At 43.5% G+C, this 72,089-nt stretch overlaps 1 long non-coding RNA gene across 1 annotated transcript; it reads left to right on the top strand.

Annotated features, from left to right (window-relative positions):
• The first annotated feature begins 44,157 nt into the window (after positions 1–44,157).
• Positions 44,158–63,367, top strand: LOC117520659. The gene is made up of 3 exons (XR_004563722.1): positions 44,158–44,168; positions 54,155–54,161; positions 63,290–63,367. It is a non-coding gene; the product is annotated as an uncharacterized LOC117520659 (long non-coding RNA).
• Positions 63,368–72,089: the final 8,722 nt, after the last annotated feature.

Raw genomic sequence — 72,089 nt, 5'->3', positions numbered from 1 at the left:
CAGTAAAACCTAAGGTAAAAAGAGAAAAACCAGAAAAACCACAAACACGCAGTCAAGCGAAAGTGCCTACAGCCCCTCCCATGGTGGAACATAGTGATCAGGGAGGTGCCTATCCTATGATAGAAGTACCAAATCCTCGTGCAGGAACAGCAGGACAGCTATCAACCATGCTCGTTTATCGGACATGGAATGCTGATGATATCAAAGCAGCAGTCGACATGATACCATCGCCACATGTCGATATCGAGGGCTTTCTGCAGGATATAGAAAACATTAGAACATCTTACCACCTTAATGGACCTGAAGTCCAACAGGTGTGGATGAAAGCATGTGGCCCTAAATGGAGTCAGGTACGCGGAGACTGGAATCCTGCAGATCAACAAGGCGTACCACTGACACATGATGATCTAGTCTTAGAAACAAGAGTGGAAGCTATGATTACACGTGCAAAAGGAGTGTTAGGACCAAAGATAAATTATACTGAAATTACCAGGACAACTCAGAAAGAAGGAGAACCATGGACAGAGTTTAGATGCAGATTTGAGAGTGTATTTAGGGTCCATAGTGGCATATTGCCAGGAACACCTGTGTATGAACAACAATTGAAAAACGCTCTGATCCAACATTCCAATAAGGATATAAAAGCTTGGATACAGAAACATTGGATTGGACTGCCAACAGGCACATTGGAAGAAACACATACACACTGCTGTCATGCAGAAGAAGTCTTAAAGCAGAAAAAGACAAGAAACAGCGACAAAGGAGTGTATGTAGCACATGGAGATGATGAAATATATTACCAGCAGGGTAACTTATGACAGCAGAAGCAGTGCAAACGCCCCAAAAAGCCATGGCAAAATAGACAAGGTGGACAGCCACAACATCAAGGACCATGGCAACCACAACAGCAGCACAGACAGGGAGGGCCACCACGTGGTCCCCTGATTTGTTGGAACTGTGGAAGAGAGGGACATATGTATAGAAATTGTCCGAATCCACCTACTGAGGGAGCAGCAGGGAGAATTCCACAATGGAATAATCCTCCGCAGCCACAGTATCCACAATGACTAGAATCCATAATCCATGATTCCACATCAGATAGGCAGTCTGATTGTGATATGGATCTGTGTGCCTTGCTGGGAAATCCGGTACCAAAACCAGAAGTGACTTTGTTGGTAAATGGACGACCAGTGACATTCCTTTGTGATACAGGAGCATGTAGAACCACATGTAATGACAACATACCTGTCCATCAATTAAGCAACGAAATCTTTAGGGTTCGCTCTGCAAATGGACAAACATCAGACGTCCCTATCACCAAACCCATAACGTTGACAGATCCATTTGGCCTGACATGTACTATGTCAGTGTTGAACATGCCACAATGTCCAGTTAACCTCCTAGGACGAGACGGATTGACTGCATTGGGCTTGTCCATAATTGTGGAACAAGGGAAATTAGTTGTTGAGCGCACAGGAGGCGTTAACATGGTAAGAGAAGAAAGCGCTGACCCCACATTCCACTATTACTATACATTTGACATTTCAGAAGAAGATGCTGCAGGATGGGGTAAAGATGTTGTCTTGCAAGCGACAGCCCTACTAAAAAATCCTGAACAACAGATGTCACCACCTGACCTGCATGTCACAATGTGGCATAAAGATCCTCCAGGTCCGGATGGTGACTATGAAAACAAATTGAAAAAACGTTTCACCTGTGAAGCTGACAATGACCGATTTGATTCATGATGGCAACTCAACAGCTGTCATAACAGTAACAGACGCCACTGAAGATGTTTTAAAATTGAGATTCACAGGTATGCCATTACATGTGTCACTTTGTAAGCCATATTTGACAGAATGGCAAGAATTGGGACTGACAGTCATAACAGCTTTGTCAGCCTCTGATTGGAGCAGAGTTGGACCACGAACGGAGTTCAGTCCATCAACCAAGTTGTATAAAGTGCCAGTTAATGTCTCATTGGTGCTGACAGCTGGAACACACATTGATGTGTCCACTTCACAATCCTGAGTGTTTCAGTTGAGTCCTGAAGAAGATGCTCTTCTCTCTTCAGTACCGTCAGGATTGTGGACAACAGGTCCTTCAGACGTAGGACTGATTAAAAATGCACAACCTGTAGTTATAAGGCCAAAAACAGAATACAGACCATGTGTAAGACAGTATCCATTGAAACCTGATGCAATTGACGGAATCAGGCCAGTAATAGAGGATTTATTAACAGCAGGAGTAATAGTGCCATGTCCAGATTCACCATGTAACACACCCATATTTCCTGTAAAAAAGGCTCCGCCCTCAGTGGGGTGGAGAATGATTCAAGATCTGCAGGCAGTAAATGCTGCTGTGATTAAAAGAGCACCATGTGTTCCAGATCCACACACCTTGTTAAATTCGCTGAGACCAAATTCTAATAGTTTCTCAGTAATTGACATAAGTAATGCATTTTTCTCTGTGCCAGTACACCCAGATAGTCAATTCTGGTTTGCTTTTACCTTTAAAGGACAACGATATACATTCACCAGATTACCGCAGGGTTACGCAGAGAGTCCAACTATTTATTCTCAAGTCATGTCAGCATGTTTAGCCAATTTCGTTCCACCGGCAGATAGCCAACTATTAGTGTATGTTGATGACATTTTGATTGCCTCTGACACACGAGAAAACTGCATAACTGACACAGTAGCATTATTATGTTTCTTATTTGATAATGGCCACAAAGTGAGTAAAAACAAAGTTCAGTTGTGTAGGGGTAAAGTAAAATATTTAGGACATGAATTATCAGCCACAGGGCGCACGATCCTGTCTGACAGGAAGGAAGCAATTTTGCACGCTCCAAAACCACAAACCAAAAAGCAGATGATGTCATTTCTTGGATTGACAAATTACTGCAGGGCATGGATTCCCTGCTATGCAGAATTGACTAGTCCACTTTCTGATTTGATGTACAAAGATGATATTTCAATGTCAACCGTGTTGGAATGGAACAAAGATGCTGAGGAAGCCTTTGTAAAAGTAAAACAAACATTAGTGTCATCCACAGTTTTGGCACTACCAGATTATAGTAAACCATTAATTCAAACAGCTGATTGTAAGAATAAGTTCATGACTAGTGTTTTGGTTCAAGTGTATGGCTCAAAATTGAGGCCAGTTGCCTACTACTCATCTAAATTGGATGCAGTAGCAAGTGCTCTACCACCATGTGTACAGGCTGTTGTTGCAGCCTCTATGGCTGTTCAAAGTAGCAGTAATGTTGTTCTATTCCATCAGCTGACATTGAAAGTTCCACATGCAGTTTCTGCACTTCTGTTGCAGACAAACATGAGCCTTTTGTCCCCAGCAAGACATCTTTCGTGCATGTCCTTGCTATTATCACAACCACATCTTACGGTAGAGCGCTGTACAACATTGAATCCATCCACATTGATACCTTTACCTGAGGATGGTGAGCCGCACAATTGTCTTGATGTAGCTACGGTCTGTACGAAAGCACGCCCAGACCTCCAGGACACACCCATCCCAAACAGTACAATCGTGTATGTGGATGGTTCTTCCACTAAAAATGCTTATGGACAAACGCAATCTGGATATGCTGTCGTCACAAATTCAGAAGTATTAGATTCTGCTTCATTGCCATCGTCATTTTCAGCACAAGCAGCTGAATTAGTTGCTTTAACTGCAGCTTGCTATCTGTTACAAGGTACGGCCGTATCAATTTATACAGACAGCCAGTACGCTTTCAGCACAGTGCATGTGTTTGCAAAACTGTGGGAGGAGCGTGCAATGGTGACATCATCTGGAAAGTCAGTGACTCATGCCACTCTCCTAACTGCCCTACTGCAAGCTGTGAAGTTGCCTCAACAAATTGCTATATGCAAATGTGCGGCTCACACCAATGGCTCTGACAGTGTTTCAAAAGGAAATGATTTTGCTGACAGAGCAGCAAAAGAGGCAGCAGCAGCTTCTTCTATTTTTGTTGTACAGGAAACTACTCCAGATTTGCATTTAGGTCATACACTGCTTGCTGACATGCAACAGCAGGCAACTGACAGAGAAAAACAAATGTGGATAGCTAAAGGAGCTACGTATGCAAATGACTTGTACGTATGACCACAAAAGAAACCCATATTGCCAAAAAATATGTTTAAATGGGCAGCTATTATGAGCCATGGCGTGACGCATGTCTCATCAGGGGGTATGATATCGCAATTGCAATCTATTTTTTGTCTTTATGGGTTCGATGCATATGCAAAACAGCATTGTAGAGCATGCATGATATGTGCAAAACACAACTCACAAGGCAATTTGAGACCCCAAACAGGTAAATTTCCAACACCACATTATCCCTTTCAAGTGATTCATATGGATTATATACAGCTGAGTAAACATGAAGGGAAGGAATTTTGTTTAGTCATAATTGATGCCTTCTCAAAATGGGTAGAATTGTTCCCTACAAAACATGCAGATTCACTTACAGTGGCTAAAGCATTATGCAAAGACATCATCCCACGATTTGGAATACCAGAAACAGTCTATTCAGATAATGGAGCGCATTTTGTTAATACAATAGTGCAATACGTAGGAGAAGCACTACAGGTTAATCTCAAAAATCATTGTGCTTATCATCCACAAAGCGCCGGATTAGTGGAAAGGATGAATGGAACAGTAAAAAACAGACTTAGAAAGACAATGGAGGAAACAGGCAGACCATGGACGCATTGTGTAGATTTGGTAAAAATGTATATAAACATAACTAGTACCATGGGGTTGACACCGTATGAAACATTGTTTGGCAGAAAATATCGATTGCCATATTATGGACAAATTTGGGATGTACCTGAGGAAGCCAATTTGGCGGATTACATGAGAAAAATGTTAGAAGGACAACGAGGGAGAGTTCCAAACACTGATGATCCCATTTCTCCACAGGAGGACCCTAAAGTGGTACCTGGAGACTGGGTGTGATAAGAAGCATCAAGAGAAAACACTGGCATTCACCTAAATGGGAAGGGCCCTATCAAGTACTACTCACAACACCCACAGCTTTGAAAATTGGGGAAAGAAGTACATGGATTCATTTAACTCACTGTAAGAAAGTCATTTCTGCAGACACAGACCAACAGTAAGAACAGTAGGACAAGACTAGTAATAGTGTGTGAGCTTGGTGTTAAGATCCAGGTTAGACACGAAAGCTAGCAGAAGACATTAAGAAGCCACTGTTCTGAACATAGGTGTGCTGTAGTGTGCAGAAATGGCGAAAGAAAAAAAAAAAAAGAACGAGGGTTGCTGGACCCCACGGACAGTCCTTGTTATGCTACTTTTCTTTTTTGAATTGGGATTATTATTAAAAGCCATGAGCACGGGACATGATAATAAGGATCACATCCGCAGATTGCAGAGACCAAAAAGAAGTAACGAAGACCCCAGTCCGATAATAAATGCCACAGTACATAGCTGTGATGGGAATAATGCGTACCGATTTGGTGTACAAGCCTGCATTCCTAGAAATACTTCTGTGATCATCTCTGTACCATATAGTGGTCTTACCCATGGAATGCCGGATGGTGACAGAGGGACTAATTACGGAAATAGTTTCTCATGGTATATGACCAACGATCAACAAGATAGGAGATGGGAAACGTTGGTAGCCGATGAATGGAGTAGATGGACACCAAGATGGGCACAAACCGAGTGGGCTAAGTACCAGAGTCAAATTCTCAAAATGTATCAAACAGATGATAAGCTGTCTATAGTGGTGAATACCACAGAAAAAGGAACCATATTCCCACCTGATATAGAGGGAGACTGTTGGTTGTTCCTCCTTTGGGTATACAAACAAGGAAAAGATCCGTATTTCCATTTCTTCCTCTGTGAAACAGATAGAGTACAGCAACCAATATTGACCGAATTAAGTACGTCAAAGGGGGTGTCCATACAAGCAAGGGGGTGCCCATACAAGCAAAGGGGGTGTCTGTACAAGGCACAAAAGACATGAAGGCAGATGACTGGTTCCTAGTAACTACAGGAATTAGTGGACAAAATAACAATTGGCTTTTAATGGCAGAACAAGCAGGACTAGCAGCAAAGAAGGACTGTGTTGTATGTATGGGACCCAGACCTATATTACAGGTATACCGGCAGCATTACCCAAAGACTGTCTACTGACTGCTATGACACAGACATACATTGCGGCAAACAACAATTGTTCTAAGTGGGACAAGATCTATCCAGTGACCAAATTGACTAAGATTAAACCTTTATTCTCAAGCAAAGTTGGGCATGCTAACCATACATGTGTACACTTGACAGGGACAAGTAAGACTTTGGGTAGCTTAAACCACACCGCCTGGTGTAAGAATGTGGTCCATAGTACTCCCACATTCAAACCTGTCGGGAGGAGTGACGTATGGTGGTGGTGTGGGGATAACAGAATCTTTGACAGACTGCCACGGAATGTGTCAGGTTATTGTGCATTAATATCATTATTGTTACCAGTTGAAGCCATACCCATGACCCCTGAAGACGTTACGACATATGCAGCCTCTCTTATTCCTGAAGATTGGCAGAAAGGCATAGCCAGACATAGAGTAAAAAGAGATTGGAAAGGAGTGGGAAATCCAACATATATTGACGCAATAGGAGTCCCCAGGGGAGTGCCTGACGAGTATAAACTGGTTGATCAAATAGCAGCTGGATTCGAATCTTCCATCTGTTGGTGGTGTTCAATTAATAAAAACGTGGACAGAATAAACTACATCCACTACAATGTACAGAAATTAGGAAATTGGACTGAGGAAGGATTTAAGGCTGTCCATTCACAGTTAGAAGCCACGTCCCTTATGGCCTTCCAGAATCGTATTGCTCTGGATATGTTGTTGGCAGAGAAAGGAGGTGTTTGTGCCATGTTCGGAGAACAATGCTGCACATTCATTCCCAACAACACGGCTGCAGACGGCAGTCTCACTCAAGCCATTGACGGGCTGAGGACGTTGAACAGGAAGATGAAAGAGCACAGTGGAGTAAACACCGAAGGCTGGGATTGGTGGCTGGAAGGGATGGGAAAATGGAGGTCTTTGATTTCTTCACTATTAGTGTCTATAGCAGTATTTGCTGCAATTCTAACATTGTGTGGATGTTGTTGTATTCCATGTCTCCGAGGCCTTGTAAATAGAATGATAACCACAGCAATAAGTCCAGGACCAGGAGGGGGTCCGGCATCATATCCACTTCTGGGGACAGACGACGAGGAGGAGGACGATGGCTCTCCTGACCTGTACCCAGACCAATGGAAGTATGATGACCCAGACACCGATGATGGTGACAATGATGACATCACCTCTGGGGTGTAAGCCTATAGAGAAAACATACCATGATGAACCTCTTAGTGAAAATCTCAAAAAGAAGTGCTAAGCTGAGTGATGCCTACTGTATGTTTAACAGGCGATAAACAGGAGGGGAATGTTAAAGATTTTGTATATATGTTATCACTGTTAAACATTTGTACATTTGTCTTCTTTCTCATGAGAACGGTGTTGTGCTGTTTTGCACTTCACCCTGAGAATGTACGTGTTATTCAACCTTGTTTTAGCTTTGTCTTCTTTCTCATGAGAACGGTGTTGTGCTGTTTTGCACCTGTCTTAACCAAGCCTGAGAATTCAATTTTGTTTTAGCACTCTGGGGTCAATCTGAGCTGGGAATGAAGGGCTGGATGTACTTATTATTATAATATAACTTTGTTTTCGCAGCCTCTAACGACTGGGAGTAAGAACGTTTTGACTGTTGTGATGTGGTGCTTAGTGTGAAGGAGTGTGAAGGACAGGACACTTCAGGCAGATGCAGAACAGCTGATAACTGCAACAGACGAACGAGATGTGCTGACCTGTGTAAAAGAAAGTGTTCTTCCTTACAGCTGCACTTATTGACGTATGCGTTTATGTTACGGGAAGAAACTTGTCTTGCGTCATCACCCTACCCTTAGGACAAGTTTTTGTTATGTGATGAGGGCGTCTCTTAATAAAAAGAGCGGAAAGCAGGCCAGACTTTAGTGTAGCCTTGGTGTACAGCCTGACTGCACTCCGCGCGTAAAATTTGACTTTCTGTCTCACTGGTGTTTCTTGACTCTGTTTGTCTTGTTAAAGGTTTTAAAAATGTTTGGAGGAGAAAATACCCAACAATGATAAAGCTCATGTAAGTTATTTTCTTTCAACTCACATCTCTAAAATCATCATTATGTTCAGAAATAAGTTGTGCCACGTCCAAATATATACGAACCAAACTATCTTCACTTTGATGACAATGAATTCTTGATGTCTGAAATTTGCTTCAGGGAAACTGTTTCTACTAATAACAAAATGTCACATTTAGTGGTACAATCTCACACATTTCCTCTGTGTGCACCGCACCAGATCAGCATCAAACACAAGCCAAAGTCAGCTTTCAGATGGAAAAACAGTTTGTTGGTTAGTATCAGCTTTTACCTGTGAATTATTCACATGGCGTGAAGCGTGGTTGTGTTATATATGGTGTGTGTGCGTGTGCACATGCATGTGTATGTGTGTGTGTTGCTGAGCACCGTGCTGAAGGTTTGGACCACCGCCTACAGCACAGTAACACTTAAAGAATAAAGATTTCCCTTCAAGAGCTGAGAATAAACCTGCCACATGTAATTGATGAAAATAAATCATCTGTTCATTGCTGTTTGTGTTTTACTTAACTTTGTATGTGTTTGTGTTTGTTTGTGTTTGTATGTGTTTGTGTTAATCATTGTATCAATCAAAATAATGTCAGACATAATGTCTCCTGCTGTGAACATTTTCTTTTCTCTATTTTCATAATGAACAATATGAAACTGCAAACGTTGACCTCGGCCACCTGAGGTCATAGTGTGCAAAGTGCTCTGACCTTTGAAATAATAATTCACTTTTCTTATACAGCACCAAATCACAGCATATGGCATCTCAAGGTGCGAAACATGAGTAGGCTCTTGAGCTTTTGTTGTGCAGCCCGTGGCTTTGGCTGCACAAATCAGGAACAAAAACAGATAATAAAAGCAATACAGATAAAGAAGCAGTTTGCAGGAAACCCAAGGCAAGTCCACAGGAACATGACAAAGGACACAACAGAAGTGCACCAGTCACCTGGGAGAGAAGAAGATCAAAGATTTTGGTGAACACTATTGGAAGACCTAAAACAACACCAGGAGGCCAAGTGGTTAGAAGTAATTAAAAGACAAACCAGCAGCTATAATGACTGAAGAAGGGATCAGAAAGAAACTTCAAGGCACCTGACCTTGATGAATCCAAACATTTTGCTTGAAAAGGTTGACAGCAGTGCCCTACCACTACACAGCGACTTTCACCAAAGTACTGAATGGAGAAGAGGACACGGAAGACTGGCTAACTACTGCAAACACAAGCCCACTACTGAAGACCAAGGAAACACAAAAGGTACAGACCCATCTATTGCCTAACAACAATATAAAAATGGCTGATGTGATTTATAGCTAACGCAATTAATGAACATCTCGACACTGTTAGCTACCTGGAAAATAAACAAAAAGGTCGCGTGAGGAAAAGATTTGGAACTAAAGACCAATTATTTATGAATAAAGCTATCATGGATGACTGCAAAAAAAAAAAAAAATGAAGAGAAACCACAGCATGTCATGATCTGGCCCTTTAGGGCCAGTTGTTATAGTTCTGGACTCCTTTCCACTTCTGTGCTCTGAGCCTTCTTTGTTTTGATTTGATTTGATCATGTCAGGTAATCATGGTCATGCTTCAGTTATGATGGGTTTTGTTTCATTTATTCTCTGTGTATCATTTGCTTGCTACATATAGAGTTTTGCTTTATTGTTTATTGTTTGCTTTCACTCTTTGTCCCTTATGTTGCTTTAGTCTTAGTTTAATTCTGTTTATCACATTTATTGTATTATGCTTTAGTCAGGTTTTGGTTATTATTATCTTCAAGTGTTTCTTATCTGATTATGTTCTGTTTGTTGCATTCTCTGTTTATCAGTTAGTTCGTTTTATTTATTGCATCATTATGTAGTCTCTGGTTTTGTCATTCTGTTCATTTATTTTCAGTGTAGTCTTAGTTTATGTTGTTACCATATTATCGGTTATTGCATTTACTTCTATATTTTAATCAGTTCTGTCCTAGTTTTGATTATTATCATTGATCTTCTTGTTTCCCGCTTTTTAGATTAGTTACATTATTTCCTCGTTTTTCTCCTTTTGTTTTGTTCATGTTAATTATTATTTGCCAAGCACATCATGTTTCGCACCGTTGGTTTTTCTGTCACTTCTTTATCTTGCCCCAGTTCGCTTTGCTTTTGTCTCACTGCACTCTCTTGCACTCTCTTACCTTTTTGTCTTCCCTGACCACACCCCCTTCCAGAGCCATCCACACACCTGCACCTCATTACACCTTGATTACTGCTCCCTATTTAAGCCCTCACAGTCTCACAGCTCACTAGCAGATTGTTGATTTCGTGGCACTTTCCAGCTGTCGCCCCTTGCTTTGCTTTGTCCTGTTTTGCCTGCTGGTATTTTGACTTTGCCTGTTTTTGACCTCGAGCTCGTCTTGCCTCTGGTAGCCTTTACACTGTGTATTTTTGACCTGCACCTGTTTATTGAACTATGCCTCAGCCTCTTGTCTGTCTGCTACCTCTGCCTCATGGCTGGACCACAAGCGTACCGACCCCCTGCTTGTTGTGCATATTAAACCTCTTTTGGAACTCTATCAGTTGTGTGAGTTTGCAGCTGTGTCCATACAGTTTGTGCCACACCTGATATAGCATGGCTTACAAAAAGGCATTTGACAGCATGCCACATGCCTAGATATTGAGGTGCTTCATACTCTACAACATCAATGAACAAGTGGAACACCACCATCACCTTAAATCACACAGAGGGACAAATAATAATCCCAGATGTTCAGAGAGGGATATTCCAGGGAGACAGCATCTCACCACTTTTATTCTGCTTAACCATGGACCCACTCAGCAAGATCCTGAAGGAGCATGACATCGGGTATGACTTAAGTAGAGGGAGAGGAAGGAGACATCAAAAGTAGTAAACCATCTGCTGTACATGGATGACTTAAAAATCTTTGCTGACTCAGATCAGGGATTCAGTCGGCTCATGGAAGGAGTCCACAAGTTCTCCAAAGACATCGGTATGAAAATTGGACTGGATAAATGCACAATTTAAGCACCTTGAGGCAACCTTGTTGTGATTTGGTGCTGTATGAATGAAAATAAATTGAAAAAAACAATCAGAAAAGGTCCACAGTAAATTTTGCAGAGTAAAATTTACTCTGCTGGGATAACATTTGGTCCCAGTCCAAATAGAGTTAAATATACTCTATCACAGTGCTAAATCAACTCTATAACAGTGTAAACTCAACTCTTATTGGAGTAGAACCACTTGAATGACAAGACAGTAGAGCTGATTTCACTCTATACAAGAGTGCATTTTACTCTATTTAGACTGGGACCAAATGTTACCCCGGCAGAGTAAATTTTAGTCAGTAAATCTATGGTGTAGGAAAGTAGCAGCAGAAAACACTGAGTTGGAATGAAGATTTAGCTCAGGATTCCACATACAAATACTTGGGAATTGAATAAAATGCTACAATAGAACAAAAGAAAATGGAAGAGAGTAACACAAGAACACCTGAACCGCTTAAAAAAGATTTGCAAATTGGAATTAACACCAAAGAACAAGATCACAGCCATAACCAGTTTGCATTGCCAGTTTGGCATAGCAGACTGGCCACAGGGTGAGTTTAATAAGTTAGAAAACCAGGAAGATGCTCACTCTCTACAAAGTTACATACAAAATTTGTTGCATGGACAGAAAATAACTCTCACAGAGAAGGCAGTCAAGGTCTTTGTGACATCAATCAGGCTTACAGAGTATTGATGATAAGTATTGCAGAGTACTTAAAGAGCTCTGTAGAAGAAATCATGAAAAAGGTACAACCCCAGTTCCAATGAAGTTGGGAGGTTACATCACCTTTCCTTCTAACAACACTCAATAAGCATTTGGGAACTGAGGACACTAATTGTTGAAGCTTTGTAGGTGGAATTCTTTCCCATTTTTGCTTGATGTACGACTTCAGTTGTTCAACAGTCCGGGGTCTCTGTTCTCATATTTTGCGCTTCACACATTTTCAATGGGCGACAGGTCTGGACTGCAGGCAGGCCAGTCGAGTACCCGCACTCTTTTATTACGAAGCCACGCTGTTGTAACACATGCAGAATGTAGCTTGGCATTGTCTTGCTGAAATACAACCCCAATTCCATTGTTGGGACATTGTGTAAAATGTAAATACAAACAGAATACAATGATTTGTAAATCCTCTTCAACCTATATTCAATTGAATAAACCACAAAGACAAGATATTTAATGTTCAAACTGATAAACTTTACTGCTTTTGTGCCAATATTCGCTCATTTTGAAATGGATGCCTGCAACATGTTTCAAAAAAGCTGGGACAGTGGTATGTTTACCACTGTGTTACATCACCTTTCCTTCTAACAACACTCAATAAGCGTTTGGGAACTGAGGACACTAATTGTTGAAGCATTGTAGGTGGAATTATTTCCCATTCTTGCTTGATGTACGGCTTCAGTTGTTCAACAGTCCGGGGTCTCCGTTGTCGTATTTTGCGCTTCATAATGCGCCACACATTTTCAATAGGCGACAGGTCTGGACTGCAGGCGGGCCAGTCTAGTACCCGCACTCTTTTACTACGAAGCCACATTGTTGTAACACGTGCAGAATGTGGCTTGGCATTGTCTTGCTGAAATTATCAGGGACGTCCCTGAAAAAGACGTTGCTTGGATGGCAGCATGTGTTGCTCCAAAACCTGGATGTACCTTTCAGCATTGATGGTGCCATCACGGATGTGTAAGGTGCCCATGCCATGGGCACTAACACACCCTCATGCCATTACAGATTCTGGCTTTTGAACTTTGCGCTGGTAACAGTCTCGATGTCTTTTCCTCTTTTGTCCAGAGGACACAACGTTCATGATTTCCAAAAACAATTGGTAATGCGGACTCATCAAACCACGGCACTCTTTTCCACTTTGTGTCTGTCCATTTCAAATGAGCTCAGGCCCAGAGAAGGTGGTGGCATTTCTGGATGTTGTTGAGGTATGGCTTTTGCTTTGCATGGTAGAGTTTTTAACTTGCACTTGTAGATGTAGCGACAAACTATGTTAACTGACAAAGGTTTTCTGAAGTTTTCCTGAGCCCACATGGTAAGATCCTTTACATAATGATGTTGGTTTTTAATGCAGTGCCGCCTGAGGGATTGAAGGTCACGGGCATTCAATTGTGGCTTTTGGCCTTGCTGCTTACATGTAGAACGCTCTCCAGATTCTCTGAATTTTCTGATTATATTATGGACTGTAGATGATGGAATCCCTAAATTCCTTGCAATAGAACATTGAGAAACATTGTTCTTAAACTGTTGGACTATTTTTTTTCATGCAGTTGTTCACAAAGTGGTGATCCGCACCCCATCTTTGCTTGTGAATGGCTGAGACTTTTGGGGATGCTCCTTTCATACCTAGTCATGAGTGTCCTCAGTTCCCAAACACATTGAGTGTTGTTAGAAGGAAAGGTGATGTAACACAATTGTAAAAACACCACTGTCCAGTTTTTTTAGAAACGTGTTCCAGGCATCCATTTCAAAATGAGCAAATATTTGCACAAAAACAATAAATTTTATCAGTTTGAACATTAAACATCTTATCTTTGTGGTGTATTCAATTGAATTGAAGGTTGAAGAGGATTTGCAGATCATAGTATTCTGTTTTATTTACATTTTACACAATGTCCCAACTTCATTGGAATTGACGTCTTTTTTCAGGGATGTCCCTGAAAAAGACGTTTGGATCTCAGCATGTGTTGCTCCAAAACCTGGATGTACCTTTCAGCATTGATGGTGCCATCACAGATGTGTACGTTGCCCATGCCATGGGCGCTAACACACCCCATACCATCACAGATGCTGGATTTTGAATTTTGAGCTGGTAACAATTTGAATTGACTTTCCTCTTTTGTCCATTTCTGGATGTTGTTGATGTATGGCTTTCACTTTGCAAGGTAGAGTTTCCACTTGCACTTGTAGATGTAGCGACGAACTGTGTTAACTGACATTGGTTTTCTGAAGTGTTCCTGAGCCCACGCGGTAAGATCCTTTACACAATGATGTCAGTTTTTAATGCAGTGCCGCCTGAGGGATCGAAGGTCACGGGCATTCAATGTTGGCTTTCGGCCTTGCCACTTGCATGTAGAAAGTTCTCCAGATTCTCTGAATCTTCTGATTATTTTATGGACTGTAGATGATGAAATCCCTAATCTTTGCAACTGAACGTTGAGAAACATTGTTCTTAAACTGTTGGACTATTTTTTCATGCAGTTGTTCACAAAGTGGTGATCCATCTTTGCTTGTGAATGGCTGAGCCTTTTGGGGATGCTCCTTTTACACCCAGTCATGACAATCAACTTTCTCAGTCTTCTGTTGCCCCGTCCCAACTTTTTTGAAATGTGTTGCAGGCATCCAGTTCAAAATGAGCAAATATTTGCACAAAAACAAAAAAAAAGTCTATCAGTTTGAACATTAAATATCTTGTCTTTGTGGTGTATTCAATTGAATATAAACTGAAGAGGATTGGCAAATCATTGTATTCTGTTTTTTATTTAGATTTTACACAACGTCCCAACTTCATTGAAATTGGGGTTGTAGGTCAACATCACAATGACACTTTGTACCAACAGACCTCAATGATCAAACTGTCAAAAAAAAAAAAAAAACCTGGTGGAGAAAACGCAACAATCTGACACCAGTGACAAAACGAGGAAAACAGACCAGGGGAAAATACAGCAGAAGAGAACACAAACCTCAACTGGAAGGATGGAAACAGCACAGAAGGGCTGGATAATTCCAAGAAGAATTCTTAAAGGAATACCTTGACAACTACAGCATGGCACTCATAGAGCGCAAACATCCGCCAAGGTTCCAATTTCATAAAAACTCCAAAGTAAAAGTCCTGTTTGATGTGGCTTTTCATCAACTAAATTAGATGTAATGAAATGTCAGGAGTTTTTTTTTTTGTTGTTGTTTTTTATTTTGTGGCGATGTCAGTTTTTTTTTAACTGGTTCAGTTTCTGAATTCTTTTCCAGATAATTATCACAGAACATTGGTTATCTTTGCAATCTACAATTTCTCATTGCTTTTTGGCACTTGGTTTCTGATTGATAAATGGAAGACAAAAAGGCACAAAGGCTCCTTCACACATAACAAGAATAAATATGAATCAGGGCGAATCATAGTGAAATGGCCCAAATGAGCGAACCATGAAAACAATGAGCCAACGTCGGGAGGGAAACACGGTCGGGCAGGCATGAATGATCTCACTGTGACGGTTTTGTGCACACTCATGAGCGTGAACAAACAGTGCGAGGAGCTGGAACGTGCTGCGCCACATTGCACTGCTGCTGTGGAGAAACAATATGAAAGCCACACAGCATATAAAACATGTCAATTTCCAATATTTAATCCCTCTTATTGAACGGACGATACAAGTATGATCTCTCTGTTCCTCTGTGTCTGACCCATGGTCGTAGACGTACAGTCATGAAATGACATGAATGAAGCAAGCAGTGCACTCTCATTATGTGTTATTATGTCCAGCCGGGTATATAAATAATTACTACAATCACCAGACACTGATAGATTAGATATCGGTGTATAATTAGTGAAAATCACTGGGTTGATGTAAATAATAAATAAAAGGGGACCCAATACAGAACCCTGTGGTTAAATAACCTTGGTTAAATATCAAATCAAATCAAATCAATTTTATTTATATAGCGCCAAATCACAACAAACATTCGCCTCAAGGTGCTTTATATTGTAAGGCAAAAGCCATACAATAATTACAGAAAAACCCCAACGGTCAAAGTGACCCCCTATTAGCAAGCACTTGGCGACAGTGGGAAGGAAAACTCCCTTTTAACAGGAAGAAACCTCCAGCAGAACCAGGCTCAGGGAGGGGCAGTCTTCTGCTGGGACTGGTTGGGGCTGAGGGGAGAGAATCAGGAAAAAGACATGCTGTGGAAGAGAGCAGAGATCAATCACTAATGATTAAATGCAGAGTGGTTCATAAAGAGCAAAAAGAGGTGAATAAAAAGAAACACTGGGTGCATCATGGGAAACCCCCCAGCAGTCTAAGTCTATAACAGCATAACTAAGGGATGGTTCAGGGTCACCTGATCCAGCCCTAACTATAAGCTTTTTCAAAAAGGAAAGTTTTAAGCTTAATCTTAAAAGTAGAGAGGGTGTCTGTCTCCCTGATCCGAATTGGGAGCTGGTTCCACAGGAGAGGAGCCTGAAAGCTGAAGGCTCTGACTCCCATTCTACTCTTACAAACCCTAGGAACTACAAGTAAGCCTGCAGTCTGAGAGCGAAGCGCTCTATTGGGGTGATATGGTACTATGAGGTCCCTAAGATAAGATCAGACCTGATTATTCAAAACCTTATAAGTAAGAAGAAGAATTTTAAATTCTATTCTAGAATTAACAGGGAGCCAATGAAGAGAAGCCAATATGGGTGAAATATGCTCTCTCCTTCTAGTCCCTGTCAGTACTCTAGCTGCAGCATTTTGAATTAACTGAAGGCTTTTCAGGGAACTTTTAGGACAACCTGATAATAATGAATTACAATAGTCCAGCCTAGAAGAAATAAATGCATGAATTAGCTTTTCAGCATCACTCTGAGACAAGACCTCTCTAATGTTAGAGATATTGCGCAAATGCAAAAAAGCAGTCCTACATATTTGCTTAATATGCGCATTGAAGGACATATCCTGATCAAAAGTGACTCCAAGATTTCTCACAGTATTACTGGAGGTCAGGGTAATGCCATCAAGAGTAAGGATCTGGTTAGACATCATGTTTCTAAGATTTGTGGGGCCAAGTACAATAACTTCAGTTTTATCTGAATTTAAAAGCAGGAAATTAGAGGTCATCCATGTCTTTATGTCTGAAAGACATTCCTGCAGTTTAACTAATTGGTGTGTGTCCTTTGGCTTCATGGATAGATAAAGCTGGGTATCATCTGCATAACAATGAAAATTTAAGCAGTGCTTTCTAATAATACTGCCTAAGGGAAGCATGTATAAAGTTAATAAAATCAGTCCTAGCACAGAACCTTGTGGAACTCCATAATTAACCTTAGACTGTGAAGAAGACTCCCCATTTACATGAACAAATTGTAATCTATTAGATAAATATGATTCAAACCACTACAGTGCAGTGCCTTTAATACCTATGGTATGCTCTAATCTCTGTAATAAAATTTTATGGTCAACAGTATCAAAACCTGCACTGAGGTCTAACAGGATGAGCACAGAGATGAGTCCACTGTCTGAGGCCATAAGAAGATCATTTGTAACCTTCACTAATGCTGTTTCTGTACTATGATGAATTCTAAAACCTGACTGAAACTCTTCAAATAGACCATTCCTCTGCAGATGATCAGTTAGCTGTTTTACAACTACCCTTTCAAGAATTTTTGAGAGAAAAGGAAGGTTGGAGATTGGCCTATAATTAGCTAAGATAGCTGGTTCAAGTGATGGCTTTTTAAGTAATGGTTTAATTACTGCCACCTTAAAAGCCTGTGGTACATAGCCAACTAATAAAGATAGATTGATCATATTTAAGATCGAAGCATTAATTAATGGTAGGGTTCCTTGAGCAGCCTGGTAGGAATGGGGTCTAATAGACATGTTGATGGTTTGGAGGAAGTGACTAATGAAAATAACTCAGAAAGAACAATCGGAGAGAAAGAGTCTAACCAAATACCAACATTACTGAAAGTAGTCGAACATAAAGATATGTCTTTGGGATGGTTATGAATAATTTTTTCTCTAATAGTTAAAATTTTATTTGCAAAGAAAGTCATGAAGTCATTACTAGTTAAAGTTAAAGGAATACTCGGCTCAATAGAGCTCTGAGGTTGTTCTTTTTTTCTTCAATTAGTGATGAATAGTAAGATGTCCTAGCTTTACGGAGGGCTTTTTTATAGAGCAACAGACTCTTTTTCCAGGCTAAATGAAGATCTTCTAAATTAGTGAGAAGCCATTTGCTCTCGAACATACGGGTTATCTGCTTTAAGCTGTGAGTTGTGGGTTAAACCACGGAGTCAGACACTTCTGATTTAAAGCTCTCTTTTTCAGAGGAGCTACAGCATCCAAAGTTGTGCTCAATGAGGATGTAAAGCTATTGATGAGATAATCTATCTCACTCACAGAGTTTAGGTAGCTACTCTGCACTGTGTTGGTATATGGCATTGAAGAACATAACAAAGAAGGAATCATATACATAAACCTAGTTACAGCGCTTTCAGAAAGACTTCTACTGTAATGAAACTTATTCCCCACTGCTGGGTAGTCCATTAAAGTAAATGTAAATGTTATTAAGAAATGATCAGACAACAAGGGGTTTTCAGGGAATACTGTTAAGTGTTCAATTTCTATGCCATATGTCAGAACAAGATCTAAAGTATGATTAAAGTGGTGGGTGGGCTCATTTACATTTTGAGCAAAGCCAACTGAGTCTAATAATAGATTAAATGCAGTGTTGAGGCTGTCATTCTCAGCATCTATTGTTATGTTTCGGACGCGGTCAGAGCACCGATCCAGCGTCTGAAAGGACCCAGCATAAAATAAGCAGAGCACGGTTCAAAAGGTAGCAGAATTGAATAAACATAACAGTGGGTGAAGTGCTAAACAACTAAAAAGTCCGCGGTCTGGTGAGGTGGAAACATGGCGCGCTCTCAACAGCGCAAACGGTCCAGAGCCACAGCAGTTCAGACCCAGGGACCCCGCCAACACCCCCCAGGTGGCCGCGACAAACCAAGTCTGTGAAGAAAGAAAACATGGAGGTGAGTCCAACTCCACACAGGGAGACACAACTCAAAGGTGCACACAATCAGCAAACACTTCCTGGCTTAAATCAATACATCAGCTTCTCACCCTGCAGGCACGGAACAACTCAGTTCAAATCTCCACTGCAGCAGAAGCTGATTAGACAATTAGCATAATATGACAGCTCAATAACACAAGGTGTGAGGGACACCAAATCCACTGTCATTACTTCATAAAAGTCACCAAAACCAAATTACCTCAGGAAGTGTGCTGAAGAGCGTGAGACCTCACCCAATCCTCCTTCACAGACTGTGGCGTCAAACCTGGAGCGGTCTCTGCGTCCGTGATTTTGAGATTGTTCTCCTGACGTCGATCTCACACGTCTGCTCACAAGGTCGAGTCTCTGGCAATCACACACTGTGCATTCAAGGTTTAAATGCAGCAATCTCTGATTAAGACAAAATACACCACAGCTGTGAGTCCTGATGACCTGCATGTGAAAACAAGCCTCAGGTGTTCAGGGTGAGGTCCTAATGCTCAGCCACTCAGTCCTGAATGCATACCACCTGGTGGGAGAAACAGAAAACAAAAACCAAGCCAGCCAAACACCCCAGCCCACAGCATCTATGTGGATGTTAAAATCACCCACTATAATTATCTTATCTGAGCTAAGCACTAAGTCAGACAAAAGGTCTGAACAATCACTAAGAAACTCACAGTAACGACCAGGAGGACGATAGATAATAACAAATAAAACTGGTTTTTGGGACTTCCAATTTGGACGGACAAGACTAAGAGTCAAGCTTTCAAATGAATTAAAGCTCTGTCTGGGTCTTTGATTAATTAATAAGCTGGAATGGAAGATTGCTGCTAATCCTCCGCCCCGGCCCGTGCTTCGAGCATTCTGACAGTTAGTGTGACTCGGGGGGTGTTGACTCATTTAAACTAACATATTCATCCTGCTGTAACCAGGTTTCTGTAAGGCAGAATAAATCAATATGTTGATCAATTATTATATAATTTACTAACAGGGACTTAGAAGAGAGAGACCTAATGTTTAATACACCACATGTAACTGTTTTAGTCTGTGGTGCAGTTGAAGGTGCTATATTATTTTTTCTTTTTGAATTTTTATGCTTAAATAGATTTTTTCTGGTTATGGGTGGTCTGGGAGCAGGCACCGTCTCTACGGGGATGGGGTATTGGGGGGATGGCAGGGGGAGAGAAGCTGCAGAGAGGTGTGTAAGACTACAACTCTGCTTCCTGGTCCCAACCCTGGATAGTCACGATTTGGAGGGTTTAAGAAAATTGGCCAGATTTCTAGAGATGAGAGCTGCTCCATCCAAAGTGGGATGGATGCCATCTCTCCTAACAAGACCAGGTTTTCCCCAGAATATTTGCCAATTATCTATGAAGGCCACCTCATTTTTTGGACACCACTCAATTCAAGACAGCCAGCAATTCAATTCAAGGAGAACATGCGGCTAAACATGTCACTCCCAGTCTGATTGGGGAGGGGCCCAGAGAAAACTACAGAGTCCGACATTGTTTTTGCAAAGTTACACACCGATTCAATATTAATTTTAGTAACCTCCGATTGGCGTAACCGGGTGTCATTACTGCTGACGTGAATTACAATCTTACCAAATTTATGCTTAGCCTTAGCCAGCAGTTTCAAATTTCCTTCAATGTCACCTGCTCTGGCCCCCGGAAGACATTTGACTATGGTTGCTGGTGTCGCTAACTTCACATTTCTCAAAACAGAGTCGCCAATAACCAGAGTTTGATCCTCGGCGGGTGTGTCGCCAAGTGGGGAAAAATGGTTAGAGATGTGAACAGGTTGATGGTGTACAGTGGGCTTCTGTTCAGAACTATGCTTCTTCCTCACAGTCACCCAGCCTGCCTGCTTTCCCGGCTGCTCGGGATCTGCTGGGGGACAGCTAACGGCAGCTAAGCTACCTTGATCCGCACCAACTACAGGGGCCTGGCTAGCTGTAGGATTTTCCAAGGTGCGGAGCCGAGTCTCCAATTCGCCCAGCCTGGCCTCCAAAGCTACGAACAAGGTACACTTATTACAAGTACCGTTACTGCTAAAGGAGGCCGAGGAATAACTAAACATTTCACACCCAGCGCAGAAAAGTGCGGGAGAGACAGAAGAAGCCGCCATGCTAAACCGGCTAAGGTCTAATAGCTGCGCTAAGCTAGCGGATTCCTAAAAACACACAAAGTGAAGAATGTGAAAATAATTTAGAGGTGATTCAGCAGAGAGGGTGCTTTAGTTAAGGCATGTGAAGATTACACTGTGAAATAAATTGTTATCTAGATCAATCTAAGTACGCAGATTAAACAGCTAACAGACACAGCAAAACACCGCTGTGCGCCGGAACAGGAAGTGATACAATGCCGCAGTGAGAGCCAACCACCAGTAGAGTACAGGAGTACAGATAAAAAATAAATGCCACTCCTGGGATTCAAACCTGCAATTTACAAAATTTCTGATGAACAGACAGAAACTTTACCACTGCGCTACAATCACTGTCTTATAACAGGAGCGTAAAATACCTAAAATCAACAAGGACACAAATTTATTTTTAAAAAAAAGAGAAATTAGAGGATGTAGATGAAGAGGAAGTTTTTGTCGTCTTTTATTATGGTGATAAAAGGGCTGTTAAACGGGGTATTTTTGGTGATGTGTGACTGAAAGTGGGGTATTTGTTACACTTGTCACTTGGCTTGTCATAGCCCTGCGGCGCGCTGCTCACAGGACCCACGTGTCCTGTCAGACATGTGATGTTCAGATTGCCCACATGATCTGACGGTCCATTTCACCTGGGACAGCTTGTCAATGTGCATGCTGTGTGAGCGCTCCAGCTCCTCGCAAAAGCCATATATGTTTTATGTATTTCCACATGATGACAGCAAACACACACGAGCACACGCATGTACGAGGCATTAGAGGCAGCTCTGATTTTGCATGCAATTCCACCTTTGTGCGCTAGTCGGCTTGAATCATGTTATGTTTGAAGGGGCCCTAAAATTGGAACCCCCATCCAATTTTGGTGGTGATGGTAATTCCATTAAAAAAATAGTGATTGAGGCACTTTTGTTTGACATGCAAAATATTCACCAAATTGACTTTTCAATATTAAATTCAAATGTCCATAAAATCCACAATCCAGATCAGATCCAGATCAAACATTGTCAGGTGATAGTGAGTGTCAGTCTGCACCTTACTGTCAAATATGACAGTGATTGGAGCATGTTTGATTAAGAAATAATTAAAAATATATATTAAATGGGGTTTTCTATGTTAAATTTAATTGGTACAAAATCTGTAATCCAGTGCAGATCTGGATCAAACTTTGTCAGTGCATAAAGGATACCGCCCTACATAACAATCTCAAATATGAAAAATTGTGGGCTCCAGGCTGTTCACAAACAGACAAACAAAACAAAACAACAGTCAAACAAACAAATAAACAAGGGTGATAACAGTTAAAAATGAGAGTGATCGAGGCACTTTTGACTGAGATACAATGCAAAATGTTAACCAATTGGGCCTTTCAATATTAAATTCAAATGTTCATAAAATCCACAATGACCACAAAATGTGTAACCTGGATCAGATCCAGATCAAACGGGCTCCAGGTTGTTCACAAATAGTGGCGAAAACAGTGTGAGTTTTAGTCCAACAGTGTACCCCGGAAAAAAGTTAGCATGTACCCCTCTTCATTTGTACACATTGTGCCTTGATTACTTGGAAGTGTATCAGAACACCACCAATTTGGGCAATGGTCAACGGGGAATAGTATAAAAAACAATCATGGATCATTGTCAGTGACAAATAATACATATTAAAATTCAGGGTCCATGCAGCAAAGGTGCAATGTTCTTCAACTTCTCAAAAGATGTTTGTTCAGAAAGACTATAAGACTGGGAACACGCCTCTCCAACCTGCCCTGAATATTTTCCATTTCTATCTGATCTAATCTAGTCCCACCTGGTCAATTAATATTTGTGTTTCCCACTTCTTGATTGACTGAGTACAGCTGACTGAGTTAGTTGGGTGTGGATGGAGTAAAGAGAGCCAGTTTAGGCCAGTTGATGTGTTCTTTGGCAAATTATAACCTCTTCTATTTAACAGAGGGACTTTTGCGGGGGATTCTTGCAAATAAATTAGCTTCACACAGGCATCTTCTAACTGTCACAGCACTTACAGGTAACTCCAGACTGTCTTTGATCATCCTGGAGCTGATCATTGGGTGAGCCTTTGCCATTCTGGTTATTCTTCTATCCATTTTGATGGTTGTTTTCCGTTTTCTTCCACACATCTCTGGTTTTTTGTCCATTTTAAAGCATTGGAGATCATTGTAGATGAACAGCCTATAATTTTTTTGCACCTGCGTATAAGTTTTCCCCTCTCCAATCAACTTTTTAATCAAACTACGCTGTTCTTCTGAACAATGTCTTGAACATCCCATTTTCCTCAGGCTTTCAAAGAGAAAAGCATGTTCAACAGGTGCTGGCTTCATCCTTACATAGGGGACACCTGATTCACACCTGTTTGTTCCACAAAATAGACGAACTCACTGACTGAATGTCACACTACTATTATTGTGAACACCCACTCAGATCAGTGTCATTTAAGTGTCAAAGCCATGACGCCTCTAAATGCTTCATTACTTGAAGTTTCTTCTCAGCAGCTCCTTATCATGAGTGCAATATTCCTGAGCATGCAGATGCAGCTTTACGCATCATTTTAATGAAAAGAGTCAATGATTTGTGGCCGAGTGACGCAGATGATATTTTAGAACATGAACTTAAGATGTAATTCAAACATATACGAGGTCTGTTAGAAAACTATCCGACCTTTTTATTTTTTGCAAAAACTATATGGATTTGAATCATGTGCACTTGCATCAGCAAAGCTTGAACCTTTGTGCGCATGCATGAGTTTTTTCACGCCTGTCGGTTGCGTCATTCGCCTGTGAGCACGCTTTGAGTGAGCAGTGGTCCACCCCTCTCATCGGATTTTTATTGTGAGGAAAATGTTTGAACGATTTGGAGCTTTGCTGCATCCAATTTTTCCAGAAACTGTGAGAGACAGCCAGGTGGAAACCATTCAGAAGATTCAGACGGCTTTCAGGGACGATTCTATGGGGATCACACAGGTTAAGGAGTGTTACAACCGGAAATAAAGGAAATAAACACTACATGTGCAAGGGGCGGAGCTATCGCATGACAGCTGTCAACGTGAGAAGGAGGAAGCTTCACAAAGACAGCTGTCAAAACAAACAAGCGAGCGCGGGCTGACACAGAACCTGAGGAAACACAAACAAACCAAAACCATGGAAGAAATATAATGAAAAACCAAAAAACCTGGGTGGACAAAAACTGGATGGCAACAACCGGGGAAACCCCTAGAAGCACCGCACAAATGAAAGGAAACCCCGGACCCCATACGCAGCAGAAACAAGTAAGACTCATGCCACACATTAGCATCACAGACACGCATTCTTACATACGCACGACAGAACACAGGATCAACCACACACACATTCACCCCTCCTCAGGCACACACGCACACAGACAGACTTACATAGGATCAACCACACACACATTCACCCCTACTCAGGCACACACGCACACAGACAGAGTTACACTGGATCAACCACACACACATTCACCCCTACTCAGGCACACATGCACACAGATAGAGTTACACTGGATCAACCACTCACACATTCACCCCTGCTCAGGCACACACGCACACAGACAGAGTTACACTGGATCAACCACACACACATTCACCCCTACTCAGGCACACATGCACACAGATAGAGTTACACTGGATCAACCACTCACACATTCACCCCTGCTCAGGCACACACGCACACAGACAGAGTTACACTGGATCAACCACACACACATTCACCCCTACTCAGGCACACATGCACACAGATAGAGTTACACTGGATCAACCACTCACACATTCACCCCTGCTCAGGCACACACGCACACAGACAGTTACACTGGATCAACCACACACACATTCACCCCTACTCAGGCACACATGCACACAGATAGAGTTACACTGGATCAACCACTCACACATTCACCCCTGCTCAGGCACACACGCACACAGACAGAGTTACACTGGATCAACCACACACACATTCACCCCTACTCAGGCACACATGCACACAGATAGAGTTACACTGGATCAACCACTCACACATTCACCCCTGCTCAGGCACACACGCACACAGACAGAGTTACACTGGATCAACCACACACACATTCACCCCTACTCAGGCACACACACACACAGACAGAGTTACACTGGATCAACCACACACACATTCACCCCTACTCAGGCACGCACGCACACAGACAGAGTTACACTGGATCAACCACACACACATTCACCCCTACTCAGGCACACATGCACACAGATAGAGTTACACTGGATCAACCACACACACATTCACCCCTACTCAGGCACACATGCACACAGATAGAGTTACACTGGATCAACCACTCACACATTCACCCCTGCTCAGGCACACACGCACGCACACAGAATTACACTGGATCAACCACTCACACATTCACCCCTGCTCAGGCACACACGCACACAGACAGAGTTACACTGGATCAACCACACACACATTCACCCCTACTCAGGCACACATGCACACAGATAGAGTTACACTGGATCAACCACACACACATTCACCCCTACTCAGGCACACACGCACACAGACAGAGTTACACTGGATCAACCACACACACATTCACCCCTACTCAGGCACACATGCACACAGATAGAGTTACACTGGATCAACCACACACACATTCACCCCTACTCAGGCACACACGCACACAGACAGAGTTACACTGGATCAACCACACACACATTCACCCCTACTCAGGCACACATGCACACAGATAGAGTTACACTGGATCAACCACACACACATTCACCCCTACTCAGGCACACATGCACACAGATAGAGTTACACTGGATCAACCACACACACATTCACCCCTACTCAGGCACACATGCACACAGATAGAGTTACACTGGATCAACCACTCACACATTCACCCCTGCTCAGGCACACACGCACGCACACAGAATTACACTGGATCAACCACGCACACATTCACCCCTTCTCACGCATGCACACAGCCAGAGTTACACTGGATCAACCACACACACATTCACCCCTATTCAGGCACGCACGCACACAGACAGAGGTACACTCGATCAACCACACACACATTCACCCCTACTCAGGCATGCACGCATGCACACAGACAGAGTTACACTGGATCAACCACACACACATTCACCCCTACTCATGCACACAGACAGAGTTACACGGGATCAATCACGCACACATTCACCCCTACTCAGGCACCCACGCACGCATACAGACAGAGTTACATGGGATCAACCACACACATTCACCCCTACTCAGGCATGCACACACACAGACAGAGTTACACTGGATCAACCATGCACACATTCACCCCTACTCAGGCACGCACGCACGCACACAGACAGACTTACACCGGATCAACCACGCACACATTCACCCCTAGTCAGGCACACACGCACACAGACAGAGTTACACTGGATTAATCATACACACATTCACACCTACTCAGGCACGCACGCACTCAGAGTTACACTGGATCAACCACACACACATTCACCCCTACTCAGGCACACATGCACACAGATAGAGTTACACTGGATCAACCACACACACATTCACCCCTACTCAGGCACACACGCACACAGACAGAGTTACACTGGATCAACCACACACACATTCACCCCTACTCAGGCACGCACGCACACAGACAGAGTTACACTGGATCAACCACACACACATTCACCCCTACTCAGGCACACATGCACACAGATAGAGTTACACTGGATCAACCACACACACATTCACCCCTACTCAGGCACACATGCACACAGATAGAGTTACACTGGATCAACCACTCACACATTCACCCCTGCTCAGGCACACACGCACGCACACAGAATTACACTGGATCAACCACGCACACATTCACCCCTTCTCACGCACGCACACAGCCAGAGTTACACTGGATCAACCACACACACATTCACCCCTATTCAGGCACGCACGCACACAGACAGAGGTACACTCGATCAACCACACACACATTCACCCCTACTCAGGCATGCACGCATGCACACAGACAGAGTTACACTGGATCAACCACACACACATTCACCCCTACTCATGCACACAGACAGAGTTACACGGGATCAATCATGCACACATTCACCCCTACTCAGGCACCCACGCACGCATACAGACAGAGTTACATGGGATCAACCACACACATTCACCCCTACTCAGGCATGCACACACACAGACAGAGTTACACTGGATCAACCATGCACACATTCACCCCTACTCAGGCACGCACGCACGCACACAGACAGACTTACACCGGATCAACCACGCACACATTCACCCCTAGTCAGGCACACACGCACACAGACAGAGTTACACTGGATTAATCATACACACATTCACACCTACTCAGGCACGCACGCACACAGAGTTACACTGGTTCAACCACACACGGTCACCCCGACTCACGCACTCATGCACACAGACGGAGTTACACGGGATCAATCATGCACACATTCACCCCTACTCAGGCACGCATGCACACAGACAGAGTTACACTGGATCAACCATGCACACATTCACCCCTACTCAGGCACGCACGCACACAGACAGAGTTACACTGGATCAACCACACACACATTCACACCTACTCAGGCACACACGCACACAGAGTTACACTGAATCAACCACTCACACATTCACTCCTATTCAGGCACGCACGCATGCACACAGACAGAGTTACACTGAATCAATCATGCACACATTCACCCCTACTCAAGCCCGCACGCACACACAGACAGAGTTACACGGGATCAGTCTCGCACACATTCACCCCTACTCAGGCACCCACGCACGCACACAGACAGAGTTATATGGGATCAACCATGCACACATTTACCCCTACTCAGGCATGGACGCACACAGACAGAGTTACACTGGATCAACCATGCACACATTCACCCCTACTCAGGCACGCATGCACACACACAGGCAGAGTTACACTGGATCAACCACTCACACATTCACCCCTACTTACGCACGCACGCACACAGACAGAGTTACACGGGATCAACCACGCACACATTCACCCCTTCTCAGACATGCACGCGCACACAAAGAGTTACACTGGATCAACCACGCACACATTCACACCTACTCAGGCATGCACACACAAAGACAGAGTTACACTGGATCAACCACGCACACATTCACACCTACTCAGGCACGCACGCACACAGACAGAGTTACACAGGATCAACCATGCACACATTCACACCTACTCAGGCACGCACGCACACAGACAGAGTTACACAGGATCAACCACGCACACATTCACACCTACTCAGGCACGCACACACACAGACAGAGTTACACGGGATCAACCATGCACACATTCACCCCTTCTCAGACATGCACGCGCACACAAAGAGTTACACTGGATCAACCACGCACACATTCACACCTACTCAGGCATGCACACACAAATACAGAGTTACACTGGATCAACCATGCACACATTCACACCTACTCAGGCACGCATGCACACAGAGTTACACTGAATCAACCATGCACACATTCACACCTACTCAGGCACGCACGCACACAGACAGAGTTACACAGGATCAACCACGCACACATTCACACCTACTCAGGCACGCACACACACAGACAGAGTTACACGGGATCAACCATGCACACATTCACCCCTACTCACGCACGCTTGCACACAGACAGAGTTACACGGGATCAACCACACACACATTCACCCCTACTCACGCACGCACGCACACAGACAGAGTTACACGGGATCAACCATGCACACATTCACCCCTACTCACGCACGCACGCACACAGACACAGAGGTACCAGCATTACCAACACATGCAGACCACTAACAGAACAGAGAGTGAGACACATGGTCATTCACAATCCTTCAACCAGAAAACAACAGGAAAGGAAAACACTAAGACACGAAAGGACATGGGGACCAGGGACGCATCCAACACAACCCCCAGAACTGAACCCCAACAATTTAAAGTAAATTTTACTCCACACAGTTTTCAGTGTATTACAGGGCTTGTTCTATATGAGGGAATTTACAACCACAGGGAAACTTACAGAAAGATAACAAATGTTGTGGGAGTTGTCTGTGTACAGGCTCAGGAGGAGACGGGTCAGCAGGACACGGGTGGACTGACCACTGATGGCCAGCTAAAGCTTATTTATCCTTGAGGGCAATTTGTCCTCTGCGTTTGACCCTTCCTAACTATTTATGGGCAATGAGGGGCCTGTCTTCTCCATCTGGGGATTAACGCCAGCTCTAAGGCCACTGCCTTGGTCAAGGGCAAAGGCAGGACTCCCGGGGAGGCCAGCAGGTTCTGGTCCTAAGCAAAGCAGCGTGGTCAGGGAGGGCATAGGGTAGAAGGGGCACAAGCAACACATCTGTCACAAGTGTTTTCATTTCTGTGTTGTGGTCCTCGAACAGGGCATCTCCTCTTCAGACACCACAAACTTTGGCCGTGAAGGACAATTTGAAGGTCCAGTCCTGGAGGAACATTGATTCTGTGACTCCATTTCTTCCTTGGTTCTCACTGAAAACAGTCGCATTTGTTGAAAATCCTGTTTCTTGGTGAGTTAGAATCAATTTTTATATTTACTTTTTTACACCTTTGCACTATGGGAGTTGTCTCTTAATTTCTTTGTACCTTGTGTATAATGACAATAAAAAGCATTCTATTCTATTCTATTCTATTCTATATCTATACGTTTGTCTTGTCTTCTTTTTCTCCAGCTAAACTCTGATTGGCAGCTCCCAGATCGAGCTCACCCCCCCATAATACACCTGAGGAAAAACAAAAACAATCAAAAGGAAAGTTCAAGTTGTGCTCCAGTGACAGAGACTCACAATGGAAGATGTAAAGTTTTGAAGTTAGTTCATATTTGACTTCATCACAGTCCCCAGAGCTAATTACAATTTAAAATATGGCAGCTGCAGCTTCTGCTTAGTCAGTTGATGAAATGCTTCAGCAATGACATGTGTAGGAGCCTGCGGTCCTGTCCGTCAAACCCACTTAAAATTACAAGTCCAGTAAGAAAATGCAAATCATTAATCAGCAATCTAATGTTGTGCATTCAAGTGGAGGATTGGACCAGAAACCCAACTTTCAGGTGCTGAACTCTGAACATTGAGCAAACAAATAAAATAAAACTCCTCAGTGTAAAGACAGTCTGTCAGATGTCTTCTGTTCTTTCCGACTTCTGGAACCGATGATGAGTTAAAAAAAAAATCTTTATAAATGCGAATTAAATGCACATTTTCTGGATTTAATTTTTCTACCTTATTGTTTGTGTGTTCGGTTTCTGAATGATTCCATGAAGAAGCTCAGACCATAAGTTCACACCAGACCTACAAACTTTCAAACGTGTCCCTCGTCCACATGGACGCTGGTATTTGAACAGCAGAGCTATTTCGATGTATTTCGACTTTACCTCACAGTAACTGTTTGAGTCAGTCAGAATTTATATGCCATTTTCATATAGTTACAGTGTTTAAAAATAAAAGTTAAAAACAGATTTATCTTCTTTTAAGTGTTTATTCATTATCTGGCAGCACAGTGGTTTAGTGGTTAGCACTGTTGTCTCACAGCAAGAAGGTCATGGGCTCAATTCTCATCTGTGTTCTTTCTGTGTGGAGTTTGCATGTTCTTGCCGTGTCTCTGTGGGTTCCCTCTGGGTGCTTTGACTTCCTCCTACATCCAAAAACATGCAGATTAGGTGGATTGTAAGCTTTAAATTGTCTGTAGGTTTGCGTGCAGGTGTGACTCTGTTTGTTTGTCTGTCTCTGTGTCCCTGCCACAGACTGGCATCCTGTCCAGGGTGAACCCCGCCTCCTGCCCTATGACTGCTGGGACAGGCTCCAGCCATCTGTGGCCCTTATTTGGAGTAAGGGGTTGAAGATGAGTGAGTGTATTCATTATATCAGATTTTGAGTGAGTCAAAGGTTTACATACACCAAGATGAACCGCTTCTTTTTGAATATACTTTTGGAACCAGTGAGTAATTCCTGTCATTTATGGTTATTTGGAGCACCCGTGGCTGCATTTAAGGGTCTTCCTGTAGAATCAGCACCTTCTTGGATTTCAGAAAAAAACTGTGGCTCTTCATAAATCAGCTTGCTTCAATGCATCCATCTCCAAAAAACTCATGGTTGCACGCACAAGTGCCCAAAAATGTACCAGACATTCAGCCGTATCTTACAGCTGGTGCCACACCGTGCACACTGCAGTGCAGGAGGCACAGCTAGCATCCTGTGTGGGTGTGAGTTCTCTCCAGCTTCCTCTCACTTCTAAAGACATGCAGATTAGGTGAAACTGGCCACGTGTGAGAGTCTGGATGTGTTTGTCTAACTTTAGGTGTCAGATCTGTGATAGACTGGTGTCCAGTGCAGGGTGAACCCTGGACCTCTCACCCATGGGGGGCAAGCCCCCCACCGGGCTCTGCAAAATGCTCAAATTCGGGCAGATGGGCTGGGAAATTTGGGCATGGGCCAAGTAGACTCTGAATACAGAATAGAATGTAAGACTTATTTTCGCAATTAATGTAAACAATCAAACCGCTATTTGGTCACCAATACAAATAAAAATATGGGTATATAAATATTAGGACCCGACCGATATGGATTTTTTGAGGCCGATGCCGTTAACAATATTTGGATGAAAAAAAATGCAGATAATCCATAAATCGGCTGATTTGCCGATAGCTGATAAATCAGCCATTTTTTAAAATGTAAAATTTTTTAAAATGTTCTTTTTTGGACCCTTAACAAAAAAGGTATGAGCTAAAAGCTGAAGCTTTGTCCTCATATTGATTAACTTTATAACAGAGAAGAAATTTTAAATAAAAAAAAATGCAATCAAGAATTAAACATTTGTGAAATTAGCAAATACATATCCTTAAAAAGAGTTGTGAAATACATCTGATCTTGTACCTCTTGTTGCTGCAACTTAGATATAGGTTCAGGATAAGGATATAGATCCTTATAAACTTCCTTGTATGCTTTTGTCAGCCGATCAGTGCAGTGTGACGGTGAACTACAGGGGCCGGTGATGAACACATTTAAGCAGGGGTGTAAGCAGCTCTCAGTTGAATGGAGTCAGAGCTCCATCTACTGGACAAACGGTGCAAGGACATTTTACATTGCTGACAAACATTATTTCAGTAACTGTTCTGTTTACAAGAAATTATCGGCGTTCTATCGGCAAAATTTCGGCCAATAATGAGTACTTTGAAAAGGGCTTATATCAGCCGATAATATTGGCCGGCCGATATATCGGTCAGGCTCTAATAAATATATGGTAATTTAAAGAGTCATGGGGGTTTCTGAAATTCTGGCAAATTTGGTGTCGCCCCCCCCAAATAGATCCCCACCTCCTACGCTTATGCTTTCACCCAATGACTGCTGGGATAGTCTCTGGCTCCACACATGACCCTGAACAGGACTAAACAGGTTGACAAAATGGATGGATACAATAAAGATCGTGGTTGCAGCTGCTGCATCACCAGTCACAGCTTCCTTTGGAACAAAGAAAGATTTTATGAAAAGAAGCTGTGAAAATTCAGTTACAGTTTACCAGGACGGCACATAGGAAACCCAAGCCAGAATCTGATCTCTTTTCTTCAGTTTTTTTCTATGAAAATCTATCTGTTCCACTCCACCATTAAGTTGTCACTGGGTGATGCAACACACTAACGTTGCACTGTGCAGAGTTTCTATGCATTTAACTCCTTCAGAGTTTTCTTGGTGGCTTCCCGCATTAAGCCCTGGTCCCACCAAATAATGAACAGTGAATAAAGAGCCACGCAGCATGTTTTTTTTGTTGTTGTTGTTGTTTTTGGTACAAGAGGAGGTATTCAACAAACATGGGAGAATAGTGGCTCTGAGAGGCTCTTCAAGGCAGAATATTCAGCTATGAGGCTCCTCTCTGAGCGTGGCCCTAATTTCAAGAAGTAAAATTTTGCAACAACAGTGTGGGAAGTTTGTGTATGAGTACTATGAGGAAAATGAGGATTTTAGAGGCATTTTTGTGGTGAGGACGAGGCTGTTCAAAGCCTATTATCCGAGCACCTGGCAGCTACGAGGACAGGACAGGCTATTTTGGACAGGCCCCCGCCCTCTTGTGCACTACAATTCCACCTGCTTTGCGCGCTGGATGCTGTATATGAAATAATTATTTTGTAGCGGATTAATCATTTTTCTGTCAGTTTGGATGTAGAAAACATCTCTAATCGCTTCTGGAATCACAGAGGATTGTTCATCTGGACCCTTTTTTTCCCTCTCCTGCTCCGTGAGGAACATATTTTGAACAACTTAAACAGTAAGTGTTTGTAATGTTTATAGCTTGGTAAAAACAGTTGCATGTTCATTCCTTTTCTATATGCAGCTGTAAAGTATGTTTCTGATAGATTTAACATTTTGTTATAATGGATCAGAATGAGCTGTGTGTGCACTGACATAGTGACTCTCACTCAAGACGAGCATTTACGCCAAACACCCAGCTCACAAAAGAGTGATTTGCCGTCAATAACAGACGAATACAAAGTTAAAGGTTTTGATCAAGTTGGTGTCAAAATGACTGTGTGTTTAAAGCCACAGAATTAATAACCACACAGATCTGTTAGGGTGTGTATATAATTAAAGCAGCCACCTCATTGGTGGTGTCTTTTTTTGATGAACACACAGAACTGCTGCATTTACTGATCTGAAACACAGGTGAACAGCAGCCTGGCGCACGGATGCACACACTGGCCAGTGTCGTGCCAAAGTAGTTATCCCTGTTAGAAATTGGATCCCCTGGCATGGGAGCGCGCATTCACTCAGTGCGCATCTTTTTTTGGACTGCGTTTACAAAATGTGACAACATCTTGAATGGATGCTGTGAATTGAAAATCCACACGTCAAAGAGAACCAAGTGTGGGAGGGCTGGAGGTTTGGACCAAACCCATACCTAAACGAGCACCAACGTTGCGTAAATGGCGCTACATTGATCATGTGTGGCTTGACGTGGATCATATGCAGGCGACACGCGCCATTGGAGGCTGGGCGGGGCTCAATGACAGGTCAGTCGTCGCTCACTAGAGACTGATACCTGGCACATGTTGAGGTACAGAGAGGCACATAGAGGCACCTAGTAGCGGATACATGACGGCTTAAACGTGGACCATTCTTCAAATAATTCACTCAGCTTTTGAGAACTGCCTATGTGACACTGATTTATCAAACAGTACCATGATGTTTGTATTCGTTAATAACTGATGGAACTGAAGTGCACGACATATTAAGTGACTTGGAAATGTTCATGTTGTCCATCCCCTGATGCGTTAAAAAAAAACTGGCTACAAAGCGTATGATTATACTCACAAAAATGTTGAATTTGTCCAGTTACTCATGGGCTCTGAAAATGAAGGGACTGTGGATAAAAATGTCTGTAACTCCTAAATGGTTTGTTTTTGAAATTTTCAAGTCCAGACTTAAGATGCACTTATATTCCCTTTCATATGGCTAGCATACTGGTACAATTTAGTTTTACGCTTTTTACTCTTTTAATTCATTTATTAGTAATTGGAGCAGGCCGCAGCCTCAACTTTACCTAAATTCTGGGTCTGTTAGTGAAGTTTAGGGCTAGTGGCCAGCGATCACCTTAGTATTTTTTGTTTTTCTTGTTGCTTAATGCTGACAAATTACACTGTATTTCTTGTCTTTCTGATGCCTGATTCTGTTTTTTCTCTCTGTTTAAGGTGCAGCTCCATCCAGAGATGGGAGTTGTATTTCTGTTAGTGATCCTCCTGTCCTGTGCGCCAACAGCATTTCTTGTATATTCATCCATGAATTGTTCTGTGAATTGTTCTGTAATTTATGTCTGTATCATGGCCCAAGCAGAGGGTCACCCCTTTGAGTCTGGTCTGCTTGAGGTTTCTTCCTCAGAGGGAGTTTTTCCTTACCACTGTTGCTCTGGGGGTTGGTAAGTTTAGACCTTACCTGTGTGAAGCGCCTTGAGGCAACTCTGTTGTGATTTGGCGCGATATACGAGATCTATTAGAAAAGAAAACCGACCGTTTATTTTTTTAAAAAACTATATGAATTGATTCATATGTTTTTACAGCAGCCAAACCTTGAACCTTCGTGCGCATAGCGTGAGTTTTTCCACGGCCTGTCGGTGACATCATTCGCCTGTGAGCACGCCTTGTGGGAGGAGTGGTCCAGCCCCCTCATCGGATTTTCATTGTCTGAGAAGTTGCTGAGAGACTGGCGCTGTGCTTCATCAAACCTTTTTTCAAAAAAACTGTGAGGCACATCCAAGTGGATACCATTTGACAAATTAAGCTGGTTTTCTGGTGAACATTTTAACGGCTGATGAGAGATTTTGGATTGTTTCTATCGCTGTAAGGACTTCCCACGGAGTGGAGTCGCGCAGCGCTCCGAGGCGACATCGTCATCCTGTTTCAAGCTGAAAACCTCCAAAATTAAGCCTCTGTTGACCCAGAACGTCGTGAGAGAACAGAGAACTTTCAGAAGAGGTCGGAATCAGCAGTTTATCCGGACATTCCACTGTTAAAGGAGAGTTTTTTAATGAAAGACGTGCGGACGGATTGGCACGTCGGCTCGCAGCCGGCACAGCGCGCCCGTCACAGGAAAAACACCTCCGTGTTGATAACCATTTGTAAAATCCAGGCGGCTTTTGGTGGCTTTCAGTTGAGTGAGTATCTGAGAAATTGTTTAACAGCAGGGCGTGTTCCAACTTGTCCTTAAGGCTTCCAACGGAGGTGCTTTTCCTGTGGCGGGTGCGCTGCGCTGGCTGCGAGCCGACGCGCCAATCCGTCCGCACGTCTTTCATTAAAACAATCTCCTTTAACAGTGGAATGTCCGGATAAACTGCTGATTCCGACCTCTTCTGAAAGTTCTCTGTTCTCTCACGACGTCCTGGGTCAACAGAGGCTTAAATTTGGAGGTTTTCAGCTTGAAACAGGATGACGACATCGCCTCGGAGCGCTGCGCGACATCCCACTCCGTGGGAAGTCCTTACAGCGATAGAAACAATCCAAAATCTCTCATCAGCCGTTAAAATTTTCACCGAAAACCAGCTTAATTTGTCGAATGGTGTCCACTCGGATGTGCCTCACAGTTTTGGAAAAAATTTTTGATGAAGCACAGCGCCAGTCTCTCAGCAACTTCTCAGACAAAGGAATTCCGACGAGGGGGCTGGACCACTCCTCCCACAAGGCGTGCTCATAGGTGAATGACATCACCGACAGGCGTGAAAAAACTCTCGCATGCCCATGAGGGTTCAAGCTTGGCTGATGTAATCACACGTGATTCAAATCCATGTTTTTTTTTTTTATAATAAGTTTGGATACTTTTCTAATAGACCTCGTAAATGAAAATAAATTGAAATAAATAAATAAATAAATTGAAAAATTCTTAATTAAAACTGACATTCGATGTTTCAGCTCCATTGTGGAGGTGTACAGAAAGAAAATAAACACGGTGTCTGGACAGACCTGGACCTGTGTTTAGGTATAATGCGCCGTGTTTAGTGCTAACACTTGGATTGCTTCTCGCTCCCTCAGTGATATTTCGTGTTTTTGTGTTTTTCACAGTGTTGTTAACTCTTTGATGGGCATCACACCTCAGCATACCCTAATACTGCCTCCACAATCCTTTCAGCGCCTGCCGCGCCTTGTTTGTTGGCCTGCTTAGCTTTCTCCTCGCCTTTCCTCCTGCTTTCATTAATGTTGGCTGTCTGCCCCTCGTGAACCCGCCTCCACCGCCGCCTCTCTCACCCCCACTTTCTCTCCGCTGCCTGCTTTGCCCCTTGTGAACTGTGTAAAAATATAGATTAGTTTAGAAATTCATTAGCCTAGTCGTTATCTGTCATTGGCGTGCACCACACCATAACAAGCCCCCAGGGTGAGCTGGGGGGCAGATGGGGGGGGAGGCTGAGATAAGCAATGACTTCCTATTTTTCATGGTGTCAAAGTGAGAAAAGGCTGGAAGAAACTTAATAGAAAGAATGTGCAACAGCAACAGATATAAATAGGTGGCGGGGGTACTGAGGCTGTGAAGGGTGATGGATGCAGCAGCAGGCGCAGACAGCACTCTGAACATCTGTTTGCATGCTGCACATTCAGATCATACGGACACACATGCAATTTACCAACACGCAGCGGCGTGGTGAGGCAGACTGTGTCAGAAGTCCAGCTGTTCACTCACTGATGGATTCGTTTCCGTGGCTGTTTGTGAGCAGCATATGTCACCGGCATCGCCAAAAAGAAAACTCTCAAGACAAGAGTGTCTCTTTATTACTGCTTTCATCAGCGCTGCTGCACATTTGATCCTCACTTCCTATGACAGGCTGCACGACACCAACGGAGCACATGCTCAAAGTGAAATAAACAACGCTCCGTCTGTGTGTGTGTGTGTGTGTGTGTGTGTGTGTGTGTGTGTGTGTGTGTGTGTGTGTGGTGTGTGTGTGTGTGTGTGTGTGTGTGGTGTTGTGGGTGCACATGGATGAAATCGGGACTTTGGATTAACCTGCTGTCACTTCAGTACAGACAAACGGAGGCACAGCTTAATTCAAAATACATTCTTCTTTCAGTCGAACAAGCCAGCAAAGACGTTTTTTTCTCCCAGAGAGCAGCAGCCACAGCTTTGCTTCTGAAACCACTCAAATGTAATAAGTGTTCTAATGGAAACGTTTGGGCACAAACCATTCATCTGGAGAAAACACAATGTGCATTATAATATGACAGCAGACATCACAGAAAATGCACTGTTGAAAAGCTCTGCCCCCAATTATTTTATTTTGAGATGGTTTGTTGTTGTTCCTTCTGCAATTTGGAGGTAATTAATCATCTAAATTTTTCATTTTTACCATATCAGTAGACTGGACTCTGGGGTTGTGAGCAAACTCCTAATTGGGCCTCAAAGAGAGAAGAAACATTTCTTCAGCTGTTTGCACAGATGTGATTGTGTGTAGTTATGAAGTTGCAAACTTCTCCGTGCCCATTAAGCACATACACAGGAAATACACAAACCAAATTCATTTGTATGTTTGAAGTTGCATCCCAGGAAAACGTGCGTGTGTGCTGCAGAACAAAGTACCAGAGGACTTTATTCTGCTGGAATCAGAAACAGTCAAAGCGTGTACATTTAATGATTTAGTGGTGACAAGGAACAAATGAGAGGAAGAAGCTGGAGGAAAGCTGTTGACTGGATCATGGTGGTGAATCTGCACTGTGAACAGCTGCACAACACTGAAATTACTCCTTTGAAATGAATAAAATTCTCTTTCCCTGTCATCAAACAATGGGATTTCATTCTGTTTGAAATAACTTTATAATACATGTACGTGGTTCATTTAGATTTTATTATTTTGGTCATTTCTTCCAGAGGTCTGGTTCTCTGAGGTCAGAGTGATGTGGACCCGATTAGACACAGACACAGATTAAGCATCCAAACACTATTCCTCCTTTAGGGCCCCTTCACTCAAAACACGAAAGACACAGAAACTAAGAAAATCCACCAACCAGACACGGAATGTGAAACAACAACAACAACATCAACCTGCTGTCGTGAGGAACACGAGCAGCTGGAACGTGTTGCTCCACATCGTGCTGCTGATGTGGAGAAAAATAAAATAAAAAACCCTGATATTAGGGATGAGCGAGTACACCACTGTCTGCATCTGTATCTGTTCAACCATCTAAATGATGTGTAGCTGTACTCGGAGTGGGCGGGGCCTAAAATAGAGGGGGCATGGTTTAACTGGAAATGGGTGGGGCTTACATCTGTACATTATTTTAAGTCTGAAACTGATCAGGAATGATCAGAAGTTGCTATATTTATTGTTTATTTGAAAATTATTTACAACTTCAGAATTGACATTCAAATCAATGTTTTTGATCACAAAAGTAAGAGAACTATTTACAGAACAAGTTTTTTTATGAACTCAGAACATGAATGTTCTCAAGTGTATGAATAATATTTACAGAACAGCCTCAGAAATGAGATTCAGTGTTTTGATTACAATAGAAAGGAACTATACTGAACAAAAATATAAACGCAACACTTTTGGTTTTGCTCCCATTTTGTATGAGATGAACTCAAAGATCTAAAACTTTTTCCACATACACAATATCACCATTTCCCTCAAATATTGTTCACAAACCAGTCTAAATCTGTGATAGTGAGCACTTCTCCTTTGCTGAGATAATCCATCCCACCTCACAGGTGTGCCATATCAAGATGCTGATTAGACACCATGATTAGTGCACAGGTGTGCCTTAGACTGCCCACAATAAAAGGCCACTCTGAAAGGTGCAGTTTTGTTTGATTGGGGGGGGATACCAGTCAGTATCTGGTGTGACCACCATTTGCCTCATGCAGTGCAACACATCTCCTTCGCATCATCCGTGAAGAGAACACCTCTCCAACGTGCCAAACACCAGCGAATGTGAGCATTTGCCCACTCAAGTCGGTTACAACGAACTGGAGTCAGGTCGAGACCCTGATGAGGACGATGAGCATGCAGATGAGCTTCCCTGAGACGGTTTCTGACAGTTTGTGCAGAAATTCTTTGGTTATGCAAACCGATTGTTTCAGCAGCTGTCTGAGTGGCTGGTCTCAGACGATCTTGGAGGTGAACATGCTGGATGTGGAGGTCCTGGGCTGGTGTGGTTACACGTGGTCTGTGGTTGTGAGGCTGGTTGGATGTACTGCCAAATTCTCTGAAACGCCTTTGGAGACGGCTTATGGTAGAGAAATGAACATTCAATAGACGAGCAACAGCTCTGGTTGACATTCCTGCTGTCAGCATGCCAATTGCACGCTCCCTCAAATCTTGTAACATCTGTGGCATTGTGCTGTGTGATAAAACTGCACCTTTCAGAGTGGCCTTTTATTGTGGGCAGTCTAAGGCACACCTGTGCACTAATCATGGTGTCTAATCAGCATCTTGATATGGCACACCTGTGAGGTGGGATGGATTATCTCAGCAAAGGAGAAGTGCTCACTATCACAGATTTAGACTGGTTTGTGAACAATATTTGAGGGAAATGGTGATATTATGTGGAAAAAGTTTTAGATCTTTGAGTTCATCTCATACAAAATGGGAGCAAAACCAAAAGTGTTGCGTTTATATTTTTGTTGAGTATATTTATAGAAGTGGAACTATTTATAGAACTATTTATATAGTGTGCCATCAAATCGTGATTTTTTTTCAATTATTTATTTATTTTACTACCTAATGTTCTTGGCATTTTGATTAAGGTGTCTGTGCATGTGTGTCTGGTGCATGTGTGTGTGACTGAGTGAGAGCTACAGAGAGAGTTGTTGTTCCTAAGACTGTTTTTTTATTGATCTGTGTGAACTTGGTGATTCATGCAAACATCCAGTGATGGATGTTTCCAGTGATGGATGTTTGCATGAATCAGGTCAGCTTTTACAGGTATCTAGGCATTTACTTAGATAACCAGTTCAGCTGGGAAACACGTTAATAACTTATGCTCTCGTTTACAGCAGAGGTTATATTTTCTGCACAGACTCAGGGTGTTTGGGGTTGATCAGAAAATCTTGTTTTTGTTTTATCAGGCTGTTTTGGAAAGCATTATCCGGTATGGGATGTCATCTTGGTACGGTAATCTCTCTGTCCAGTTAAAATCTAGGCTTGCTCGTCTGGTGAAGACTGCTATGAAAGTTATAGGGAGGATGGGAAACTCTTCCCTGCAGTCCATGTATGAACAGTCTGTTCTCAAACAAGAGCAGCGAGCTTTGTCAGATCCTTCCCACATCCTCTATCCTGAGTATGAACTCCTACCGTCTGGTAGGCGATACAGAGTCCCTCAGTGCAAATTGAATCGCTTTAAAAACTCATTTGTGCCCACATCAATTAGAGTCTTAAATATGGTTCCTGGGATAGGTAGTAGGATTGTGCGTTAATGACATGGTGGCATTGTTATTTTAGTGTTATTTATTCACTGTTAGTATTTTTCTTAACCATATGTGGGGATGGCTGTGCAATAGGGGTATGTGTTTTTAGGGATATGTGCAATATGCATGAATTATTTATGGGAAACCGCTGTGTAATAGGGGTATGTGCAATTTGGATATGTGTATTAGGGATGTGCAATATGTATGATTGATGTGTGTATTAAGTTATGTAATATGTATGAGTCATGTAATTATGGCAGTTTTACTTTTTACTTGTGCAGCTCTTGGAGTCTAAGACAAATTTCCCGGAAGGGACAATAAAGTGTATCATATCGTATCGTATCGTATCGTATGGCAAACAGGGAAATAATATGTCAGCCTTTTTCAATGTATTCTTCACAAAAGCATCGCGTTTTCTAACTGACTTCATATCAGCCAGCAAACAAACGGTTAAAAAAAAACTCGACCGGAGCAGAGGCAGTGACCGACACACCACGAGCCGTTTCCAGTGCTGTCTTGTCAAACGCACTGCATACGTTATGAAACAAGTTCACCAAGTAACTTTAAATATGACACAAACCAAAACAGAGGCGAACTGAAGAAAAATTAAGGAGCACTGACACAGCAACATGAGGCAGAGTCAAGCCAAGCACAGAGAGACAGATCCTGTGTGTGTGCCAGAAGCTGCAGAGAGACATGTCTGTGTAGGGAGGGGCGGGGGCTGTGAGTGACTGGCCAATCACAGAGCGTGAAGACAGTCAGTTAAACAATCAGGATTTTCCTTTAGCACAAGCACAGACATTGATGAGTTTTACTTGGATCCTGCTTGTGCTCGTCAAAACTGCTTTATCCGTACCGGATACTCCGTACCGGAAACAAGTATCCGGCTCAATCCTAATAGATATCAGCATGTCATGCAAGTGTGCTCTCCCCCTGCATGCCACATGCATTGGGAGAGTGTGTGGGGGGGACACACATGCACGCCACATGTGTTGGTGGGTGTGACACACACGCACACGTGCAATACACACGCAAGCCACATGTGTGTTGTTTTGCAACACATTTATGGGGGCACTTAGACAAATTTCACTGCCAGCTCGAAAGTGATCATCTGCTCACTATTTTCATGCTAACAGGGTGAATGGCCACATTTTCTAAGTGCCAGCAAGCGGTGTTGGATGTTTGTCTGTGACACCTGGAATTTGGCTGACACCTGCCACGAGAGGGATTGAATGGGTACTCTCTGTCTTTCAACCACTGGTGTGCACGAGTAGTCATAGCGACGGGTGTATGAGACGTGGGGTGTGGCTCTGATTTTTCAGGAATGGCATGCAAGTCCTCCTTCGTGCGCTAGTCGGCTTCAATCGTGTTATGTGTGAAGGGGTCATTCTTCTTTATCTTCTTCTATGCCTTAGTCTGGGTGAGAATCGTGACTGTGTGGAACTGTTTCACCACTGCGTGTATGCCATATTGGGCTACACAAATAACTGCAACTTCACTTGTGAGCAGGGTTACTCAGAGCTTGATTTTCATGAAAATGTGGCACAGTAACTTTTAAAACCGTGGCTGTTTTGTGCATTTTCCAATAAAATTACACCCAAAGGCTTATTGATGGTGAAAACATGAGGAAGGAACCACTTATTTTGGACAAAATTAAACATTTCAGGAAAATACAGTACATCCAGAAAGTATCCACAGCCCTTCACATTTTGTTATGTTACAGCCTTATTCCAAAATGGGTGAAATACATTTTTCCCTCAAAATTCCACAAACAACATACATCCAACATGACATTGTGAATTTTTTTTTTTAGATTTTTCCAATTTTATTAAAAAAAAAACAACAAAAACAAAACAAAAGAAAACAAAAAAAAAAAACTAAGAAATCACATGTACATAAGTATTCACAGCCTTTGCCATGAAACTCAAAATTAAGCTCAGGTCCATCCTGTCTCCGCTGATCATCCTTGAGATGTTTCTACAGCTTAATTGGTCAGCTTAAGTCAGTTGATTGGACATGATTTGGAAAGACACACACCTGTCTACATAAAAGGTCCCACAGTTGACAGTCAGAGCACAAACCAAGCATGAAGTCAAAGGAATTGTCTGTAGACCTCCCAGTCAGGATTGCCTGGAGGCACAAATCTGGGGAAGTGTACAGAAACATTTCTGCTGCACTGAAGGTCCCAGTGAGCACAGTAGCCTCTGTCATCCATAGAGGTTTGGCTCCACCAGGACTGGCTGCCTGTCTAAACTGAACCATTGGGGGAGAAGGGCCTTAGTTAGGAATCAGTAATCCACCAATCAGGCCTGTGTGGTAGAGTGGCCAGACAGAAGCCACTCCTTAGTAAAAGGCACGACAGCCCGTCTACAGTTTGACAAAAGGCACCTGAAGGACTCTCGGACCAGGAGAAACAAAATTCTCTGGTCTGATGAGACAAAGATTGAACTCTTTGGAGTCATGTTTGGAGGAAACCAGGCACCATCCCTACAGTGAAGCATGGTGGTGGCAGCATCATGCTGTGGGGATGTTTTTCAGCAGCACGAACTGGGAGACTTATTAGGATTAAGGGAAAGATGAATGCAGCAATGTACAGAGACATCCTGGATGAAAACCTGCTCCAGAGCACTCTTGAGCTCAGACTGGGGTGACAGTTCATATTTCAGCAGGACAATGGGCCTCATTCACCAATATCTTCTTAAGAATCTTCTTAGATTCCTTCTTAAGCTGTCCCTAAGAATGTTCTTAAGAAAACTACGTAAGATTCAACCACAGAATTGTTTGCAGCTGTGTTGTTAAATTGATAAATCCCATCTCCTCTTATATTGAAAGCACATGCCTGTTAAGCCTAATTGACATATGATTAGCATAAGTAACAGCGCATCAAATCCGACAAAAGGGCATGAGACTGCATGGCCATGAGCAGACATATATTTCATAAAGAGGAAACAAAATGCTTAAAGCAAAAAGCAAATCAATTTCAGCACAGCAGGTAAAGAGAAAACAAAGTTTTGGTATTTCAGAGGTGGAAGTACTGCTGCAGGAAATCAGCCACAAGAAGAAAATTCTATTCAGTAGCCTTAGTGCAGGTTACACCAACACAAAGCAAGCATGGGAGGCTGTCACACATGCAGTAAATGCCATATCCGGAGAAGGACAGACGGCCAAGGAGGTGAAAACAAAATGGTTTAAATGCAACACCATAAATACCATCTCAAAATCCCAACAGGAGATGCAGCGGCCTGACGGGAAAACAGCCAACACTCAAAAGCTGTCTGAGTTGGACCAGTGCAACGGGCCATCATCGGGTAGATGGCACTCTCAGGTAGGCTATGGGAAAAATCTAAATTATTTAATATTTAATTTTCCCACACCCTAATTTTTAGGAGTACCATCAACTGAGTGTCTGGATACAGACCTGAACCCCAAGGAAACTCTTCCATCCCAACCCTGTGCAGCTGCTGCTCCACTTGATTAATGTTAAAGTACATTGTACTTTAATGTACACTGTACAGTTTTTACTTTAATGTACACTGTAGAGGTTTTTTACAGTGTATACTGTACACTGTAAAAACTGATACCCCCATCACACATAGCCAGAATCATGCAGAATGGCATCAGAATGATGAATCGGCGCACATCCGAAAAGTGTCTTCAGTTCCAAAATGTTCTGACAGCCATCTGTGGAAGTCCACACAGTGGGTCAACATCAGTGGGCAGCCCTGAGTATGATGCACATGTTCAAAACCTTCCGAGCACTGTCAAGATGGGGCACTATCCGACGGCGGTCCATGTACAGTCTGAGGACCATCTGACCACAATTTACATATTCCGATAGTGGCAAAACAAGATCCGAAATGATTTGAGCACATACAAGGGAACATCAAAATGGATCTGGCATGGCAAAGACTGCCAGTATGACCTGCACATGCCACATATAATAATGTCCACCCCCGGAGCGCAAACAAACTGTTGAATTGTATGTGGCACGCTTTATCATGATAATAATTATGAATTATTATCATGTACAATGAAAGTGAACAGTGGCTGTCAAACCAAAGATCCATGGGCTACTGTCCGCACACTGCCACAAATCTAAACAGGCTGTTATATCCACAATAGCCCTTGCAGTACATATATCTGTCCATTCCTTCCTGTGGGTGACATAAGTAATGTGAATATTGTCTCCATCATAACTGTATATAACATGGGCAGCTGTGCCTCTCTGTGGTGTGCAGTAACGTGTCACTGCACACATCAGTCTCGGAGCTGAACGAATCTCACTGCTGAAATATATGATTTCCTTCTATCTCTGTAGGATATATGACATGGAACTGTTGTGCCAGGCCATGACAGCATTAATAAACATGAATCTCACCTCCAACATCAATCCAGGAGTGTTTCACTGTGTGGACGTGACGCCAGAGCGCAGCCTGTGGTTAAAATCCTCTCACCCAAAACAAAAAAAATAAGTCTTATGTGATAATCCAACCATCATGGTGTGCAGAGCTGTGCTGTGCTACTGAAGTGAGCAAAAAAGAAATTCAAGTTCCCTGGAAAGGCGCTCGGCCTGATGCATGGGACAGCATGGCCCAGTGCCAGCAAACTTTCAGACACAAGACTGAGTGATAATTGCAGCCCCATGCGTGTGCACGGAGCGCACGTGTGCCACGCACACACACATGATGTTCACTCACGGGTGTGAGGAACACAGTGCTGCCTCCCTGGTCCCGTGTTTGCCATTCAGTCCATCTGACAGCAGTCTGTGTCATCTACCTGTTGTCTACATGCGCTTTGGATGCCATCGTGCAGGTGTGGACGAGGTAATCTGGATGCATACTGAGACTGCTGGCAACGCCTCTTTTCCTCACGACTGCTTCTGATTATGGCAATATTTGCTGTGTCACGCTGGTTCCTGCACATTCTTGCTATGTGTGACGGGGACTTTAAGATCATCATCTGCCTTAAAAATGTGAGTTAATTCAACTGAATATCAGTTAACTCACCTTAAAGATGTTTTGTTTCAACTCACAATGAGTGAAGACAATCGGTAGCTTTACATTCAGATTTTGAAAACACATAAATTTGAGTGCAATATCCTAAACTTGCTACTACAAGTGGAGTAAATGAGAAGAAGTAAGTTCACTTAACTTACTGGAGCTATCATTTTTACACTGTACATTTAGTTTCTTTTCATAAAAAAAGCCTCTGTAAATGACCAAAATGTAAAATATAATAATGAACAAATATATCATAGAAATATCATGGAGATATTGTATTTTAATGAGCTTCACATCAGCAGACAGCGCAAACAATGTGACAACATGTCAACACTGAAATGTGTATAAGAGTACTCCTGAGTGTTCCTCGGATTTGTTCTTACCAAAGAACAAATCCATCCATCCATCCATCCATTTTCTTCTGCTTTATCCGGAGTCGGGTCGCGGGGGCAGCAGCTCAAGCAAAGCCGCCCAGACCTCCCGATCCACACACACCTCCCCCAGCTCCTCTGGGGGAACCCCAAGGCGTTCCCAAGTCAGCCGAGAGATGCCGTCCCCCCAGCGCGTCCTGGGTCTTCCCTGGGGCCTCCTCCCAGTGGGACGCGCCCGCAGCACCTCTCCAGCGAGGCATCCAGGGGGCATCCGGAAAAGATGCCCAAGCCACCTCAACTGACTCCTTTCGATGTGGAGGAGCAGCAGCTCGACTCCGAGCTCCTCCCGAGTGACCGAGCTCCTCACCTTATCTTTAAGGGAGCGCCCAGCCACCCTGCAGAGGAAACTCATCTCGGCCGCTTGTACTCACAATCTCGTTCTTTCGGTCATGAGCCAAATCTCATGACCATAGGTGAGGATCGGAATGTAGATCGATCGGTAAATCGAGAGCTTTGCCCCCCTACTCAGCTCTCTCTTCACCACGACGGTCTGATACAGTGACCGCATCACTGCAGATGCTGCACCGATCCGTCTATCGATCTCACGCTCCATCCGTCCCTCACTCGTGAACAAGACCCCGAGATACTTAAACTCCTCCACTTGAGGCAAGGACACTCCACCGACCTGAAGAGGGCAAGGCACCTTTTTCCGGTCGAGAACCATGGCCTCGGATTTGGAGGTGCTGATTTTCATCCCGGATGCTTCACACTCGGCTGCAAACCGCCCCAGTGCACACTGAAGGTCCTGATTTGACGAAGCCAACAGAACCACATCGTCTGCAAACAGCAGAGACGAGATTCTGTGGTTCCCAAACCAGACCCCCTCTACACCCTGGCTGTGCCTAGAAATTCTGTCCATAAAAATAATGAACAGAACCGGTGACAAAGGGCAGCCCTGGCGGAGGCCAACGTGCACTGGAAACAGGTTTGACTTACTACCGGCAATGCAAACCAAGCTCCTGCTGTGGTCGTACAGGGACCGGATAGCCCTTAACAAAGGACCCCGGACCCCGTACTCCCGGGAACTCCCCACAGGGTGCCCTGAGGGACACGGTCGAATGCCTTCTCCAGATCCACAAAACAAACGTGGACTGGTTGGGCAAACTCCCATGAACCCTCGAGCACCCGATGGAGCGTGTAGAGCTGGTCCAGTGTGCCGCGACCAGGACGACGCACACATTCACACCCTCAGGCATGCACACACAAAGACAGAGTTACACTGGATCAACCACGCACACATTCACACCTACTCAGGCACGCACGCACACAGACAGAGTTACACAGGATCAACCATGCACACATTCACACCTACTCAGGCACGCACGCACACAGACAGAGTTACACAGGATCAACCACGCACACATTCACACCTACTCAGGCACGCACACACACAGACAGAGTTACACGGGATCAACCATGCACACATTCACCCCTTCTCAGACATGCACGCGCACACAAAGAGTTACACTGGATCAACCACGCCACTCACACCTACTCAGGCATGCACACACAAAGACAGAGTTACACTGGATCAACCACGCACACATTCACACCTACTCAGGCACGCATGCACACAGAGTTACACTGAATCAACCATGCACACATTCACACCCTACTCAGGCACGCACGCACACAGACAGAGTTACACAGGATCAACCACGCACACATCACACACTACTCAGGCACGCACACACACAGACAGAGTTACACGGGATCAACCATGCACACATTCACCCCTACTCACGCACGCTTGCACACAGACAGAGTTACACGGGATCAACCACACACACATTCACCCCTACTCACGCACGCACGCACACAGACAGAGTTCCACGGATCAACCATGCACACATTCACCCCTACTCACGCACGCACGCACACAGACACAGAGGTACCAGCATTACCAACACATGCAGACCACTAACAGAACAGAGAGTGAGACACATGGTCATTCACAATCCTTCAACCAGAAACAACAGGAAAGGAAAACACTAAGACACGAAAGGACATGGGGACCAGGGACGCATCCAACCAACCCCCAGAACTGAACCCCAACAATTTAAAGTAAATTTTACTCCACACAGTTTTCAGTGTATTACAGGGCTTGTTCTATATGAGGGAATTTACAACCACAGGGAAACTTACAGAAAGATAAACAAATGTTGTGGGAGTTGTCTGTGTACAGGCTCAGGAGGAGACGGGTCAGCAGGACACGGGTGGACTGACCACTGATGGCCAGCTAAAGCTTATTTATCCTTGAGGGCAATTTGTCCTCTGCGTTTGACCCTTCCTAACTATTTATGGGCAATGAGGGGCCTGTCTTCTCCATCTGGGGATTAACGCCAGCTCTAAGGCCACTGCCTTGGTCAAGGGCAAAGGCAGGACTCCCGGGGAGGCCAGCAGGTTCTGGTCCTAAGCAAAGCAGCGTGGTCAGGGAGGGCATAGGGTAGAAGGGGCACAAGCAACACATCTGTCACAAGTGTTTTCATTCTGTGTTGTGGTCCTCGAACAGGGCATCTCCCTTCAGACACCACAAACTTTGGCCGTGAAGGACAATTTGAAGGTCCAGTCCTGGAGGAACATTGATTCTGTGACTCCATTTCTTCCTTGGTTCTCACTGAAAACAGTCGCATTTGTTGAAAATCCTGTTTCTTGGTGAGTTAGAATCAATTTTATATTTACTTTTTACACCTTTGCACTATGGGAGTTGCTCTTAATTTCTTTGTACCTTGTGTATAATGACAATAAAAAGCATTCTATTCTATTCTATTCTATTCTATATCTATACGTTTGTCTTGTCTTCTTTTCTCCAGCTAAACTCTGATTGGCACTCCCAGATCGAGCTCACCCCCCCATAATACACCTGAGGAAAAACAAAAACAATCAAAAGGAAAGTTCAAGTTGTGCTCCAGTGACAGAGACTCACAATGGAAGATGTAAAGTTTTGAAGTTAGTTCATATTTGACTTCATCACAGTCCCCAGAGCTAATTACAATTTAAAATATGGCAGCTGCAGCTTCTGCTTAGTCAGTTGATGAAATGCTTCAGCAATGACATGTGTAGGAGCCTGCGGTCCTGTCCGTCAAACCCACTTAAAATTACAAGTCCAGTAAGAAAATGCAAATCATTAATCAGCAATCTAATGTTGTGCATTCAAGTGGAGGATTGGACCAGAAACCCAACTTTCAGGTGCTGAACTCTGAACATTGAGCAAACAAATAAAATAAAACTCCTCAGTGTAAAGACAGTCTGTCAGATGTCTTCTGTTCTTTCCGACTTCTGGAACCGATGATGAGTTAAAAAAAAAATCTTTATAAATGCGAATTAAATGCACATTTCTGGATTTAATTTTTCTACCTTATTGTTTGTGTGTTCGGTTTCTGAATGATTCCATGAAGAAGCTCAGACCATAAGTTCACACCAGACCTACAAACTTTCAAACGTGTCCCTCGTCCACATGGACGCTGGTATTTGAACAGCAGAGCTATTTCGATGTATTTCGACTTTACCTCACAGTAACTGTTTGAGTCAGTCAGAATTTATATGCCATTTTCATATAGTTACAGTGTTTAAAAATAAAAGTTAAAAACAGATTTATCTTCTTTTAAGTGTTTATTCATTATCTGGCAGCACAGTGGTTTAGTGGTTAGCACTGTTGTCTCACAGCAAGAAGGTCATGGGCTCAATTCTCATCTGTGTTCTTTCTGTGTGGAGTTTGCATGTTCTTGCCGTGTCTCTGTGGGTTCCCTCTGGGTGCTTTGACTTCCTCCTACATCCAAAAACATGCAGATTAGGTGGATTGTAAGCTTTAAATTGTCTGTAGGTTTGCGTGCAGGTGTGACTCTGTTTGTTTGTCTGTCTCTGTGTCCCTGCCACAGACTGGCATCCTGTCCAGGGTGAACCCCGCCTCCTGCCCTATGACTGCTGGGACAGGCTCCAGCCATCTGTGGCCCTTATTTGGAGTAAGGGGTTGAAGATGAGTGAGTGTATTCATTATCAGATTTTGAGTGAGTCAAAGGTTTACATACACCAAGATGAACCGCTTCTTTTTGAATATACTTTTGGAACCAGTGAGTAATTCCTGTCATTTATGGTTATTTGGAGCACCCTGGCTGCATTTAAGGGTCTTCCTGTAGAATCAGCACCTTCTTGGATTTCAGAAAAAAACTGTGGCCCTTCATAAATCAGCTTGCTTCAATGCATCCATCTCCAAAAAACTCATGGTTGCACGCACAAGTGCCCAAAAATGTACCAGACATTCAGCCGTATCTTACAGCTGGTGCCACACCGTGCACACTGCAGTGCAGGAGGCACAGCTAGCATCCTGTGTGGGTGTGTGAGTTCTCTCCAGCTTCCTCTCACTTCTAAAGACATGCAGATTAGGTGAAACTGGCCACGTGTGAGAGTCTGGATGTGTTTGTCTAACTTAGGTGTCAGATTCTGTGATAGACTGGTGTCCAGTGCAGGGTGAACCCTGGACCTCTCACCCATGGGGGGCAAGCCCCCCACCGGGCTCTGCAAAATGCTCAAATTCGGGCAGATGGGCTGGGAAATTTGGGCATGGGCCAAGTAGACTCTGAATACAGAATAGAATGTAGACTTATTTTCGCAATTAATGTAAACAATCAAACCGCTATTTGGTCACCAATACAAATAAAAATATGGGTATATAAATATTAGGACCCGACCGATATGGATTTTTTGAGGCCGATGCCGTTAACAATATTTGGATGAAAAAAATGCAGATAATCCATAAATCGGCTGATTTGCCGATAGCTGATAAATCAGCCATTTTTTAAAATGTAAAATTTTTTAAAATGTTCTTTTTTGGACCCTTAACAAAAAAGGTATGAGCTAAAAGCTGAAGCTTTGTCCTCATATTGATTAACTTTATAACAGAGAAGAAATTTTAAATAAAAAAAAATGCAATCAAGAATTAAACATTTGTGAAATTAGCAAATACATATCCTTAAAAAGAGTTGTGAAATACATCTGATCTTGTACCTCTTGTTGCTGCAACTTAGATATAGGTTCAGGATAAGGATATAGATCCTTATAAACTTCCTTGTATGCTTTTGTCAGCCGATCAGTGCAGTGTGACGGTGAACTACAGGGGCCGGTGATGAACACATTTAAGCAGGGGTGTAAGCAGCTCTCAGTTGAATGGAGTCAGAGCTCCATCTACTGGACAAACGGTGCAAGGACATTTTACATTGCTGACAAACATTATTTCAGTAACTGTTCTGTTTACAAGAAATTATCGGCGTTCTATCGGCAAAATTTCGGCCAATAATGAGTACTTGAAAAGGGCTTATATCAGCCGATAATATTGGCCGGCCGATATATCGGTCAGGCTCTAATAAATATATGGTAATTTAAAGAGTCATGGGGGTTTCTGAAATTCTGGCAAATTTGGTGTCGCCCCCCCCAAATAGATCCCCACCTCCTACGCTTATGCTTTCACCCAATGACTGCTGGGATAGTCTCTGGCTCCACACATGACCCTGAACAGGACTAAACAGGTTGACAAAAATGGATGGATACAATAAAAGATCGTGGTGCAGCTGCTGCATCACCAGTCACAGCTTCCTTTTGGAACAAAGAAAGATTTTATGAAAAGAAGCTGTGAAAATTCAGTTACAGTTTACCAGACGGCACATAGGAAACCCAAGCCAGAATCTGATCTCTTTTCTTCAGTTTTTTTCTATGAAAATCTATCTGTTCCACTCCACCATTAAGTTGTCACTGGTGATGCAACACACTAACGTTGCACTGTGCAGAGTTTCTATGCATTTAACTCCTTCAGAGTTTTCTTGGTGGCTTCCCGCATTAAGCCCTGGTCCCACCAAATAATGAACAGTGAATAAAGAGCCACGCAGCATGTTTTTTTTGTTGTTGTTGTTGTTTTTTGGTACAAGAGGAGGTATTCAACAAACATGGGAGAATAGTGGCTCTGAGAGGCTCTTCAAGGCAGAATATTCAGCTAATGAGGCTCCTCTCTGAGCGTGGCCCTAATTTCAAGAAGTTAAAAATTTTGCAACAACAGTGTGGGACAGTTTGTGTATGAGGTACTATGAGGAAAATGAGGATTTTAGAGGCATTTTTGTGGTGAGGACGAGGCTGTTCAAAGCCTATTATCCGAGCACCTGGCAGCTACGAGGACAGGACAGGCTATTTTGGACAGGCCCCGCCCTCTTGTGCACTACAATTCCACCTGCTTTGCGCGCTGGATGCTGTATATGAAATAATTATTTTGTAGCGGATTAATCATTTTCTGTCAGTTTGGATGTAGAAAACATCTCTAATCGCTTCTGGAATCACAGAGGATTGTTTCATCTGGACCCTTTTTTTCCCTCTCCTGCTCCGTGAGGAACGTATTTTGAACAACTTAAACAGTAAGTGTTTGTAATGTTTTAATAGCTTGGTAAAACAGTTGCATGTTCATTCCTTTTCTATATGCAGCTGTAAAAGTATGTTTCTGATAGATTTAACATTTTGTTATAATGGATCAGATGAGCTGTGTGTGCACTGACATAGTGACTCTCACTCAAGACGAGCATTTACGCAAAACACCAGCTCACAAAAGAGTGATTTTGCCGTCAATAACAGACGAATACAAAGTTAAAGGTTTGATCAAGTTGGTGTCAAAATGACTGTGTGTTTAAAGCCACAGAATTAATAACCACACAGATCTGTTAGGGTGTGTATATAATTAAAGCAGCCACCTCATTGTGGTGTCTTTTTTTTGATGAACACACAGAACTGCTGCATTTAATGACTCTGAAACACAGGTGAACAGCAGCCTGGCGCACGGATGCACACACTGGCCAGTGTCGTGCCAAAGTAGTTATCCCTGTTAGAAATTGGATCCCCTGGCATGGGAGCGCGCATTCACTCAGTGCAGCATCTTTTTTTGGACTGCGTTTACAAAATGTGACAACATCTTGAATGGATGCTGTGAATTGAAAATCCACACGTCAAAGAGACCAAGTGTGGGAGGGCTGGAGGTTTGGACCAAACCCATACCTAAACGAGCACCAACGTTGCGTTAAATGGCGCTACATTGATCATGTGTGGCTTGACGTGGATCATATGCAGCGACACGCGCCATTGGAGGCTGGGCGGGGCTCAATGACAGGTCAGTCGTCGCTCACTAGAGACTGATACCTGGCACATGTGAGGTACAGAGAGGCACATAGAGGCACCTTAGTAGCGGATACATGACGGCTTAAAACGTGGACCATTCTTCAAATAATTCACTCAGCTTTTGAGAACTGCCTATTTGACACTGATTTATCAAACAGTACCATGATGTTTGTATTCGTTAATAACTGATGGAACTGAAGTGCACGACATATTAAGTGACTTGGAAATGTTCATGTGTCCATCCCCTGATGCGTTAAAAAAAAAACTGGCTACAAAGCGTATGATTTATACTCACAAAAATGTTGAATTTGTCCAGTTACTCATGGGCTCTGAAAATGAAGGGACTGTGGATAAAAATGTCTGTAACTCCTAAATGGTTTGTTTTTGAAATTTTCAAGTCCAGACTTAAGATGCACTTATATTCCCTTTCATATGGCTAGCATACTGGTACAATTTAGTTTTACGCTTTTTACTCTTTTAATTCATTTATTAGTAATTGGAGCAGGCCGCAGCCTCAACTTTACCTAAATTCTGGGTCTGTTAGTGAAGTTTAGGGCTAGTGGCCAGCGATCACCTTAGTATTTTTTTGTTTTTCTTGTTGCTTAATGCTGACAAATTACACTGTATTTCTTGTCTTTCTGATGCCTGATTCTGTTTTTTCTCTCTGTTTAAGGTGCAGCTCCATCCAGAGATGGGAGTTGTATTTCTGTTAGTGATCCTCCTGTCCTGTGCGCCAACAGCATTTCTTGTATATTCATCCATGAATTGTTCTGTGAATTGTTCTGTAATTTATGTCTGTATCATGGCCCAAGCAGAGGGTCACCCCTTTGAGTCTGGTCTGCTTGAGGTTTCTTCCTCAGAGGGAGTTTTTCCTTACCACTGTTGCTCTGGGGGTTGGTAAGTTTAGACCTTACCTGTGTGAAGCGCCTTGAGGCAACTCTGTTGTGATTTGGCGCGATATACGAGATCTATTAGAAAAGAAACCGACCGTTTTATTTTTTTAAAAAACTATATGAATTTGATTCATATGTTTTTACATCAGCCAAACTTGAACCTTCGTGCGCATGCGTGAGTTTTTCCACGCCTGTCGGTGACATCATTCGCCTGTGAGCACGCCTTGTGGGAGGAGTGGTCCAGCCCCCTCATCGGATTTTCATTGTCTGAGAAGTTGCTGAGAGACTGGCGCTGTGCTTCATCAAACTTTTTTCAAAAACTGTGAGGCACATCCAAGTGGATACCATTTGACAAATTAAGCTGGTTTTCTGTGAACATTTTAACGGCTGATGAGAGATTTTGGATTGTTTCTATCGCTGTAAGGACTTCCCACGGAGTGGGATGTCGCGCAGCGCTCCGAGGCGACATCGTCATCCTGTTTCAAGCTGAAAACCTCCAAAATTAAGCCTCTGTTGACCCAGAACGTCGTGAGAGAACAGAGAACTTTCAGAAGAGGGTCGGAATCAGCAGTTTATCCGGACATTCCACTGTTAAAGGAGAGTTTTTTAATGAAAGACGTGCGGGCGGATTGCAGCGTCGGCTCGCAGCCGGCACAGCGCGCCCGTCACAGGAAAAACACCTCCGTGTTGATAACCATTTGTAAAATCCAGGCGGCTTTTGGTGGCTTTCAGTTGAGTGAGTATCTGAGAAATTGTTTAACAGCAGGGCGTGTTCCAACTTGTCCTTAAGGCTTCCAACGGAGGTGCTTTTCCTGTGGCGGGTGCGCTGCGCTGGCTGCGAGCCGACGCGCCAATCCGTCCGCACGTCTTTCATTAAAACAATCTCCTTTAACAGTGGAATGTCCGGATAAACTGCTGATTCCGACCTCTTCTGAAAGTTCTCTGTTCTCTCACGACGTCCTGGGTCAACAGAGGCTTAAATTTGGAGGTTTTCAGCTTGAAACAGGATGACGACATCGCCTCGGAGCGCTGCGCGACATCCCACTCCGTGGGAAGTCCTTACAGCGATAGAAACAATCCAAAATCTCTCATCAGCCGTTAAAATTTTCACCGAAAACCAGCTTAATTTGTCGAATGGTGTCCACTCGGATGTGCCTCACAGTTTGGAAAAAATTTTTGATGAAGCACATCGCCAGTCTCTCAGCAACTTCTCAGACAAAGGAATTCCGACGAGGGGGCTGGACCACTCCTCCCACAAGGCGTGCTCATAGGTGAATGACATCACCGACAGGCGTGAAAAAACTCTCGCATGCCCATGAGGGTTCAAGCTTGGCTGATGTAATCACACGTGATTCAAATCCATGTTTTTTTTTTTTAATAATAAGTTTGGATACTTTTCTAATAGACCTCGTAAATGAAAATAAATTGAAATAAATAAATAAATAAATTGAAAAATTCTTAATTAAAACTGACATTCGATGTTTCAGCTCCATTGTGGAGGTGTACAGAAAGAAAATAAACACGGTGTCTGGACAGACCTGGACCTGTGTTTAGGTATAATGCGCCGTGTTTAGTGCTAACACTTGGATTGCTTCTCGCTCCCTCAGTGATATTTCGTGTTTTTGTGTTTTTCACAGTGTTGTTAACTCTTTGATGGGCATCACACCTCAGCATACCCTAAATACTGCCTCCACAATCCTTTCAGCGCCTGCCGCGCCTTGTTTGTTGGCCTGCTTAGCTTTCTCCTCGCCTTTCCTCCTGCTTTCATTAATGTTGGCTGTCTGCCCCTCGTGAACCCGCCTCCACCGCCGCCTCTCTCACCCCCACTTTCTCTCCGCTGCCTGCTTTGCCCCTTGTGAACTGTGTAAAATATAGATTAGTTTAGAAATTCATTAGCCTAGTCGTTATCTGTCATTGGCGTGCACCACACCATAACAAGCCCCCAGGGTGAGCTGGGGGGCAGATGGGGGGGGAGGCTGAGATAAGCAATGACTTCCTATTTTTCATGGTGTCAAAGTGAGAAAAGGCTGGAAGAAACTTAATAGAAAGAATGTGCAACAGCAACAGATATAAATAGGTGGCGGGGGTACTGAGGCTGTGAAGGGTGATGGATGCAGCAGCAGGCGCAGACAGCACTCTGAACATCTGTTTGCATGCTGCACATTCAGATCATACGGACACACATGCAATTTACCAACACGCAGCGGCGTGGTGAGGCAGACTGTGTCAGAAGTCCAGCTGTTCACTCACTGATGGATTCGTTTCCGTGGCTGTTGTGAGCAGCATATGTCACCGGCATCGCCAAAAAGAAAACTCTCAAGACAAGAGTGTCTCTTTATTACTGCTTTCATCAGCGCTGCTGCACATTTGATCCTCACTTCCTATGACAGGCTGCACGACACCAACGGAGCACATGCTCAAAGTGAAATAAACAACGCTCCGTCTGTGTGTGTGTGTGTGTGTGTGTGTGTGTGTGTGTGTGTGTGTGTGTGTGTGTGTGTGTGTGTGTGTGTGTGTGTGTGTGTGTGTGTGTGTGTGCACATGGATGAAATCGGGACTTTGGATTAACCTGCTGTCACTTCAGTACAAGACAAACGGAGGCACAGCTTAATTCAAAATACATTCTTCTTTCAGTCGAACAAGCCAGCAAAGACGTTTGTTGTTCTCCCAGAGAGCAGCAGCCACAGCTTTGCTTCTGAAACCACTCAAATGTAATAAGTGTTCTAATGGAAACGTTTGGGCACAAACCATTCATCTGGAGAAAACACAATGTGCATTATAATATGACAGCAGACATCACAGAAAATGCACTGTTGAAAAGCTCTGCCCCCAATTATTTTATTTTGAGATGGTTTGTTGTTGTTCCTTCTGCAATTTGGAGGTAATTAATCATCTAAATTTTTCATTTTTACCATATCAGTAGACTGGACTCTGGGGTTGTGAGCAAACTCCTAATTGGGCCTCAAAGAGAGAAGAAACATTTCTTCAGCTGTTTGCACAGATGTGATTGTGTGTAGTTATGAAGTTGCAAACTTCTCCGTGCCCATTAAGCACATACACAGGAAATACACAAACCAAATTCATTTGTATGTTTGAAGTTGCATCCCAGGAAAACGTGCGTGTGTGCTGCAGAACAAAGTACCAGAGGACTTTATTCTGCTGGAATCAGAAACAGTCAAAGCGTGTACATTTAATGATTTAGTGGTGACAAGGAACAAATGAGAGGAAGAAGCTGGAGGAAAGCTGTTGACTGGATCATGGTGGTGAATCTGCACTGTGAACAGCTGCACAACACTGAAATTACTCCTTTGAAATGAATAAAATTCTCTTTCCCTGTCATCAAACAATGGGATTTCATTCTGTTTGAAATAACTTTATAATACATGTACGTGGTTCATTTAGATTTTATTATTTTGGTCATTTCTTCCAGAGGTCTGGTTCTCTGAGGTCAGAGTGATGTGGACCCGATTAGACACAGACACAGATTAAGCATCCAAACACTATTCCTCCTTTAGGGCCCCTTCACTCAAAACACGAAAGACACAGAAACTAAGAAAATCCACCAACCAGACACGGAATGTGAAACAACAACAACAACATCAACCTGCTGTCGTGAGGAACACGAGCAGCTGGAACGTGTTGCTCCACATCGTGCTGCTGATGTGGAGAAAAATAAAATAAAAAACACCTGATATTAGGGATGAGCGAGTACACCACTGTCTGCATCTGTATCTGTTCAACCATCTAAATGATGTGTAGCTGTACTCGGAGTGGGCGGGGCCTAAAATAGAAGGGGGCATGGTTTAACTGGAAATGGGTGGGGCTTACATCTGTACATTATTTTAAGTCTGAAACTGATCAGGAATGATCAGAAGTTGCTATATTTATTGTTTATTTGAAAATTATTTACAACTTCAGAATTGACATTCAAATCAATGTTTTTGATCACAAAAGTAAGAGAACTATTTACAGAACAAGTTTTTTTATGAACTCAGAACATGAATGTTCTCAAGTGTATGAATAATATTTACAGAACAGCCTCAGAAATGAGATTCAGTGTTTTTGATTACAATAGAAAAGGAACTATACTGAACAAAAATATAAACGCAACACTTTTGGTTTTGCTCCCATTTTGTATGAGATGAACTCAAAGATCTAAAACTTTTTCCACATACACAATATCACCATTTCCCTCAAATATTGTTCACAAACCAGTCTAAATCTGTGATAGTGAGCACTTCTCCTTTGCTGAGATAATCCATCCCACCTCACAGGTGTGCCATATCAAGATGCTGATTAGACACCATGATTAGTGCACAGGTGTGCCTTAGACTGCCCACAATAAAAGGCCACTCTGAAAGGTGCAGTTTTGTTTGATTGGGGGGGGATACCAGTCAGTATCTGGTGTGACCACCATTTGCCTCATGCAGTGCAACACATCTCCTTCGCATCATCCGTGAAGAGAACACCTCTCCAACGTGCCAAACACCAGCGAATGTGAGCATTTGCCCACTCAAGTCGGTTACAACGACGAACTGGAGTCAGGTCGAGACCCTGATGAGGACGATGAGCATGCAGATGAGCTTCCCTGAGACGGTTTCTGACAGTTTGTGCAGAAATTCTTTGGTTATGCAAACCGATTGTTTCAGCAGCTGTCTGAGTGGCTGGTCTCAGACGATCTTGGAGGTGAACATGCTGGATGTGGAGGTCCTGGGCTGGGGTGGTTACACGTGGTCTGTGGTTGTGAGGCTGGTTGGATGTACTGCCAAATTCTCTGAAACGCCTTTGGAGACGGCTTATGGTAGAGAAATGAACATTCAATAGACGAGCAACAGCTCTGGTTGACATTCCTGCTGTCAGCATGCCAATTGCACGCTCCCTCAAATCTTGTAACATCTGTGGCATTGTGCTGTGTGATAAAACTGCACCTTTCAGAGTGGCCTTTTATTGTGGGCAGTCTAAGGCACACCTGTGCACTAATCATGGTGTCTAATCAGCATCTTGATATGGCACACCTGTGAGGTGGGATGGATTATCTCAGCAAAGGAGAAGTGCTCACTATCACAGATTTAGACTGGTTTGTGAACAATATTTGAGGGAAATGGTGATATTATGTGGAAAAAGTTTTAGATCTTTGAGTTCATCTCATACAAAATGGGAGCAAAACCAAAAGTGTTGCGTTTATATTTTTGTTGAGTATATTTATAGAAGTGGAACTATTTATAGAACTATTTATATAGTGTGTGCCATCAAATCGTGATTTTTTTTCAATTATTTATTTATTTTTACTACCTAATGTTCTTGGCATTTTGATTAAGGTGTCTGTGCATGTGTGTCTGTGTGCATGTGTGTGTGACTGAGTGAGAGCTACAGAGAGAGTTGTTGTTCCTAAGACTGTTTTTTTATTGATCTGTGTGAACTTGGTGATTCATGCAAACATCCAGTGATGGATGTTTCCAGTGATGGATGTTTGCATGTTTCCAGTGATGGATGTTTGCATGAATCAGGTCAGCTTTTACAGGTATCTAGGCATTTACTTAGATAACCAGTTCAGCTGGGAAACACGTTAATAACTTATGCTCTCGTTTACAGCAGAGGTTATATTTTCTGCACAGACTCAGGGTGTTTGGGGTTGATCAGAAAATCTTGTTTTTGTTTTATCAGGCTGTTTTGGAAAGCATTATCCGGTATGGGATGTCATCTTGGTACGGTAATCTCTCTGTCCAGTTAAAATCTAGGCTTGCTCGTCTGGTGAAGACTGCTATGAAAGTTATAGGGAGGATGGGAAACTCTTCCCTGCAGTCCATGTATGAACAGTCTGTTCTCAAACAAGAGCAGCGAGCTTTGTCAGATCCTTCCCACATCCTCTATCCTGAGTATGAACTCCTACCGTCTGGTAGGCGATACAGAGTCCCTCAGTGCAAATTGAATCGCTTTAAAAACTCATTTGTGCCCACATCAATTAGAGTCTTAAATATGGTTCCTGGGATAGGTAGTAGGATTGTGCGTTAATGACATGGTGGCATTGTTATTTTAGTGTTATTTATTCACTGTTAGTATTTTTCTTAACCATATGTGGGAGATGGCTGTGCAATAGGGGTATGTGTTTTTAGGGATATGTGCAATATGCATGAATTATTTATGGGAAACCGCTGTGTAATAGGGGTATGTGCAATTTGGATATGTGTATTAGGGATGTGCAATATGTATGATTGATGTGTGTATTAAGTTATGTAATATGTATGAGTCATGTAATTATGGCAGTTTTACTTTTTACTTGTGCAGCTCTTGGAGTCTAAGACAAATTTCCCGGAAGGGACAATAAAGTGTATCATATCGTATCGTATCGTATCGTATGGCAAACAGGGAAATAATATGTCAGCCTTTTTCAATGTATTCTTCACAAAAGCACCGCGTTTTCTAACTGACTTCATATCAGCCAGCAAACAAACGGTTAAAAAAAAACTCGACCGGAGCAGAGGCAGTGACCGACACACCACGAGCCGTTTCCAGTGCTGTCTTGTCAAACGCACTGCATACGTTATGAAACAAGTTCACCAAGTAACTTTAAATATGACACAAACCAAAACAGAGGCGAACTGAAGAAAAATTAAGGAGCACTGACACAGCAACATGAGGCAGAGTCAAGCCAAGCACAGAGAGACAGATCCTGTGTGTGTGCCAGAAGCTGCAGAGAGACATGTCTGTGTAGGGAGGGGCGGGGGGCTGTGAGTGACTGGCCAATCACAGAGCGTGAAGACAGTCAGTTAAACAATCAGGATTTTCCTTTAGCACAAGCACAGACATTGATGAGTTTTACTTGGATCCTGCTTGTGCTCGTCAAAACTGCTTTATCCGTACCGGATACTCCGTACCGGAAACAAGTATCCGGCTCAATCCTAATAGATATCAGCATGTCATGCAAGTGTGCTCTCCCCCTGCATGCCACATGCATTGGGAGAGTGTGTGGGGGGGTGACACACATGCACGCCACATGTGTTGGGTGGGTGTGACACACACGCACACGTGCAATACACACGCAAGCCACATGTGTGTTGTTTTGCAACATTTATGGGGGCACTTAGACAAATTTCACTGCCAGCTCGAAAGTGATCATCTGCTCACTATTTTCATGCTAACAGGGTGAATGGCCACACATTTTCTAAGTGCCAGCAAGCGGTGTTGGATGTTTGTCTGTGACACCTGGAATTTGGCTGACACCTGCCACGAGAGGGATTGAATGGGTACTCTCTGTCTTTCAACCACTGGTGTGCACGAGTAGTCATAGCGACGGGTGTATGAGACGTGGGGTGTGGCTCTGATTTTTCAGGAATGGCATGCAAGTCCTCCTTCGTGCGCTAGTCGGCTTCAATCGTGTTATGTGTGAAGGGGTCATTCTTCTTTATCTTCTTCTATGCCTTAGTCTGGGTGAGAATCGTGACTGTGTGGAACTGTTTCACCACTGCGTGTATGCCATATTGGGCTACACAAATAACTGCAACTTCACTTGTGAGCAGGGTTACTCAGAGCTTGATTTTCATGAAAATGTGGCACAGTAACTTTTAAAAACCGTGGCTGTTTTTGTGCATTTTCCAATAAAATTACACCCAAAGGCTTATTGATGGTGAAAACATGAGGAAGGAACCACTTATTTTGGACAAAATTAAACATTTCAGGAAAATACAGTACATCCAGAAAGTATCCACAGCCCTTCACATTTTGTTATGTTACAGCCTTATTCCAAAATGGGTGAAATACATTTTTCCCTCAAAATTCCACAAACAACATACATCCAACATGACATTGTGAATTTTTTTTTTTAGATTTTTCCAATTTTATTAAAAAAGAAAACAACAAAAACAAAACAAAAGAAAACAAAAAAAAAAAAACTAAGAAATCACATGTACATAAGTATTCACAGCCTTTGCCATGAAACTCAAAATTAAGCTCAGGTCCATCCTGTCTCCGCTGATCATCCTTGAGATGTTTCTACAGCTTAATTGGTCAGCTTAAGTCAGTTGATTGGACATGATTTGGAAAGACACACACCTGTCTACATAAAAGGTCCCACAGTTGACAGTCAGAGCACAAACCAAGCATGAAGTCAAAGGAATTGTCTGTAGACCTCCCAGTCAGGATTGCCTGGAGGCACAAATCTGGGGAAGTGTACAGAAACATTTCTGCTGCACTGAAGGTCCCAGTGAGCACAGTAGCCTCTGTCATCCATAGAGGTTTGGCTCCACCAGGACTGGCTGCCTGTCTAAACTGAACCATTGGGGGAGAAGGGCCTTAGTTAGGAATCAGTAATCCACCAATCAGGCCTGTGTGGGTAGAGTGGCCAGACAGAAGCCACTCCTTAGTAAAAGGCACGACAGCCCGTCTACAGTTGACAAAAGGCACCTGAAGGACTCTCGGACCAGGAGAAACAAAATTCTCTGGTCTGATGAGACAAAGATTGAACTCTTTGGAGTCATGTTTGGAGGGAAACCAGGCACCATCCCTACAGTGAAGCATGGTGGTGGCAGCATCATGCTGTGGGGATGTTTTTCAGCAGCACGAACTGGGAGACTTATTAGGATTAAGGGAAAGATGAATGCAGCAATGTACAGAGACATCCTGGATGAAAACCTGCTCCAGAGCACTCTTGAGCTCAGACTGGGGTGACAGTTCATATTTCAGCAGGACAATGGGCCTCATTCACCAATATCTTCTTAAGAATCTTCTTAGATTCCTTCTTAAGCTGTCCCTAAGAATGTTCTTAAGAAAACTACGTAAGATTCAACCACAGAATTGTTTGCAGCTGTGTTGTTAAATTGATAAATCCCATCTCCTCTTATATTGAAAGCACATGCCTGTTAAGCCTAATTGACATATGATTAGCATAAGTAACAGCGCATCAAATCCGACAAAAGGGCATGAGACTGCATGGCCATGAGCAGACATATATTTCATAAAGCGGAAACAAATGCTTAAAGCAAAAAGCAAATCAATTTCAGCACAGCAGGTAAAGAGGAAAACAAAGTTTTGGTATTTCAGAGGTGGAAGTACTGCTGCAGGAAATCAGCCACAAGAAGAAAATTCTATTCAGTAGCCTTAGTGCAGGTTACACCAACACAAAGCAAGCATGGGAGGCTGTCACACATGCAGTAAATGCCATATCCGGAGAAGGACAGACGGCCAAGGAGGTGAAAACAAAATGGTTTAAATGCAACACCATAAATACCATCTCAAAATCCCAACAGGAGATGCAGCGGCCTGACGGGAAAACAGCCAACACTCAAAAGCTGTCTGAGTTGGACCAGTGCAACGGGCCATCATCGGGTAGATGGCACTCTCAGGTAGGCTATGGGAAAAATCTAAATTATTTAATATTTAATTTTCCCACACCCTAATTTTTAGGAGTACCATCAACTGAGTGTCTGGATACAGACCTGAACCCCAAGGAAACTCTTCCATCCCAACCCTGTGCAGCTGCTGCTCCACTTGATTAATGTTAAAGTACATTGTACTTTAATGTACACTGTACAGTTTTTACTTTAATGTACACTGTAGAGGTTTTTTACAGTGTATACTGTACACTGTAAAAACTGATACCCCCCATCACACATAGCCAGAATCATGCAGAATGGCATCAGAATGATGAATCGGCGCACATCCGAAAAGTGTCTTCAGTTCCAAAATGTTCTGACAGCCATCTGTGGAAGTCCACACAGTGGTCAACATCAGTGGGCAGCCCTGAGTATGATGCACATGTTCAAAACCTTCCGAGCACTGTCAAGATGGGGCACTATCCGACGGCGGTCCATGTACAGTCTGAGGACCATCTGACCACAATTTACATATTCCGATAGTGGCAAAACAAGATCCGAAATGATTTGAGCACATACAAGGGAACATCAAAATGGATCTGGCATGGCAAAGACTGCCAGTATGACCTGCACATGCCACATATAATATGTCCACCCCCGGAGGCGCAAACAAACTGTTGAATTGTATGTGGCACGCTTTATCATGATAATAATTCATAATTATTATCATGTACAATGAAAGTGAACAGTGGCTGTCAAACCAAAGATCCATGGGCTACTGTCCGCACACTGCCACAAATCTAAACAGGCTGTTATATCCACAATAGCCCTTGCAGTACATATATCTGTCCATTCCTTCCTGTGGGTGACATAAGTAATGTGAATATTGTCTCCATCATAACTGTATATAACATGGGCAGCTGTGCCTCTCTGTGGTGTGCAGTAACGTGTCACTGCACACATCAGTCTCGGAGCTGAACGAATCTCACTGCTGAAATATATGATTTCCTTCTATCTCTGTAGGATATATGACATGGAACTGTTGTGCCAGGCCATGACAGCATAATAACATGAATCTCACCTCCAACATCAATCCAGGAGTGTTTCACTGTGTGGACGTGACGCCAGAGCGCAGCCTGTGGTAAAATCCTCTCACCCAAAACAAAAAAAAATAAGTCTTATGTGATAATCCAACCATCATGGTGTGCAGAGCTGTGCTGTGCTACTGAAGTGAGCAAAAAAGAAATTCAAGTTCCCTGGAAAGGCGCTCGGCCTGATGCATGGGACAGCATGGCCCAGTGCCAGCAAACTTTCAGACACAAGACTGAGTGATAATTGCAGCCCCATGCGTGTGCACGGAGCGCACGTGTGCCACGCACACACACATGATGTTCACTCACGGGTGTGAGGAACACAGTGCTGCCTCCCTGGTCCCGTGTTTGCCATTCAGTCCATCTGACAGCAGTCTGTGTCATCTACCTGTTGTCTACATGCGCTTTGGATGCCATCGTGCAGGTGTGGACGAGGTAATCTGGATGCATACTGAGACTGCTGGCAACGCCTCTTTTCCTCACGACTGCTTCTGATTATGGCAATATTTGCTGTGTCACGCTGGTTCCTGCACATTCTTGCTATGTGTGACGGGGACTTTAAGATCATCATCTGCCTTAAAAATGTGAGTTAATTCAACTGAATATCAGTTAACTCACCTTAAAGATGTTTTGTTTCAACTCACAATGAGTGAAGACAATCGGTAGCTTTACATTCAGATTTGAAACACATAAATTTGAGTGCAATATCCTAAACTTGCTACTACAAGTGGAGTAAATGAGAAGAAGTAAGTTCACTTAACTTACTGGAGCTATCATTTTTACACTGTACATTTAGTTTCTTTTCATAAAAAAAGCCTCTGTAAATGACCAAAATGTAAAATATAATAATGAACAAATATATCATAGAAATATCATGGAGATATTGTATTTTAATGAGCTTCACATCAGCAGACAGCGCAAACAATGTGACAACATGTCAACACTGAAAATGTGTATAAGAGTACTCCTGAGTGTTCCTCGGATTTGTTCTTACCAAAGAACAAATCCATCCATCCATCCATCCATTTTCTTCTGCTTTATCCGGAGTCGGGTCGCGGGGGCAGCAGCTCAAGCAAAGCCGCCCAGACCTCCCGATCCACACACACCTCCCCCAGCTCCTCTGGGGGAACCCCAAGGCGTTCCCAAGTCAGCCGAGAGATGCGTCCCCCCAGCGCGTCCTGGGTCTTCCCTGGGGCCTCCTCCCAGTGGACGCGCCCGCAGCACCTCTCCAGCGAGGCATCCAGGGGGCATCCGGAAAAGATGCCCAAGCCACCTCAACTGACCTCCTTTCGATGTGGAGGAGCAGCAGCTCGACTCCGAGCTCCTCCCGAGTGACCGAGCTCCTCACCTTATCTTTAAGGGAGCGCCCAGCCACCCTGCAGAGGAAACTCATCTCGGCCGCTTGTACTCACAATCTCGTTCTTTCGGTCATGAGCCAAATCTCATGACCATAGGTGAGGATCGGAACGTAGATCGATCGGTAAATCGAGAGCTTTGCCCCCCTACTCAGCTCTCTCTTCACCACGACGGTCTGATACAGTGACCGCATCACTGCAGATGCTGCACCGATCCGTCTATCGATCTCACGCTCCATCCGTCCCTCACTCGTGAACAAGACCCCGAGATACTTAAACTCCTCCACTTGAGGCAAGGACACTCCACCGACCTGAAGAGGGCAAGGCACCTTTTTCCGGTCGAGAACCATGGCCTCGGATTTGGAGGTGCTGATTTTCATCCCGGATGCTTCACACTCGGCTGCAAACCGCCCCAGTGCACACTGAAGGTCCTGATTGACGAAGCCAACAGAACCACATCGTCTGCAAACAGCAGAGACGAGATTCTGTGGTTCCCAAACCAGACCCCCTCTACACCCTGGCTGTGCCTAGAAATTCTGTCCATAAAGATAAAGAACAGAACTGGTGACAAAGGGCACCCCTGGCGGAGGCCAACGTGCACTGGAAACAGGCTTGACTTACTACCGGTAATGCAAACCAAGCTCCTGCTGTGGTCGTACAGGGACCGGATAGCCCTTAACAAAGGACCCCGGACCCCGTACTCCCGGAGAACTCCCCACAGGGTGCCCTGAGGGACACGGTCGAATGCCTTCTCCAGATCCACAAACAAACGTGGACTGGTTGGGCAAACTCCCATGAACCCTCGAGCACCCGATGGAGCGTGTAGAGCTGGTCCAGTGTGCCGCGACCAGGACGAAAACCACACTGCTCCTCCTGAATCCGAGCTTCGACCATCTGTCGAATTCTCCTCTCCGGTACTCTGGAATAGACCTTACCAGGGAGGCTGAGGAGTGTGATACCCCTATAGTTGAAACACACCCTCCGGTCCCCCTTCTTAAACAGAGGGATCACCACCCCAGTCTACCAATCCAGAGGCACTGTCCCCGATCGCCACGCAATGTTGCAGAGGCGTGTCAGCCAAGACAGTCCCACAACATCCAGAGACTTAAGGTACTCAGGACGGATCTCATCCACCCCAGGATCCTTGCCACCGAGGAGCTTTCTAACCACCTTGGTGACTTCGGCCTGGGTAATGGATGAGTCCGCCTCTGACTCCCCAGTCTCTGCTTCCTCTTTGGAAGACGTGACGATGGGATTGAGGAGATCCTCGAAGTACTCCTTCCACCACCCGACAACATCCCCAGTCAGGGTCAACAGCTCCCCACCCGCACCATAAACAGTGCTGGTGGAGAGCTGCTTCCGCCTCCTGAGGCGTCGGACGGTTTGCCAGAATCTCTTCGAGGCTGACCGATAGTCCTCCTCCATGGCCTCCCCGAACTTCTCTCAGACCAGAGTTTTTGCCTTTGCGACCGCACGGGCTGCGGCACGCTTGGCCTGCCGGTACCTGTCAGCTGCCTCTGGGGTCCCACCTACCAACGAAGATAAGTAGGACTCCTTCTTCAGCTTGACGGCATCCCTTACTTCCGTGTGTCCACCACCGGGTTCGGGGATTGCCACCGCGACAGGCACCAGAGGACCTTGCGACCACAGCTACGAGCAGCCACATCGACAATGGAGGTGGACAACATGGTCCACTTGGACTCCATGTCTCCAGCCTCCTCCGGGATCTGGGAGAAGCTCTCCCGGAGGTGCAAGTTGAAGACCTCACTGACAGAGGGTTCTGCCAGTCATTCCCAGCAGACCCTCACAATACATTTGGGCCTGCCAGGTCTGACCGGCTTCCTACCCTCCCAGCAGATCCAACTCACCACCAGGTGGTGATCAGTCTCAATCTCAATCTCAGTCTCAATTATTTATAAAGCACTTAAAATGCACCAACAACCAAAGCGCTGTACACAACAAAAACAGGCAAGTTAAAATAATTTAATAATAAAAAGTTACAGTTAAAAGCAAAAACACACAAAAAAAACAGTGTCAAGCTGTGTTAAAAGCCAAAGAGAAAAAAATATGCTTTAAGAGACGATTTAAAAGCAGAGAGAGAATCAGCCTGCCTAATGTGCAAAGGAAGATCATTCCACAGTATCGGGGCAACGACTGAAAAAGCTCGGTCACCTCTACGCTTCCTCTTTGACCTTGGGATAACCAACAGTGACAAATCAGCTGACCTGAGTGAGCGTGAAGGGACATATAAATGGAGCAGGTCAGACAGATATAGCGGGGCAAGGCCATGAAGACATTTGAAAACAAATAAAAGATTTTTAAAATCAATTCTAAAATGAACTGGGAGCCAATGAAGTGAGGCCAAAACCGGTGTAATGTGCTCGCACCTTCTAACACCAGCCAAAAGTCGAGCAGCAGCATTCTGCACCATCTGTAGGCGAGTAAGCAGCGTCTGATTCAGCCCAATATAAAGTGCATTGCAATAGTCCAGGCGATTAGTGATAAAAGCATGGATTAAAATCTCAAAATGATGTTGTGAAAGAAATCGTTTCACCTTGGCCAGTTGTCTAAGTTGACAGAAACTAGACTTGACTACTGACCTAATCTGAGCATCGAATTTAAGATCACTGTCCAACTTAACACCCAGGTTTATTGATGTCTGTGTCAGATACTGACTCATGGGACCCAGATCCACATTGATTTTGGAAGTGTCACTAGGTCCAAACAGCAACACCTCAGTCTTATTATCATTCAGGTGTAGAAAATTTATGGACAACATGCCTTAATCTCACCAATGCACTCTAAAAGATGGTTCGCAGAGTATGCATTTGCTGCTTCAGTGGCAGATAAATTTGACAGTCATCAGCATAAAAATGAAAAGAGATATGTCTCCTAAAATTGATCCCATTGGGAGTAAATACAAGAAAAAGAAGCGGACCACGTATGGAGCCTTGAGGCACCCCACATGCAAGGGGCACTGCACAAGATTCAGCAGCTCCAGTATGGACACAAAAACTTCTCTCTGAAAGGTAGGATCTAAACCAATCTAAAACAACACCCTTAATGCCCACCCAGTTTTCCAGGCGAGACAAGAGGATCTGATGGTCCACTGTATCGAAGGCCGCTGTTAGAAACAACAGGACCAAAACAACACAGTGACCAGAATCAGTAGCTACACAAATGTCATTAAAAACCCGCAGCAGTGCCGACTCAGTACTGTGACGGGATTTAAAACCAGACTGAAACATCTCCAGGGTGTCATGATTATTAAGAAAAGAACTCAACTGGCAGTATACAATTTTCTCCAAAATTTTAGAGAGAAAAGGAAGTTTGGAAATTGGCCTATAATTGGACAATTCAGAAGAATCCAAGCCAGATTTCTTAATAAGTGGGGTCACCACTGCATTCTTGAAACTGGTAGGCACTATACCATTAACCAAACTCCCATTAATCATCAGTCGACAGCTCTGCCCCTCTCTTCACTCGAGTGTCTGAGACACGTGGCTGAAGGTCAGATGATACGACTACAAAGTCGATCATCGACCTCCGGCTCAGGGTATCCTGGTGCCACGTGCACTTATGGACACCCTTGTGCTCGAACATGGTGTTTGTGATGGACAAACTGTGACTAGCACAGAAGGCCAACAACTGAACAACATTCGGGCTCAGATCGGGGAGGCCGTGCTTCCCGATCACCCCCTCCAGGTCTCACTGTCGCTGCCCACGTGGGCGTTGAAATCCCCCAGGAGAACAATGAACAAATCCTGGATAGGAAAACATGAACACCACAATCAAAAAACTTCATAAGCAGGACTTAGGAACAAATTTGTTCTTCAGAGTGGTTTGTTAATGAGGCCCAATGACCCTAAGCACAGAGACAAAATATCAAAGGAGTGGCTTCAGGACAACTCTGTGAATGTCCTTGAGTGGTCCAGCCAGAGCCCAGACCTGACTTTGAATGAACATCTCTGGAGAGATCTGAAAATGTCTGTGCACCGACGCTCCCCATCCAACCTGATGGAGCTTGAGAGGTGCTGCAAAGAGGAATGGACCAAACTGCCCAAAGATAGGTGCAGAAAGCTTGTGTGTGGTATCATATTCAAGAAAATTGAGGCTGTAATTAGCTAAAGGTTGTACCAACAAAGTATTGAGCAAAGGGTGTGAATACTTATTGCATCTGATTGCAAAAAAAACAAAAAAAAACAACAACAAAAAACAAACAAACAAAAAACTTTCTTTCATATTGTCATTATGGGGTGTTGAGTGAGCATTATTGCAACCACTGCTGAGAACAGACGAGCGATGGAATTCCTGTACTGACAAAAAATAAAAGCCATTGAAAGAAGTTTGAAAGATTCCTGTTCGGTCTTAAATTTTTCAAGGGCTTGATAAATCTTAACTTTCTTACTTGTGATTCCACTGTTATTAATTTGCTGCAGGTGTGATTCTTCTGGATAAATCCAGAAATGTGGCTTTTCTGAGGTTCTCGTAAATCATGCAAATCCAGGTTTTTTTGGGGTGGGTCAATGCACACAGTCTGTAAGCCATTACCATAAATTAGGAGTAAAAAAACAAATATATAAGTTACGGATACCACTCTGCTGGGAGGAACTTTTTTCAGCGACTATTCTGAGTGTGGCCGGGCGGGCGGAGCCAGATACAACCACAGAGCCGGTCAGCGAGACACTCAGTCAGAAATTCCTCTTTTGGATTTTCATGTTTCCCATTTCATGTCATTGTGCTGTGTTGTGTGTAGACATTTATATGTGTACATTTACACACACACACACACATATATATATATACCGTATTTTCTGCACCATAAGGCGCACCGGATTATAAGGCGCGACCTCAATTAGCGGGTACTTAACCCTTACAAAAGGCGCATGCTAAAACATATAGTCTACAAAAAAAAGAGGTCACAGAAGTAAAACAGTGAGTTTATTTGAACTTTTTAACAACTTTGAACTACCAGTATTTAACAATATGGTACTCACATTATTTTTATTATGGTTCTGTCACAAATCCATCGAAGTCCTCATCTTCTGCTGTCTGAATTGAACAGCTGGGCAATTTCGCCATCAAACACGCCAGGTTCCCGCTCATCTTCCCTCTCATCATCGCTGTCGTTTTTGCCTTCAGCCAAATGGTGACTGTAGAGACGCTTCTCCAGGCTGTTCTTTGTTCAATGACCCATTGCTCGAGTTGGTCTTCTAGCTGTACCAGCCTCGCTTTGTTTCTGCGGAAACTCCATTTGGTCTTTTTAACTTGGCACAGTTCATTTTCTTGTTTTCTCCACTTATGTACCATAGATTCATTATCTTGAAATTCTCTCACAGCTGCTCTATTCCCATGAACACCGCGTAACTGATAGCCTGCAGTTTGAATTGTGCCTCGTAAGCATGTCTCTTCACTGGCGCCATTTTCGGGGGTCCTTAGGCAAACAAATGTTGTTTTGCAGCATACCTGTAGCATATGGTAACTACCGGAGGAGTGGCAGAGGTAAGTGTATGTACCACGGACTCTTCTCTGATTGGTTTATCGCTGGCATCGTATGTACTCTATGCTACCAGCGTACGTACTTTACGTATTACATCCCTGTGTCAGTGGGAAATGGTCCGATATTCCGACGCTCAAAGACAACGTCGGTCGTTTTTACAGATTTTGGAATTCAGTGTGCACATAAGGCATACCGGATTATAGGACGCACGCCGATTTTTGTGAAAAT

Source organism: Thalassophryne amazonica, chromosome 11 (assembly GCF_902500255.1).
Source record: "Thalassophryne amazonica chromosome 11, fThaAma1.1, whole genome shotgun sequence".
NCBI classification, from domain to species: Eukaryota; Metazoa; Chordata; class Actinopteri; order Batrachoidiformes; family Batrachoididae; genus Thalassophryne; species Thalassophryne amazonica.
Note: the sequence above shows the minus strand (reverse complement) of the source record. Positions and strands in the feature narration are given on the sequence as shown.